General features: G+C 37.9%; 2 protein-coding genes and 2 long non-coding RNA genes across 5 annotated transcripts; 2 read left to right on the plus strand and 2 right to left on the minus strand.

Annotated features, from left to right (window-relative positions):
- The first annotated feature begins 19,161 nt into the window (after window positions 1-19,161).
- Window positions 19,162-20,576, plus strand: LOC141648862 (uncharacterized). The gene is made up of 3 exons (XM_074457572.1): window positions 19,162-19,631; window positions 19,739-19,862; window positions 20,361-20,576. Exons 1-3 carry the CDS (start codon window positions 19,162-19,164, stop codon window positions 20,574-20,576), a joined length of 810 nt encoding a protein of 269 aa, XP_074313673.1.
- A 32,334-nt stretch (window positions 20,577-52,910) lies between these two features.
- On the plus strand, window positions 52,911-60,588 carry LOC141647432 (uncharacterized). The gene is made up of 5 exons (XR_012545739.1): window positions 52,911-53,035; window positions 54,315-54,415; window positions 57,791-57,890; window positions 57,996-58,030; window positions 60,091-60,588. It is a non-coding gene; the product is annotated as an uncharacterized LOC141647432 (long non-coding RNA).
- LOC141647431 (bidirectional sugar transporter NEC1-like) lies at window positions 54,716-56,990 on the minus strand. The gene is made up of 6 exons (XM_074455607.1): window positions 56,820-56,990; window positions 56,676-56,712; window positions 56,365-56,575; window positions 55,501-55,662; window positions 55,269-55,388; window positions 54,716-55,177 (listed from the first exon to the last, which is right to left on the minus strand). The coding sequence occupies exons 1-6, from the start codon at window positions 56,860-56,862 to the stop codon at window positions 54,995-54,997; spliced, it is 756 nt and encodes a 251-aa protein (XP_074311708.1). The 5' UTR covers window positions 56,863-56,990; the 3' UTR covers window positions 54,716-54,994.
- Window positions 60,589-61,547: 959 nt separating the features above from the next.
- LOC141646004 (uncharacterized) lies at window positions 61,548-63,633 on the minus strand. Of its 2 annotated transcripts, none has more exons than XR_012545265.1 (3): window positions 63,474-63,633; window positions 62,465-62,545; window positions 61,548-61,829 (listed from the first exon to the last, which is right to left on the minus strand). It is a non-coding gene; the product is annotated as an uncharacterized LOC141646004 (long non-coding RNA). The 2 variants fall into 2 exon arrangements; XR_012545264.1 differs by having other exon boundaries at window positions 62,465-62,563.
- Between the last annotated feature and the right edge of the window lie 8,456 nt (window positions 63,634-72,089).

Consider the following 72,089-nt stretch of genomic DNA (forward strand, 5'->3'; position numbering starts at 1 on the left):
AAGCGCGATATCAACACTTTCGGGAGAAAAAAAAAACAAATCGGATAACACTAACTCAATAATCAAAGTCCTTTATACCAAATTAAGGTATGATTACGGGACCCTTAGCTTCGTCGTTAAAAAGATTTATTTACCATTTTATATAATCGAAATAACATTATATTATTAGTAGCAGTTTATAGATTTGAACTATGATTTTTATATTAATGTCAATATAGCGCTCACATGTTATGATTAGGTTCAAGACGCAAATTTCAATACCCCGAGACAATAGTGTTATAGTTAACCAGTTGTACCCTCACCCTTAGCTATATATAAGAAAAACAAAAATTAGGATGATAATATACGTAGGATGGGTTGGACATGTATAGTAATGAAATTATTAAAAAAAGGGTTAGTGATTGTCAACATTTAAAAGATCAAATGGATCATGTGAAAGTACAACCTTCTCGTATGTGGCTTAGTGCATAGCGGTTGCGGATAAATATTTTTACAATAGAAATGAGAAATGTTAAGTATGGATTAACAAAGGAAGTATGTATTTGCCTTTACTTTGAAAGTGCTAGCTAACAGTACTAAGCATGCATTAGAACCAAATAAAGAACTAACGTGAGTGTAGGTTCCCTTTTATACAAAACTCGTGTTATAGAATACAATACAAAGATCGAGGATAGTTAGAATACAATCTAAAACATTATGATATGGTTCTTGTAAACAAAATAATAAAATAGAAAGTAGGTTGAGTGCTTGTGAATCCGAATGGAACTACTAGCGAGACACTTATATAATAATATATGATTTTAGAATCCTTTATCGTAGAAATAATAAACTCTTATAAGTAGTGATTATTGTCTAAGTTCAGTGACAATAGTGTTATATTATTATTATACTGCTCACATGTTATATTAGTTACCGTCTTATGAATATATGACGGACATGTTGGTGTTCCTTTTATAATGCATAGTTGGCCAATTGTAGAATTCGGGATACGATTATTGGGTTGAGGTTACATTATGTCGTAACCTGTGTACATAGAAGGGGGCGTTGGCTCCGAGAGCGTTGACTCCAACATATAAACGAGGGGCGTTGGCCCGGGTGAAAATATTTTGATCCTGTGTACATGGATGTGGGTCTTAGACCCGGTGTGAGTGCGGATCTCCATAATGTTTCTCCTTTCATTAATGGTATACGGATATAAATATAATGTGACTTTATATTATTATTAGAATGATAAAAGTAGAATGTATTTAGGTACCATACAGGTGTTTGGTAAAATAATGGGTCGTGATAAGTATCGTATCGGGTGATACGGTGATGAAAATTGTTATCTAATAAAGAAAAGAACATAAGGCCGTTGGAGGTAACCGGAGTTGTCAGCCTGTGGTTGGCTGATCCCATTATTTTATATTCTTTTCATGTTTCTGTGCTAGGAATTATAAGGGGTGAGCATTGACAGAAAGAGGAAGTTTGTTAGATATGTAATCTATAAAAAGAATGTTTTTTTCAGTACTTGTAGAAAGAAAAAAGACTTGTCTCGTTTTGTAAGTAGCCTTGTATTTTCTGTATTGAAAATACGGCAGTAACATCTTTGTAAAATATGTTATTTTCTATCACTTTGTAAGCTTATGTTGTGTATAAGTACTGGTACTATTTGTACACCCTTTTGTACTTTATATTTGTTATTTTAAAAAAAATGGGGGCGTTACAGATTGGTATCAGAGCCTAAGAAAAGCCTAGATTGATTAAAACAAATTAAAACTTGATGAGAGTTGGGTAGAAATTCGGGGTGGGAAGTAAATATTTCTATCTAAAAGTTTACTAATCTTTGAACTAATTTTATGTGTTAATGTTATTTGTTTCTTAAATTCTGTCTTGACAGTTTGCGATGACTAAATTTCCTAATATCCACCTTTCCGAGTTAACTATGAACAATACTCGACCGCTAGAAGAGCATCTGCTAGGTTTGGAAAATTACATGAACTATTATGCAGAGGCTCACGACTCGATCTTTCATGATATGTACGTGCGAGGGAGAGCTTTAATCCTTGCCTTACCGCTTACTGGAGCTTGGGGTAGATTAAGGGAGAAATATATGCAGGAAATCAAGGGAGAAATATATGCAAGAAATATCCGACCTAATTATGCAATAGCACAAAAGTACTCAACAAATTCACCAATTGCAATTCCAATTACTACTTGACAAACACTATCAACTAGTACAAGACTTACAACTCCTTATTATCATCATATAAAAAGACTTACAAATCCCTTTATAAACTAGTGCGCATACAAAGATTTACAACTCATTATTATCACCACATTATCCAATACTATCATGCAACTATCAGTACTTTCACCATTTTTACCACATCCACACACTTTCACTCAACCACAAACCTTCACAGCTCATCATCGTGAGTTACACGCACTAAACATTACCACAGACTCCATCACAGTTGTTTCTACTTATCTATCATACACACTATGCACATAATTCCCGACTCAATATCCCTAGACTCGGTGACTGGCTTAAGCATAATGGGGCTGTGATTTTGAAATGAGGGCGCCTACTCAACCAAAATCAAGCATCAGCTGGGGCTTTCAACATACATACACCAGGTTCATTTTATTAGACTCACTACGTTTATTGGGCTCATTAGTTACAGGTTCCAAAATCGTCTCTCTGATACCACTTTGTAACACCCCCATCTATCAAGAAACCTTAACAAGACCTTCCCTAGTAAACAAGGGCGTTACCATCTCGGTTGCCCGAGGTCAGTAATAATCAAATGTCGATAAAAGAACAATTATATTAATTACAAGTGATTTAACCAAACAACTGATACAAAAGATACAACTCGTGATAACTATCAACTAGGTGAAACTATCTCTGCTATGACTCGCGATAGGCTCGTCCCTCCAAGCACCCGGCTAAGATCCATACATCAACCTGCTAAGACCGACTGCTCACCATAGTGGATCACGGCAGACACAAAACAAAGAGACAACACAACAAAACCACACAAGGTCAGCAACTGAGGTAACAAGTACAAAAGTAGACTCAAACACAAATACAGCAATACACACACACCACCTCCTTCAACCAACCACACCCCTCTGACTGCCCGAAGGTCTAGTCCTACCAGTGGGGGACCACAGTCGTTCCCACCTAAGCCCCGCTCATCAATCCGAGCGATAACCCATGTTCCTTAATGTGCACATCCCTTCTGTGGCGGGTTCCACAAAAGCCGAATCAAGGGAGTGAAGCCACTCCCGCAAGTGACTCCACTCAGCCGAGGACGAACCTCGAGAACCACAAACAATCATTCACAATAAGCTGTACAATCATTCATCACCAACTATCAAATCCAACACGATACTGATCAATCAACCACAACTAACCAAAAACAAAGACACTAAACCAACTATACAACAACAATAGACCCTCTAGACAATCAACAGAACTGAGTAGGCGAACCTACCTTTAGCAAACCGCAGCAATTCCACATCCGATCACAAGATAACAATCAACCATCGAAACCACCTATAAAAACCACCATAACCATCTATTACTACTACCATAACCATAACTGAAATCAGGGGAGACGATGATGACGATGACAACATACCTATACAAAGAAATTCGGCGTTAAGACCGCTACGCGACTCAAGCATCCCATTCCCATGGTGAAAACACTCTCAAAGATCTCAAGGAGATGATTCATGGTGAAGGAGAAGAGGAATGACGGCATTTAGGTTTAGGAAGAAAGGTAGAGAAATGATTTGGGTTTCACGATTTACGATTTATAATTCCCCGTTGAACTCACGTTACTCGATCGAGTAACACACTTACTCGATTGAGTGACTTCTACTTGATCGAGTTCCCAAGCTACTCGATCGAGTAGCCTCCGCTAGATTGAGTAACACAAACTCAAAGGTTCACAACGTCACAAAGCTTAACTCGTAAGGTTTCCGAAGGTTAAGATAGGTGTGTAAGGTCAGTCAACGGGTCTCTAGAAGGTCGGGTATTACACCACCATAACAATCATCTCATGACTCATCCAACCACCATTACCCTTTCTGAATACCGTCCTATTGGGTTGCCATACACGACATATGACCCAGAACACTCAGGTAACAACTTTATGACTATCACACCATACCACTACCCATGAGGCCAGAAACTCACACAAACACTTACACACATCATAGACCCATAATCACATCTAATTAGTCAATCCTGATCACGTAAGCTACCACTTAATAATGCGTATCTCTCACCCGAGCTTAAACTCATATGCCTTTCATAATACATTCTCCCATTCGCATAATTATCACCACCTGACAAATGTAACCATATAATTAACACTCAACTACAGACAACGCCCTCTATTTCAACACTTTATGCTCCCTCGCAACCATGAATACAAATTCCCAATATTAATCTTCATTAATCCTATCAACAAATAACCTCAATATCCCTACTAACTATGTCCTTGATCATCCTACTCCCTAACCTACCACCAAAGTCTCACACCATGCAATACTCTATCAAATGCTCATTCCAATAGCTCCTCAAAACTAATGGATATAATGTTGCCTCGATATCTTACATAACCTTTAACTCACATCCTCACAATAGTACTCTACACTTCCCTAATTCCTAGTTCTCCTATCCCATAACTGTTGCGAATATTCACTCATCTTACTTCTATCCTTCTTTTCCCATTACACTTGACAACACCACTTAACAAGTCAACTCTTTACTCCTACTACCTAGCTCTTTAGTAATTCGGTTACCTTCTCATTGCTCCAAAACTCAAATTCCATTAATTCATATCAGTATCTTCTCAATCTTTCTTATCACTGATCCTCTCTCATCATGCTACTCACTCACACTCGCCACCATTAAGTCCACACCATCAACGGTTACTCTTCAATTAGTTGTATCTTCCTTTCGTATCTCTGAAAACTAAAAATTCACCTCATACTGTTAATTGCCCGAAGAATTACACACTAGGCTCGCCTCCTAATAATCTAAATTCCCAAACTCATTCACTATCTACAAATCTACCTCGCGGCATAACTCAATCTAAGCTCTCTATACACCATTCTTTTCCATCCCTCTACAACGACCTTCCATTACATATATTCTTAACCAACTCCGTTATACCTATCTCCCTCCATAAATCCTTAAACATCCCAAGTTACAACCATTCACATCCTTCGTTTCAAGCTTTTCATTCTCACGTTCCTTAAACTTACATCACCCCTTGCCCATATTCACTTACTTTTACATTACTCAACACGCGACTATATCACTCACCACATATCACAAAACATGCTCCATGCCTCGATAAGCTCATCAATTTTCCCTTTCCTTTTTCCATTATCCATCAACACCACATATAACCTATGTCCTCCCCACCAAACTCATACCCATCATAAGGTGCTACTCCTTATATCATAAGATCTGGTAACTTACGCATCAGGACCAACACATATGTAAGATAATGCGTAAAGAAGCAAAAGAACATCTTTGAAATAAATATGATATGGGACGAGGTCAAAAGATAAGCATATGACCAAAACAGGAGTTACTAGGTCGAGTACTGCCTACTCGACCGAGTAGGTGAAGATCAGAAGCATGAATAATAAATTACCAGGGTTACTCGGTCGAGTACAAAGAGGTGTACTCGATCGAGTACCCTACGCAGTTCTCAGCACCGTCCAGTTTTCTTAAAACTGTCGTATCTCACTCGTTTCTTGGTCGTTTTGGGCGTGTGACCTATCGTTAGAATCGTAAGAGAACAAGATATCACATCCAAATAGAATCACATAAATATCATATATGAATCTCAAGTTATAACAGTTTAAAGACAACTTCTCTATAATCGAACAACATAACTATTCGGTTTTCCTTCCAAACAACTTAAATAACAACAAAGCAAACAAAAGCAACTCGATACTCGTAAAACCAGTATCCCCAACCACATTTTACTATCTACAAAAGCCAAACAATAACATCCAGCATGCTCATATAATATTCAACTTATCAATCATGTACTACCCGCATGCTTTAACTTATTATAACATCAACATATATACCAATACTTCAAATCACATGTTACTACAAACAAACAAAAACTTAATGTCATCTTGATCATATAAATATACTCCACATTACATAACAGGTACTCCAATCACTTCCATCCACTTCATCTAATCCAATCATATACTTCATTCAATTCATACATCACAAGACATCTATAAACAAGTAGCGATCACATGACACCCCATAGTGACCGGTTTAAAGTTGTAAGAGTAAGTTCGCGACTTTAGGACGTCTCCCAGGCCTTTGCATTAGCTCCTAACAACTCTTACCCGGGTTCATTACGTTTTCTGATAAAAACCGTTGTCAAAAGTTTTAACAACGGCTTATAACCGTTGTTAAAAGAGTCACTGTATTGAATAATATTTTGGTGGGAAAGTAATAACAATGGTTTATTGACATAAAACCGTTGTTGTAAGTATTTTAACAACGATTTATACCCGTTGTTGTTACAAACTACCCGTTGTGAAAAGAGTGGGTGGGAAGGTAATAACAACGGTTTTATGTAATAAACTCGTCGTTGATAGTAATGCGCACGTTTAATAGTTTATTGGAGGGAAATTAATGACAACTGTTTTGTTAATATTAACGGTCGTTATTGTTATTTTTTTTTAAAAAAAAATTACAATTTCATTGCATTTGTTTTCAAAACCTGCATCAATAATTTACAGCAGTAGCAAATAACCACAGCAGCAGCATACAACAACATCAATTATATGTTGTACAAACTAGCATACCTAGATCAAATCAACAGTTTCAACTAAATAGAAATTTCGACGAACTAGTAAGGGTGCTGCAATTTCTTTCGCTGCTTGATGTGTCAGGGTTGGCATATCCCGCAACATCTCATTTACTTGTTTGTTTTGAATATCGTTAAGTGGATTAAGATGGGCGCGCTGCAATACATTTTTTCGTTGGTGAACATGCATGATAAATTTGGCTGCCTCATTATCAGTCATAAAGCACTTGCATCTTTGGGAAATTAGTCTACCATACCTACGCATTGTCCTCACGCCATTGACATCACTACCGCGTAAAGTTTGGAGGTACGCTAATAGAACACGAGGTGAATTCGGATAAAAAAGAAACAACTGAGCCTAAGATTTACATACCATGGCCATGTTTGCCTTATCCGAACAGCTATCAAGAAGGTGGAAGATTTTTGAACTGAGATTTGGATCACTTAAAACATCATATTGGGATTGGGTTGCAGCTGCCATTGAACTCGACTTCTTTATGTTGACCAAACCAACCGAGAGCATTATCTGTTTTTGCTTTGACATAATCTGCATGAAAGAGTTCTCTATCTACATCCAGATTATTGACTACCCAGCCTTTGCACCAATTTTCCATATTTTCATGTATGCATAATGGTAGAAATGAGATTTGGATCAGTTATTACATCGATTCCAACACACAAAATACAATAAGTGACATTTTTCTGTATGCATATTGCTATTGTTTTATGAAGGTTAGATTTTATTTACATGCTAAGTAGGTAACATGTTACTTAATGGCAATTAAATAAGTTAATTACATAATAGAAAATTTTCAAAATGACAATAAGAGCTTCAAACTCAAAGTAGAACTTTCTAATTAACAATCGAATTTACAAACTACTATAAACTGTTGTGACACCCCCACATACCAAGGTGTCTTACCAGGACCACCCTAGCATGAGAAAGACCGTCACCATCTCGGCTTCCCGAGGCTAATATATCAAAGTTACCATTCCAAAACAGCAATTATAAAAGTATAAAGCATTAATGTTTACATATTCCAAATCCAAAACCAAAATACTGTTTGCTAGAACTGAACAACTGAAACTATGAAAGTAAGTCTCATGACAGCGGAAGCTAGACTCGAATGATGACTCCCCATCTCGTCCCCAAAGCTAATAATTATCATCACCTGTCACAATCTGCTCACCATCCCCGAATGGATCACCACAGATTTTACAAAACAACAACGGGGTCAGTTTACTGCATAATCAAAACAAGACAAGTACGATAAGATATCAGCTGATCCTCATCCACCTCCAACTCCCAATCACATCAAGTAACTGACCACAATTGTTTACATTTGAGATACTATAAATACCCCACTACATAGACATTTGCATGTAAGCATTTTAGACATAAAAAATTGGTCCAAAATTCCCTTTGTACAAGAAGAGAAGAAAAGAAAAATTGTTCTTCAATTATTCTTATCTTGCATTCTCACAATAATCATCTAAAATATTATGCATCTTATATTACTATAGTAGTAGTATTAAGTAGTAGGATTCGAGATTTCTTAGTAATAAAAACTAGTCATTTTTATACTAGTATTTTGGGCTAGTCTTGGGTGCAAACCAAAGGAGGTCATCTCATTTGGTGACTAGAGCTAAGGAGGATCATAAGTGTGTAGCCCTGCCAGTGGGGTACCTCAGCCGTACCCACCAAATCCCGGCTCATCAACGAGCGATAACCCTATTCATTAATGTGCACATCCCCTCCTGTGGCGGGTTCCATAGAGGGCGAAACTAGAGCGTGAAACCACTCCCGCAAGTGACTCCACTCATCTGAGGACGTGCCTCGCGAACATCACCAACAACCATCACAACACAAACACCAAACTCCAATCCAACAACAACAGAAGATCACAATATCAATCGTACAAACAATTACCACATAATCTCAAATTAATTAAACAGTAAACCGAGTAGGGAAACCCTACCTTAGCACAAACTGCAATGAGACAATCAACAAGCTAGAAAGGCTCCTCTATGAAGTCTCCACCTAACAACAATCACATAGTTCCTATTACCACATGCAAAAACCCCTTTCCCCCAAATCACAAATTAGGGCAAAACCCTAAAAGACAAATTAATGAAACTCATGAAATCAGAGGCTTACCGACACAATCGACGTAAGGAAAGATGAACTAGACTCACGAACGATCCACGCACTTGAGAGAGAGAGAGATTTGGAGAGGATTAGAGTTACGTTGTACTGTTTAGGTTTTCTTAAAATGATTAAGAATTGTAAATCCCGTTTTAAATAACTCTAATCCTTTTTAAATCAAACCACGAAAATAACACCCGTCAGAGCAGATACTCGGTCGACTATAGAGTATAATCGACCGGGTATCCTCTACTCGGTCGAGTATTCCCATACTCGGCCGAGTATTCCTGGGCAGTAAACTGTCCAGAAACACACGACACACTTACTCGGCCGAGTAACCAACTTAGAAAACCGTAATATTACAGTCTTCCCTCCTTAAAAATAACTTCGTCCCCGAAGTTCAAACCCAGCCTATAAAACATGAACACCTAACACTAACTCCACCCACCATGCTCACTTCCACAACACGGCTCCCGATATCGTCTCAACTACAGCATAACCTCTCGATACTAACTCCATAATACTATCGAATACCCACAACATAAGTGTTGCCAACTCTGTCTTACTTCTATAACACTCACTAGCCAACTCAATACCAAGACAATCCACCAAACAAGATCAACACCAAGACAATCCACCAAACAAGATCAACACCAAAACGGAATGTTACAATTGTAGAAAAGTTATGTCGGCTAAATGTCAACAATTTTCGAGCATAAAACTCATCAACAACAACAATTTTTTTTGGGAAAAAGTAAGCCTTTCATTGAAATACTTACTCATATAACCATCTCATGATCGGGGACGTTTTTTGGGTGGCAAAGCTTCTTCGTTAACCCAAATACCTTCACCATGATCATCACGCATATAGATGCTTGGAGTGTTATCATCATCAACATCGTCAACATTTGATATTATACGGTGATTCAGTCCCTCAAATACGACATCCTGATCATCATCATCACCACTATCGGGTGCACCCCATCTACTGCTTATAGATAGTACAACAGACCACTTCTTATCCATAGGATCGGTGACATAAAATACTTGTTTAGCTTGTGATGTCATTATGAATGGATCATCCTTATTTCCAACCTTATCAAGAGTCACCAACATAAATCCCATATTATCCTTTCGAACACCATTGTTGTTATCTACCCACTTACATCGGAATACAGGTATTTTGAAATCAATGTAATCTAATTCTAATATTTCTTGAATTACACCATAATATTGCATTTTTCCCCAAATAGGATGTTTATCTTTTGAACTAGAAAGGTACATCACCTCAAATTCAGAACAAACAACACTATTTTCAATTGTGCTCAACTCATCTTGCTCGCGGGTGTAAAAAGTATATCCATTAATGGCAAAACCACTATAAAAGGTTGCTCTCGCATTTGGACCTACGCCGAGACGTAGTAACCTAGGAGATATGTCATCACTATAATGATTCTTATAATCTTAGACAATATTCCTAAACCACTCTCCAAATCTCTTGTTATGCTTGTTTGCCATACACATCTCGCTCTTGATTGGGTAAACGTCTTTGAGCTCATCTTGGTGCTGCTGAATATAAGGTTGCACCTTATCCTCGTTTTGGAGCACGTACGTATGTGCTAAATGCAACATGCCACGTGTCACAATTTTTTCAACACGACCCCTAATGCCTTTTCCCGCCATCCAGTCACTATGGCGATTCTTAGGAACTTCAATTAACTCGTCATTGGAGAGGTGCGCGTAACAATATGCAAGAGCTTTATCGATAATAGCGCACTCAGCAATACAACCTTCTGGCCGATACCGATTAGATGTGTAGTCCTTGTAAACTTTCATCAATCTTTCGAAAGGATACTGGTATCTCAAGTACACGGGGTCAAGATACAAAATCTCCCTAACTAAGTGAACAGTCAGGTGTACCATGATAGTGAACAACGACGGTGAAAAATACATTTCCAACTGACAAAGAGAGGTGACAATGAGGTTTTGCAAAGACTCCGCGTCAACGGGATCAATGACTTTCTCGCAAATAGACTGGAAGAAGACACAAAATCTAGTTAAAGCATATCGTACCTTGTCGGGCAAAATGGACCGAATAGCCACAGGTAATAGCTGTTACATCAAAGTGTGACGGTCATGTGACTTTAACTCGATGAGTTTTAGGCCCTGCATTGACACAAGGCTTCTGATATTCGACGAATAACCCTGTGGCACCTTAATTCCATTCAAGCATTCATATAACTGTTTTTTCTCATCCCGTGAAAGGGTAAAAGCTGTTGGCGGCAAAAATGTACGATTACCTCTCTTCTCTGGTGCCAACTCCGGCCTAGTACTCATCACTGTCATATCTTGCCTAGCTGCTTTGTTATCTTTTGTTCTGTTGGGAAAATTCAAGAGGGTGTTGGTGATATTATCACAGACATTTTTCTCAATGTGCATGAAATCGAGGCAATGCCTGAAATTCAGGTCAGGGCAATATGGAAGTTTATTAAAGAATATCGATCTTTTCTTATATCCCACGGGTAGACAATTTAGAGCCCCTCTTCCCATATATTATCTCAATTTCCTTAACTTTCTCATAAACTTCATGCTCATTCAAAATCTTAGGACTCTCGCGAGGCTCGGCGTACCCATTAAACGCCTTCTGAAGCTTACGATAGGGATGATCACAGCGTAACCCCCTACGATTTCCCATGTATACATACTTGCGAGAATGCTTCAAGTATTCTGATACAATATCCTCTCCACACAATGGGCAAGCCTCTTTCCCATGCACAGTATGTCCACAAAGGTCACCATAAGCGGGATATTCAGATATTGTACACAACAGCATCACTCTCAAATTAAAAGTTTCATTCTTATATCCATCGAATACTTCTATCCCACAAAATTCGCAGATCATATAGAAGAGGTTCCAAATAGACATCTATATTGTTTCCAGGTTGTTTAGGGCCGGAAATTAACGACAACATCAAATACTTTCTTTTCATGCACACATGTGGAGGTAAGTTATAAATAGCCAACACTACTGGCCAAGTACTATGTTGACTACTCATGTTTCCGTGTGGGTTCATTCCATCAGTGGACAGTGCCAGACGTAAGTTTCTAGGTTCATTGCCAAACGCGGGATAGTTAGCGTCAATTGTTTTCCAGTGTATACCATATGCCGGGTGTCTTAGCTTTCCATCATTTATTCTTCCAGTTTTATGCCAAGTCATCATACTTGCATCTTCTACATTCGAATAAATCCTTATGAATCTTGGTATTATTGGAAAATACCACAACACCTTAGCCGGGATCCCTTCCTTATCCTTATAACGCCACTCAAAACAAAACGGACAGTTAGTTAAGTTTTGATATACTTTTCGGTACAATAGGCAGTTATTTGGACATGCATGTATTTTCTCATATTTCATATCCACTCCTCTAATCAGTTTCTTAGCCTCATATGTTCTAACAGGAAGAACATTACTAGCTGGCAGCAAGTCGTTTATCAAGGCTAATAGAAAAGTGAAACACGTGTCGCTCACCCCATTTGCCCCTTTGATATTATACAATTTCACCACAGCCGACATTTTAGTGTACTTAGAACCGGGGAATAGAGGCGCTTCACACTCTTGCAACTTTTCATACAGTTTTTTTAGGTCATCCAAATTAGTGTCATCACCTACATCTTCAAAAGCATTCGACTCATCATCTTTCTCTTCATTCAACTTGTCACCCGTAGCAACACCGGCTTCGGATGTACTACCAATGTCTGCTTCCAACTCAACAAACTCGGTATCACTCAGCCTCTCGTATTTCGCACCTATCCCCTCATCATCATCTTCTTCAAAACCATCCTCTTCCTCTAATGATTCCCCATGAAAAATCCAACGGTTATAGGATAGACTAAAACTATACTTTTCTAAGTGAATTTTAACGCCCGGAAAGGGCATATACCTAATATTACCACATCTTTCACAAGGGCATGGAATACTAGAAGAAGCTTTCAAATTTTTCAAAACGAATTCATAAAATTCAGCTAAACCATCCTTATAGTTGGGGTCACTCTTATTTGCATCATTCATCCAAGTTCGAGCCATATATCTAAATTCATAAGATAATTAGAATAATCCTAAAACCATATCTAAATAAAGAGAAAAAACAGACAAAACGTAGTCTAAAGAAAGACATGCATAGATGATGAGAAAGAAACGACGACAACGGTGACGGAGATGACAGAGGAAAAATAAAACAACTATGGAATTATACCCATCAAACAAATAATAAGCAACATTAAACAAACCAAAACAAAAATATAAAATATTTAGAGATATACCTGATGATAAAGTGAAAGAGACGACGAAAACGATGACAACAGTGACGGAGATGAGAGAGTGACGGCGACGGAGAGTATTGACGGCAAGGGAGAATGTTGACGGTGAGGGAGAGTGTGCGGTTGTTTGTGTGTTTGTGTTTGTGTGTGTTTGTTTTTGTTTTTGTGTTTGTGTTTGTGTTTGTGTTCGTGTTGTATTCTGGTGTTTGTTTTTGTTTTTCTATATATTGAATGTTTTGACAACGGTTTTGTATATTATTAACCGTTGTCAATACTATTGACAGCGGTTCTAATAAAGAAACCGTTGTTATTACTTTCATTATTAACAACGGTTTTAGTTATATATTTGTTGTTATTAGTATTGACAACGGTTGCATAAATTAACCGTATTTATTATTTTTCATTGATTTGCGCCAAAATAAAATAACAACGTTATTACGTATTATGTGTTAAACCGTTGTTATTACTTCGTTAATGACAACGGTTCTTATTTAGCTAATCGTTGTTATAAGTAAATACAATGGTTCTTTGTCTTGTAACCGTTGTTATTACTTCTCACTGAATTCCGCGAAAATAAAATAATCCCATTAACAACGTTTTTACGTTTTTGCGTTAATATGCATTGTACAAGGGGCGTTGTTATTGCCTATATTTCTAGTAGTGTTTCTTGAGTGCAGATTGGTACCTTTGGAAGTTTTTATAGAACAGGGGGATTGATCTCATTTCAGGAAGAATAAGTGTTTCATATGATTGGTGAAAGAATAAAATTGTGGTTAGTTTGTACTGAATATTATATCATGGTTCTTAAAGAAATTTGTCATGATATCATAGTTGTAATTGTATATTCGTTTGTTAGGCTAAACAAGAGGCGAAAAAGTTCAAAATAAACCATTATTACATCCTACGATATACCTTTGAAGATTTCAATGGTAGAAGGCGTTGTGTCTTCAAGTATGGATCCTTCAAGTATGAATGTAGTAAATGTAGAAGATAGTGATCTAAATTAAGGGGATGGAGAAGATGACGCTTACTTAGACTACACTCAATATTTATCTGTCTTAAGAAGTTTATAGGGTCAAGAACAATCATCTCACAACAATTTTTTTAAAGGAGATCTCATTAGATACCCAAGTACCAACCTCACGCCAAGGTTTAGATAATAACATAGATACTCATGTACCACGCACGATGCATAGACAAAATATTAGTAGCAGCCACTAAGGATGAGAGAAGAAGCACTTCTTCTAGTTCTAAATTCCTTCAGATCAATATTAAAAGACTATCTAACCTACTCAAATAAAGCATTGCATGAGACAATCAGCTGGATCAATGATATATCTTACCCGGTCATATTGAGGATATGGTTAACACGTGCAATTATGCACTAGAAATTTGGAATTTGTTGTCAATCCTCCTACTAGTGGTGGTATTCATGGTAGACTGAATAATACTCAAATTGGATGATTCTATTGTAGCTATGACTATAGATGTTGTTAATCGAATGGTAAGTGAATGTGATTAGTGAAGGGTGGTGAATTGTGGTGGTTTTTGATCCATTTATTTGAGGCTTGTCTGAGAAGAGAGCTATTTTTGAAGACAGGGGATGATAATTAATGGTAGAATGGCTTGGTTAGACTTCATGCACCGTAGAGACAAATAAATTCCTCGACTATTTTTTGTTGTTTTTTAGAAATTAAAGCACTCGTATTTAGATGTGTTTTAGAACTGTTACTCAAATTTATTGTATCATATTGAATATTATATTTGTTGATTTATTTGGATGAACAATTGTTATCATGGTTGACATATGAACAATTGTTATGAATAGGCAAGATTGGTTTTTAATTTATTGTCGGTTATGTTTTTTTATTATGTAGGTATATTATGGACAATGAGAAAAGGAAAAAGAGAAAGAGTAAATTATTATGCTGCTCCGTCTGAATCTGATGTTGGTAAGACGCAGAATGTTAATGAAATTACTGGAATTGCTCACTTTGATTTGGAATCGGATGAAATTAATGAGGATGGAGAGGGATGGTTTGTTCAGGGGAAGAAGAAAGTTGTACTTGAATGTATTAAGGAAGAGCCTGGAGATTTGTTGCAATTTGCTACAGAAGATATTCAGGCTGAACTAAACTACTGAAAATCGTCTGTATATTGCTTCATTCTAGGGGCTAATCCACCCTGGAAAATTGTCGAAGGATTTGTGCGTCGAATTTGGGCGAATTTCCCAATTGATAAGGTACCATTCCTCCCTAATGGTATTTTTTGGGTACGTTTTACAAATGAGGCTAGTAAGTTGGCAATTATCAAACAAGGACATTACATGTTTGACAATAAGCCACTCATTGTTCGTAGTTGGGATGAAACTGTTAAGTTCAACAAGGATAATGTTAAGAATTTTCCGGTGTGGGTTAGGATTCTAGACCTCCCATTGAAATATTGGGATAAATGTTTTCCCAAAATTGCTGGTCTAATTGGTAAGTTCTTACGATGTGATGCTTCCATTAAGGACAAAACGAGAGTAAGGTTTGCCAGGGTCTTACTTGAAGTACCGTTTGGAAATAAACTCCTTGATTTTGTTAAATTCTTAGATGAGGATGGTCAAATTGTTAAGCTTGCACTTGAATGTGAATGGAAACCTATTCTGTGTGGTGTATGTGGTGGAACTGGACATGAAAGTGAACAATGTAGGAAACCTAAACTAAAATCTCAGAAACCTATATTACCCACATAGAAACAGTGGATACCAAAGAAATTTGCTGGTTCTCAGGCTGCTCCTAAACCTATTCTAAATCATGTTGTCACTCAGCATGCTCCTATACCTCCTCCAAAGCATGTGGCTCCTGTAATTATTGGTATTACTGCTGAGAAGACCCTAAAGGAAGTAAAACACAAATTACAGGTGACTTGGAATAAAGATGGGACATATCAGCAGGCAAAACCTCTATCAGGCCAGTTATTACTCTCAGTAGAAAAGAAATTATCACTGAAGGAAAGAATTCGTCCAACTTTAAGGAGTATACATTCATGGATGCTCTGAATAATGCTACTCCTAAAGTTAGGATTGGTACAAATGGTAGTGTATTCCTCCCATTTGGGAGTAATACATAGTTTTGGATTTTGGAACATTAGGGGACTTAACAGCTTATCTAAACAAAAGCAAGTCAAATGGTTTTTACATACTCACCAGGTAAGCTTGTTTGGTCTCCTTGAGACAAAGGTAAAACCTTTGTCTCTAAATGTTGTAAGGAACATATGTGTGATGGATGGTATGTCTCAACAAACACTTTTTGCCATCTTGGAGGGAGAGTTTGGGTTTTATGAAAGCCAAATATATTTTATGTCAATTTTCTACACTATAGTGCTCAAGCTATTCATATGGAGATAACTAAAATCAGCACTAATTTCCATTTCTTTTGCACAATGGTTTATGCTTTCAATGATACTATTGATACGAAAGCTCTTTGGATAGACCTAAATTCTTTTGCTGATAATATTACTGATCCTTGGATTTTATGTGGGGATTTTAACTTTGTTTTAAACCATACTGAGAGACTGGGTGGTCATTGTTCTCTAATGGATAGTCATGTTGTTGGATCTTATCACACCTGGAACAACAAGCAGGACCCCTCCACCTAAGGCTGAGCAAAATCGTATACCCGATACGGTTTTCAAAACCGTATCGGGTATACGGTTTTTAAAACATCAGTTTCTGTGTTCCGGATACGATACGGTTTAACCGAGTATACGGTTTTCGGGTATCCGGTTAAACCGGATATACGAAATCCGGGTATCCGGATACGGTTTTCTATTAACTGCAACTAAAAAAATTCCAAAAATGAAGTACTGAAGTCATTAGGCAGTAGCTTTTCTTCTCTTAGTGCCAACTTACGTACAAAACTTCAAGGATTCAAGTTCAAAGTTTGTTTGATAAATGAATAGAGTTCAAAATCGAAATGGTGGAGGAAGTGATTCCGCCTCAAATTCGAAATATGGGAGTTTTACTGGTTCACCAAGCATTAAATCAAAATGATGAATCAATAAAGCAAAATAAAAATAAATGACGATTTGTGCGGCAATAACCGAAAATGAGTACAAACTAAAATGAAGCAATCGAAATAATGAAATACAAATGAAAATAAAAATAAAAACGAAAAACACAAAAAAAAAAACAAATGAAAATTAAAATGAAGCTTTAAACTTTGATAGATTGACGATTTGTGCACAGATCTGTGTATAAAAGAGTTTGTTTGAAAGGAGAAGAAGGGGATAGTGAGAGACTGCAGGTGAAAGAATTAGGTTAAAAGAATTTGTGACTAGTTTGTGTACCACTGTACCAACATGAATGTGTGATATTTACATTTTTTTTTTTTTTTTGCAAAAACGGGTCGAAACCGTATATACGGTTTTCATTTTTGGTGACCCGGATACGAAACGGTTTTTAATAAACCGTATCGTGTATCCGGAAATCCGTATCGTATATACGGAAAACCGTATAATAGGAACCGTATACCGTTTCGTATCCGTATTAAACCGTATCGTATATTTTTGCTCAGCCCTACCTCCACCAGAGTTTATACTAGGCTGGATAGAGTTTTAGTGAATCAAGAGTGGCTCTAAAGTAGGAATGATGCTTATGCTAACTTCTATAATGAAGGCTTATTTGATCATTACCCCTGCATTATCCAAGACTCAATGACTACATTTGTGGGTAGGAAGAGATTTAAGTACTTCAACATGTGGAGTAAAGTAGAGGAATTCCTTCCTTGCATACAACAACACTGGTCTACTAGGTGGCAAGGAATAAAAATGTTTAAAGTAGTAATGAAATTAAAAAGTTTGAAGAAGCCTCTGAAAGATCTTAACAAGCTCCTCTTCGTTGATGTAGAAAATAGCACAGTCCATGCTTGGAAAGTACTTGCTGCTATACAAAGTGACCTAAAGTTGAACCCCGCCGATTCACACCTTATCATCCAAGAAAGAGAAGCAGCAAAAACTTACAGAGATTTGCAGCATGCATGTGATAGCTTCCTTCTCCAGAAATCTAAAGCCACTTAGGTTAATCAAGGGGATATTAATACTATATATTTTCACAGCATCCTGAAGAGTGGATGTACAAAGTCTAAAGTATTTAGAATCACTGATGTACATGGCCATACTTACACTGAAGGTGATCAAATTCAAGCTGCTTTCCTGGATTATTATGAATAGTTGCTTGACTCCTCTGGTAATACTACCCCTGTTAGTGCTACTATTGTGCAAATGAGTAAAATTTGCACTCAAGAGCACTGGGACATCTTATTGACTCATGTTACAAAGAAAGAGGTCAGAGATGTTATTTGTTCCATTCCTAGCCATAAGGCCCTGGGCCTGATGGTTTTTTAAGTGCATTTTTTCAAGGATAACCGGTCTATTGTTGGTGATGAAGTGTGTTCAGCTGTACTTGATTTTTTTTTGCCACTGGTAAATTGCTACAACAGGTGAATCATACATTTATCACCCTTCTCCCAAAATGTGATATACCTCAAAGTGTTACTCAATATAGGCCAATAGCTTGCTGTAATGTTCTATATAAGGCCATTTCTAAGATCCTATGTTCTAGGCTTGTTGTTGTTCTTCCTGACCTAATCAGTCCTAACCAATGAGGGTTTGTTAAAGGAAGGACAATTATTGAGAACATTCTTATATGCCAAGACATTGTAAGGCTCTACAATAGGAAATCTGTGTCTCCCAGGTGCCTTATGAAAATTGATTTGAAAAAGGCTTATGACTTAGTTAATTTGAATTTCCTTAACCAAATGCGACATGCCTTAAACTTTCTCGCCTCTTTTATTGTTTTAGTAATGACCTGTGTTAGGACAGTCTCTTACTCTTTAGTGCTTAATGGAGTGAACTTTACGTATTTCCATGGTGCTAAAGAGTTAAGGCAGGGAGACCCTATTTCTCCTCTACTATTCACAGTTACCATTGAATATTTAAGCAGGATTCTTGATCGTGTTACTACCACAATGAAGTTTCATCCTTTGTGTGGACAGCTTAGACTATCACATCTATTATTTGCTGATGATTTGTTGCTTTTCTCAAAGGGTGATAGTCAGTCTATTATGATTTTGTTGAGAGCATTTGCCACTTTTTCAGTAGCTACAGGACTGCAAATGAATGCTATGAAGTCAAATATATATATTTTAATGGAGTCTCTAGTTCTGTTAAGGCTGACATTCCCCAAGTATCGGGCTTTGTTGAAGGGAATACCCCTTTTAAATATTTGGGTGTTCTCATTGTTGCTGGCAGACTCTCTATGCAGAACTGAACTGTGCTTATTGATAATCTTACTGCCAAAATTAAAAGTTTTGGTGCCAGGAAATTGGCCTATAGTGGCGGACTCACTCCTGTCAATTTTGTACTGACTACATTGCACAGTTATTGGGCCACTATCTTTGGGATTCCCGGTGGTGTCTTAAGAAGAATTAATGCAATCTATAGAAACTATCTGTGGTATGGCTCTACTGAATACCTAAGATCACCTATGGTTAGCTGGGACAAAGTATGTACTCCAAAGTGTAAAGGAGGACTTAGAATCAGAAATAGTTACTTCTGGAATGCAGCTGCCATTGGCAAGCTGGCTTAGTGGGTGTATACTAAACCGGACAGTCTTTGGGTGAGATGGGTGAGTCATATCTATCTGAAAGGGCATGACTGGTCTACTTATTTACCTAAAACTGATGTCTCTTGGAGTTAAAAGACTATTTGCAAAGTTAAGGACACTTTTCTTATAGGTTATTCTGTTGGTCAATGGATCCCTAATCATGTTGGGTATACAGTATCTAGTGGGTACCATTGGATCAGGCAAAAGCAACCCATGGTCACCTGGCATAATGTAGTATAGAATACATAGAGTGTTCCAAAACAAAATTTCATAAATTGGTTGATTGTAAGGGAGGCTCTTCAGCTGAAATCTAAACTATTTCTTTTGGGCATAAGTCAAGATGAACAGTGTCTGTGGTGTGATAGAGCTGCTGAAACTCATCTCCATTTATTTCAGCATTGCATCTACACAGTGAAGCTGCTGAGGAAAATCAGTGTCATTCTGAACATCAGGTTACCTAATCAAAATCCTCTGATGTGGGTTCAAGCTAAGCCCTGGGCAAAGTTAAAGAAAATGGTCATTAATGCCAGATTCAGGCTTTGTACTACTCTGTATGGCGACAGAGAAATCAAGTTAGAATTGAAGGAATACTCTATCATCCTGATAGAGTAATTCATGAAATTAGGTGTCTTATGAAAACTCGTTCAAGTTTCTGGATTCATAATGTTAAAACGAGTAGAGAAAAAGCTTGGATCACCTCAATTAGCTCCTAGTTGTGGTGTTTCATGTCTTCAAATTGTATCGTTTGTTGGTAGTATGTAATAGTGTGTTATTTGGTTTTAATGAGAAGCTAACCTTTCACCACTTATTTTTATAAATATATTTACAAAGGATCATTCATGACTTCAATTTGTACGGAGAGGATTATTGGATGTAAGAGGTTTTGAATGGACACCATATCAGGTGTGTAAATGCTTTTAGGATGGAATCAAGTGTATTTAAGCAATTGTGTGAAGACCTTCAATTAAAGTATGGATTACAAGGGAGCAATAAAATGTCTATTATTGAAAAAGTGAGTGTATTATTATGGCCTTGGGCATTTCTAGTCGAGATGTGTGTAAGCGATTTCAACTTCCAGGTGAGACTATTAGCATATCGTTCCATGAAGTTTTAGAAGCAATTAGTGGTAGAAGTAGAGGTTGTATAAGCATGTCACGTGACATCATAAAGCCAACAGATGCTTCTTTCCATGTATGCCACTTATTATTGCAAGCGATCAAAGATATATGTCATACTTTAAGTTATTGGATTTATAATCATTGTAAATAATACAATAATGTTTTACAATACTCCATTACTTTAACTTGTAAACATATTTTCACCAATTGCATAACAAGATTATATTGGATGCATTGATAGAACACATATAGTTGCTTGTATTTGGAGGCGGGCTAATTACGTTACATAGGAAGAAAGGAGATACATGCTTTAAATGTCATGGGTGTATATGATTTTGAGATGTATTTCACATTTATTTATGTTGGGTGGGCAGGTACGTACAACACATGATACTTATGTTTTTACTCATGCGATTAATAAACCGGAATTGAACTTTCCACAGCCACCACATGATAGGTATTACTTGGTGGACAAAGGATATCCCGATAAAAATAAGTATTTGATACTGTTTTGTGTGGATTTTGCGCAAGGCGAGATCAGGTTAGGGTAGAGTTGTGTAGGGTTAACTAGCTCTAGATAGTCTGTTGGTCAGGCTGTCAGGGTACAATATGAAACTGTAAATAAAATAAAGACAACAATAATAAGACAAAGAATTTTGTACGTGGAAAACCCTTGAATGGGAAAAAACCACGGGCACCAAGCCATGAGAGAATTTCACTATGTAATTTTGGAGAATTATTGTACGATAATGACAATGCTTATATATCTCTAAATATTGCGTATGTAAATGTATGCTTCTTCTTGTGTGAGAACGAGACGAGTCCAATATCTTCAAAGTGTTCCTTATATAATCTTCAATCTTGAACTTGAATTTTTCGATATGATATTGAGTGCGGATTATTCTCCATTATTACTGTAATAATTGCTAATATTCCTCCCTTAATTATCGCATTTCTGCGAGATCTTCTCACTTAATCTGCGTATATAATCCATTTATAATACGCGTATATGGTCTAATATCGTCCTGATATTTTGACCGTTGTCCTCTCCATGGCACGACACCTATCTTCGTGTGTCCCGATAGCTCGACACCCGACGGCCCGTGATCAAAGGTTTAGATGAGATACTGATCTGGAAGGTCTGCGGATTTCCAGGCCTAACAATTGCCCCTTATCTCCTTATTTGCGGTGTGCCAGGACGAAAAAATGAGGAGATAACTTTATTTTTGGGAAGATTACCCAACGGTTAAGTTATGCCTGATCGGTTTCGTAACGGCTATTTTTCTGCAGATTGATGACGCGTGTAATATTTATCGCAACTTCCTTAATGATTATCCACTTCCTTTGCGGCTGAAACCCTAATCTTCTCCATTATAAATACCCGCGTGCTTCATTAAGTTGAACTCACCAAAGCAATTATTCTTATTTCTCTCTTTAATAATCTTTCTCTTCAGTTCTCTTAATTCCCAACTTCTTCAATCTTCGATCAATTCTGCATAATCTTTCAAATAATGGCTGCAAAAAAGAAGTCTACCCAGGGGGCGTTTTCGTAACCCCTCCTCCTCGTAATCCTGAGGAAACTTCTTCTGAAAATCTGCCTACTTCTTCTACTGCTCCATCTCCCACGATCAGTAAGCCGAGTGATTCTCCATTGGAGATGATCTCGATATTCCATGGTGATTTTTAATTCAAGCCTAAGAAGGCTTTAAATGAGGATCAGTCTCCTGCAAACCGTTTGAAACCTGAGTTTGAGAAGATTTTGAAGGATAAGGGGATCATCCCGATCGATTCAAGTCCGGATCCCGAGAATTCTCCCATCAGGGCCGACTGGGCTTGTCCTGGTTGGTTCTGTATTCATGACTGGGCTTTCAGGGTAGGTTGTAAGCTTCCTTTTTCTCCTCTTATGGTTGAGGTTATTAAGGACATCGGTGTTCCATCCTATCAGTTAATGCCAATGGTGTGGAAGGTTGTGTGTTCCATTGAGAATCTCTGTAAAAAAACACAATATTTCTTTTTCTCTTGACGATTTAAAGGCTTGTTATGCTGTTAAAACAAACAGTCCTGGCCGTATAAGTTTTAAGGTCAGGGCGTCTACTACTCCTTTTTTTAGCAACGTGGACAGCGGCCATGATAAAGGCCGGGTCTTTGGTACATGTTTGTCGGACCAATTCGTGGGTCCCGACTTGGCGTATTTAAATCATGAGGCTTGCGTTGCTGGTGAGTCTTTTGGTTTCTTTCTTTGCCCTGCATGTTTTATTTGTTAGTGAAAAATAAAATGAAATTTATAATAAGTCATACCTCTTATGTGTTCAGTTGACGATTGGGTTACTGAAACTGAGTATCCCACTCCCAATATTTCTGCTTTCCTTGCTATTCCTCCTTTGGAGAGGTCTTGGCCTCTCTGTTGTGGGGTTGGTAACCTTCCTCGGGGCTTGAAGGCTGACGGTTCTGCCAGGCCGGCTAAACCTTCTGGGACTGTTAGTGCCACTACCTCAGGAAGTAAGTCTATCTTGGTCTTTCTCTTCTTTTTGCTTTGGCTTCCTGATAATGTTTGGTTTATATTGCTAATATAGTATTTCATGTTGTAGCCGCCAGGTTATCTATTCGCCTTGCCAGGTTTGGCATGGCTGACCTTTCAGCCAGGCTGGCTAAGATCAAGGAGGAAGGTTCCCAGAGAAGCGGGGATGCTGAGCCTGTTATTGATTTGACTAAAATGATCGATCTTCGCCAAGGTCACTATTGTACTGCTTGCCCTCTTGAAACAAGTTCAAGACCCAAAAAAGGAAGATTGAAGATGTTGACATTTTCGCCTTGGTCGGGAAGTGAGAGCTAGGGTGGACAATATGGAGGTCGCTAGGGTGAAGATCGGGGACTACGCGCTTCTAAATCGATGTCATGCTCACCCTTGACCCTATTGAGACTGCTACTCAGGCAATTGCTTTGGTGGATCATTCAGTCAGCCTCTTGGCGGGTGCCTTGGCTGCTGTAAGGGAGGTAGGCTGGAACAATGTTTATGTGTGTTTCGTTTCAGCAGTTTTTATTATTGGGGTATATTACTCATACTTTTCTCTCTATTTTTGATCAAGGTGCTGTGACCTGTCTCCATAATGCCTATCAGGCCACTTATTTGGTAGCCAGGATTGATCTGATAAGATCAGTTATGATAGGTCAAGTCCGATTTGGATTTTGCATGAGCCGACCGATCGCTAAAGTCGCCGACTTAGTGAGGGTGTGCGAGAGAGATCTTTGCTAAGATCGAGGCGTTTCGAGCAAGCGGTACATTGCAAGAGGCCTTGGACAGAAATGAGGAGCTCACCCAAGAGAGGGATGACTTGGAGTTCAAGCTAGATGATGCTTCCCTCTACTTCTATATCAAGGGAAGGGTCTTTGCTATGTCGAGCCTGTTGAGGCGGGCGAAGTGGAACCCCGGGCCGAGATGGCTTTTGCTGCTTCAAAGTATCCTGACCTGCATAATATGGAAAATGAACAGGAGGTCGACTCCCTAGGGGAGCAGGATGTTGACGCTGATCCGGCTAAGAGTAGGGAGTAGGATGTTGATGCTGGTACTGTTTCTAAGGAGAAGCAGTAATTTATTTTTCTAGTTGGTATTTTGGCCCATCCAGGGGGGGTGTCCTTGGACAAACAATATTTTTCTTTTTCTGTTTTGGGTCAGGAAGACTATCCCTGGCCTTTATGAATATTTTGGTGCATTTGCCCCAGGAGGTAAGGGTTTTTTTTATTAATATAGGCATGGTGGCCTTTTTTGGCTTATTCTGCTATTGATTTTGCTTGGATTTGTGAGTTTCATCCTGTTGGGCCTGTCAAACATTTTGTTTGAATAACCTGCACGTCATTTTCGTTTTATTTATTCATGAGTAATTCAGCCAAGTATAGTTTTTTTGCTATAATGGTTGAATGGGTGGGAAAACCGGCCTGTCAGGAGGGCTTATGTCCCCTGCCTAGCTGGAGGGCTTGGTATTCGGCCTGTCAAGAGGGCATTTTAGACTAAGTGTTTGGGAGAGAACACCCTTACACTCTTCTTGCTGCGTCCCAATAGGTTGTAATCCGTGGCGAGTAAACCTAGTCGTCGGCAATTATTTCATGCTCGATTGGTCCCGACATTTATCGTATCTGGTGGCGGTTACCAACTCGTCAGGCACAGTCAAGTGCAGAATTTTTGTTTCAGAAATATATAATAGAGTAGCCCTCAATCCTGAATATTTATGCATATAATTTTTTATCATGTATAATTATTCAGGATTCAATAAGTAAATAAATGGGTTAGTTGAACGGATATAAATTACAGACAAGGCATGTAAAACATGTAGTTCATCAAGTAGCACGTCAGGTTGAGTAGTGATTGAATTTATACCTGATTGTAGCCTGATCTGATCTTTACATATGGAATAATTTTAAATGAGTTACATTCCATGATCTTGGGATCATTTCCCCTTCTAGCGTTTGGAGCCTGTATGCTCCTTGCCCAACAATTGAATCGATTAAGTAAGGGCCTTCCCATGTAGGAGCCAGTTTGCCTGCTGATTTTTCTTTTTTTATTTGGAAATACCTTGCGTAGGACAAGGTCTCCTTCTTTAAAGACCATGATCCTGACGTTTTTATTGTAAGTCCTGGCGACTGCTTGTTGATATGATGCCATCCTGATCTTGGCAGCGTCTCTTAATTCTTCTGTTAGGACCAAGTTGTCTTGCATTAGGTCTTTGTTTGCTTCAACATTGTTCAGGCTGCATCCGGATGTTGGTACTCGTACTTCGCAGAATGACGACTTCATGCCCATACACCGAGAGTAAGGTGTTTGGCCTGTTGCAGTTTTTGGAGTTGTCCTGTCTGCCCATAGTACTAATGGAAGTTCTCCAGCCCATCTGCCTCGTCTTCTTTTTAGCTTCTTTTTTAGGCAGCTTATGACTACCTTATTGCTTGATTCAGCTTGGACATTGGCTTTTGGATATCCAAGGGTTGAAGTTACCAGGTTGATATTCCATTCTTGGCAAAATGCTTGGGTCCTTTTCCCCACAAATTGAGTTCCATTATCGCATACTATTTCTGATGGGACTCCATATCTGCAAATGATGTTTGTCCTGATGAAGGATATTACTTCCTTTTCTGTTACTTGCCTGAAAGAGTCAGCCTCAATCCATTTGGAGAAGTAATCAGTCATAGCCAACATGAATACTTTTTGTCCTGGAGCTACGGGCAGTTTTCCCACAATATCCATGCCCCACTTTATGAATGGCCAGGGTGCGGAAATTGAATGGAGGAGTTCAGATGGCTGATGTATGATTGGTGCATGAATTTGGCAGGCTTCGCATTTTGAAGAGTATTCCAGGCAGTCAGCCCTCAGTGTAGGCCAGTAGTAGCCTATCTTGAGAACTTTGCTCGCCAGGCTCTTTCCTCCTTTGTGGTTGCCACAGTGTCCATCGTGTATTTCTTGAAGTACTAGTTTGGCTTCGTCAGGCTCCAAGCATCTCAGGTAGGGTCCGGCCTGCGATCTCTTGAAAAGAGTGTTATTGATGATAGCATAAGTTGAAGCTCTAATTTTAAAAGCCCTTGCCTCATGTCTGCCCTGAGGCAGTATTCCTCGGAGAAACCAATCATAATAGGGTTTAGTCCAAGATTTGTTGTCCTGATTGACAGGACTGACTTGTTCAGGTCTGCTGATGGCTGGCTCTAATAAGTGCACAATTGGTATTTTGTCGAAAACAGTGGGGGTAAAATTTGAACCTAGGCTGACCAAAGCATCAGCCTGGGTGTTCAGGTCTCTTGATATTTGATCTATGTCAAATAAAGCGAATTTAGCGGTAAGGTTTTTTGCATATTCTAAATACGAAATCATTTTTGCATCCTTAGCCGTATAAATTTCCTTTATTTGATTAGCAATTAGGAGTGAATTAGTTTTTACCTTTAGGTTTTGAACACCGGGGTCTAGACATACCTTTAAGCCTGCTATCAGGGCTTCATATTCTGCTTCGTTGTTCGTGGCTTTGAACTCACAGCTTACAGCCTGTGCTATCATATCTCCCTGGGGTGATTTAAGTACTAGTCCTAACCCTGTCCCCCTGGCATTGGATGCCCCATCTATGAATAGGGTCCATTCTTGGTCTGGGGTTTTATTTTCTAGTTGGTTGACCTCTTTTATCGTGTCCGGTTCCGGTTAGGGCTAAAGTCACCACAAAGTCCGCTAGGGCTGCGATTTGATCGCGCCCGGGTTCAAAGGAGATGTCGTATGTCTTTGATCTGTCAGACCGACCATTTGGTCATCCTGCCTGAAAGTTCAGGCTTACGCAGGACAAATTTTATGGGTAAATTGGTCCTGACTATAATGGGGTGACTTTCAAAATAAGGTCGCAATTTAGTACATGACATAATTAAAGCTAAGAGATATTTTTCAAGTAGTTCATACCTCAACTCAGCATCTAGCAAGCTTTTACTTGCATAGTAGACTGGATGTTGCTGACCGTCCTGTTCATTTACTAGGACCGCGTTGACTGCTGTGTCAGTGACAGATAGGTATACTGACAAAGGCTCTCTCTTCTCTGGCTTAACCAGTAAGGGTGGAGATGATAAGTAGGATTTTAGATCCTGAAAAGTTGTCTCGTGTTCATCCGTCCATTGGAACTGTTTATTCTTCCTGAGGAGGTTATAGAATGTTTTGCATCTCTCATAGGATCTTGATATAAAACGGTTCAGGGCAGCTACCCGGCCTGTCAATTTCTGGATATCCTTGACAGACTTGGGTGACTGTAATTCCAGGATAGCCTTTACCTGTTCTGGGCTAGCTTCTATGCCTCTCTTTGTGACCATATATCCAAGGAATTTGCCTACAGAGACTCCGAAGTGGCATTTTGCAGGGTTCAGCTTCATGTTGTATTTTTCCAATATCTCAAATGCTATTTCTAGATATTTCACATGATCTTCTACATTCTTGGATTTCACCACCATGTCGTCTATGTATACTTCCATGATGTCACCTATTTGGTCTTTAAACATCATGTTTGTATTGACAGATACGTTGCCCTCGCATTCTTCGGCCGAAAGGCATGGTGGTGTAACAAAGATATGCCTCGATGGCCTCGTAATGAATGCAGACTTTCTTTCATGGTCAGTAGGGTGCATCTTTATTTGATTGAATCCACTGGAAGCATCCATGAATGTCAAGCATCTCGTGGCTCTTTGTGGCGTCTACCATGGCATCAATATGAGGCGGGGGAATGGATCTTTAGGACAAAGGCTTTGTTGGTCGTGTAGTCTACACGGACTCCCCACTTTCCATTCTTTTTTCGCACAACAACTACGTTAGTGACCATTCAGGGTACATCACTTCCCGATCATCCCCATATCCAAGAGTTTCTCTACCTCCTCGTTAATAATAGTATTTTTTTTTTGCAAATTTCCGCCTTTTTCTCATTGACGGGCTTAAAAGATGGGTCAACATTGAGTTTATGTGTAATTATATCGGCGCTAATTCCAGTCATATCAAAATGTGACCAAGCAAACCATGATGATTTATTTTTAAGGAATTTTACGATTCGGCCCGACACCATCCAAAAGTGCGTCGGATCCTATTAAAACATACCGTCGGGGTACTGGGTCTAGGATTACCCGATATGTTTCCATTTCGGGAGGTGCCACATAAGTGCTCTGACGATGGTCATCGTAATTGCTATGCAAGGGACTTACCCGCCTTGGAAGGCTTCAAGGGCGTGTAGCATTCTGGGGTGTCTTGTGATCCCCTTTGATTGTGGCTATGCCCCAATCTGTTGGTATCTTGATGCACTGGTGATAGGTTGATGGTACGACCTTGACATTATAAATCCAGGGCCCGCCCAGATAGCGTTGTAGGATGACAGCAAATCAAGGACTCCAAATTTCTCATAAGATGAGACTCCTTCCACGTAGGTTGGGAGGTGGATTTCTCCTAGGGTGCTCCTGGTTTCGCCACTAAATCCTACTAGGACGCTGGATTTCTTGATGATTTGATCCTCGTTTATCTTCATAGCTTTCAGTACGTCAAGCATGATTAGGTTCACCGAGCTGCCTCCGTCTACCAGGATCCTTCTTCTTCGTGGCGTTCCAATCGCATAGAAATTACTAGACCATCATGATGAACATCGGGATGCCCACCAGTCACAATCATTGAAAGTGATTGTTGGGGCATGATCCGCTTACAGGGTGACACAGTCCTTGGCCCCTGGCTATCTTCTTTGCTGCTGAACTTGTCAGGCCGCAAATCTCCGAACGGCCAGATATGAATTTTACTTCGTAGATTGGTGGTGGTGGAGGGAGACTGCGATCCTGCTTATGCTCCTGATTCTCTTTATCCTGGTTTGTGTTCCTGCCTTTTGTCTTGATCAGGTGTTTCAAGTATCCAGATTTTAGCAGGTAGGCCACTTCCTTCCTCAGGGTGAAACAATCATCCGTGGTGTGTCCAATATCCATGTGGAATTCGCACCATTTAGAATTGTCTCTTCTGAGATTTGGATTTTCTGACTTCCTGGGCCATCTGACAGCTGATCCCATATTGTCAAGTCTCTGGATCAATCCTACAATATCAACACTGAAGTAATGTTCGGAAATAGGTGGATAAACTTTAACCTTACCTTGATACTCATGAGCCAGGTTAACTTCTGACTGATATGGTGTAACACCCCCATACTCCAAGTGCCTTACCAGGACCACTCAGGTATGAAGACATTACCATCTCGGTTACCCGAGGCAATGATATTCAAACAACAATAAAGAAACAATGTTTATTATAAATAATTTAGTGAATAGATACAATCCTCAAAACCAAACCAAAAGTACGATACATGATTTCAAACTGATCTGTCTAATCGAAATGTAAATAAACTAAAGGCTAGGCTCTGCGGAAGACTCTTATCATCATGTCGTGGCATCCCGGCTATCCCAAAGTACTCATCTCAATACCGCTCAATATCGCTCACCATCCCCGAATGGATCACCGCAGTTTACAAAACAACATCGGGGGAAGACTAATCACACAATCAACATGTATAACAATAATAAGATAAACAGACAGCCTTAATCACACACACACACAACCAACCAATTCCTATCATCTCAATCCCGATCGTCCTTTGGACCATTACCGCCGATGGGGGACCGCATTGTACCCACCAAATCCCCGCTCCACATAGTGAGCGATAACCCTGTCCATTAATGTGCACATCCTTCTATGGCGGGTTCCATGAAAGAAAGGCGAAACTAGGGCGTGAAGCCACTCCCGCAAGTGACCCCACTCAGCCGAGGCCACGCCTCGCGAACCATCAACAACGATCACAACCACAATCACAATACAATTACTATATCAAACAACCAACACAATACATCAACCAATATCCCATTATGGGACTAATACTGAGTAGGAAATCCTACCTGGTAAGCACACAATCAGACGGTCTCTACCGCTGAATCAAAAAGCTTCCTCTATGAACCCTCCTCCTATCATACAACATATAAAGGCTACCAAATCACATACTACACATAAACCCCCAAATCTCTAAATTAGGGTTTAACCAAATCAAAGGAAAAACAATAAAAAGGGTACATAGATCTTACCCTCGACGCAAGGAACTCAACGATACGAATAACGACAAGAACTGACCGTCTGAACTCCGAGAATTGCTAAGAATGCGATTAGGAAGATAAACTGGTTGCTTTCTCTCTTAAACAGGGATTTAGGTTTTTGAAAAGTGATTTAGAATAATGACGACAAAGCTTATATACCTTAATCGCATAATTAACAAAACCCGAGAAAACTCCCCGTAAAACCGGCTACTCGATCGAGTACCCGAGGTACTCAATCGAGTACCCCCTTACTCGATCGAGTATCATAGTTACTCGATCGAGTACCCAACAGGTCAGAAACTATTTCAAAACGCAACCCACCCTTACTCGACAGAGTAAGGCCTACTCGATAGAGTACCCAGAGACTTATAAATACGGAGTATTACAGTCTTCCCTCCTTAAAAGGAACTTCGTCCCCGAAGTTCAAACCACTACTAAACAAAGGTACTCCCATATTCCCGACTCAAAAGCCAAACAAAACTTAACATAAAACATGATACTAACCCAACTCATCCCGACAAACATACCGACACTACATATAAAAGGTGTATAAAACTCTTAAAACTGCTCGCGATCATCTCCTACCCCCCTAAAAGAAACAAGGTTACGTCCCCGTAACCATACATACCTGATCAAAGAGGAAAGGGTAACGCTCTTTCATAGCTTCCTCTGGCTCCCATGTGGCCTGGAATATGGAGTAGGTCTATAGTTGTTTCCTTTATTGCTCTTCCTACTGCTCCTTTCATGATCATTTGGTCTACTGGGTGATCCAAGTTTATAACTTTTATCTTCTTCTAGCCTGATGAAAGCAAGAGTCTTGGCCTGAACATCTTCAAAGGTGTGGCAGGAATACTTAGTGAGCTCGCTGTATAAGTCACTATATGGTAATAACCCCTGTCTGGATGCCTCCACTGCTATTCCAACGTCACACCTGGGTATGGATACTTTTTCCTTGTTGAATCTTGCAAGAAATGTCCTGAGAGTTTCATCAGGCTTCTGTGTAACTCGGTAAAGGTCACTGGATCGTTTCTCCAACTCCCTGCTACTCGCGAACTGCTGGTTGAAACTGTTGATCAGGTTGACAAAGGAATGGATAGCTCCCAGTTGGCAGGTTGATGTACCATTGCAGAGCAGGGCCAGTCAGGGTCGTTCCAAATCCCTTGCACATGCAAACTTGTCTAAATTCGCTGGGAATAGATGCAGCCAGCATTTTCTGCTTGTAAAGAGCCACGTGATTTTGTGGATCCGTGGTTCCATCATAGACCCTCATGGACGGAACTGTGAACTTATTTGGTAGGTCTACTTTTGATATTTCGTCTATGAAAGGCGAATCAGCATAGTTGTCAGGTGCAGCTTCTTCCATGCTGGCAGGTACTCCAGGTATCTTATCGAATTTTTCATTGAGTTTCTTGATCTCCTGAACCACTGCCATCATGATGGCTGCTGCGGACTCATCAGGCTTCTCCCTATCATCTTTTAGTTCATCATCAATGTTAGGCCCAAATTAGCCTGGTCTGAATCTAACTTGGCCTGACCTTACTAGGCTGGTTAAGACAACCAGAGACCGGACAAATCTAACTATTATTTGGCAGATGAAGAATACCATAAGATAAGCAAGCTACTAAGTCCTAGAAGAAAAGCCTGATGGAAAGTACAAAATAGCCTGGCAGGACATTCAAACAGGCTGGATTAAGAAGATAAACAAGAAATGCAGTTGTATGAACTAATAATCACGTCCTATTCTCAAGGAAGACCAACTCTAACTACAAGACCATATCACTCCCATGAATCAAGATGTGTAAAAGAAGAAGAGCTAAAAATTGGTTAAGAGTAGAACGAGTCAACCGGATTAATAGGGAGTGTGCCCTATTAATCTGGTAACAACTCCGACAATGGAGAGGGACGTTGAGATCAATACAACGTTAATATTTGTAGAACTATAAATATTGTAATCTAGCATTTGCAAATAAATTATTCATTATTTATTCACATTTTATCCCTCATCCTTTCCTAAGTATTCAGCCATATACACGAATTTGTACTTAGCTTTTTAAAGTAATACGAGCAATATTCCTATACATAATTCTTTCTTATCATTTATATTATTATTCTAAACCTATTGAACTAGATACCCTAATTACTCAATAATCAAGCCGGATCCTTTTCAGGGAAAATCCTGCTAAAACAATTGGCGCCCACCGTGGGGCATCTAGTTCTTTAATCAAAAAATTCCTTTTACCATTCTCCATTTAATATTCACATACAAAAATAGTGGAACTCACCTCAGAACAACAATTAGCGGCTGCGCCTGCCAAGATCAAAGAATTGGAGACAATTCAAGAGAAGGCACCCAATGCAATGAAGGTAAATCGAGGGTCAAGGAATCGAGTCTAACCCGAGGAAAAAATTGGAAAATCGGGCCAGGCTCCAAGACCGATTCGAACCAGGAACCCCATTCTCATCCATTATCAAAAACATTGACTTTTCCAATTTTGGAACTCCGGAGAAGGATACATTATCCGCACCCAAATCATTTTCAATGATGAAACAAACAAAAAGCGAAGCAAAGAATAATGATGGCTATGCTTCAGGAAATCCAAAAACTCCACAACAAAATAGAAAATATACCGGAGTGCCGGACCACCGTATTTGAAGTAGAAGTTGACAGCTTTGCAGATGAAATTGCAAAGATTGATCTCCCCAAGAAATTTACCGTCCCATCCATGAGAACTTATGATGGGACCTCTGATTCACAAAATCACGTTGCCATATTCAAACAAAAGATGTTAGCCGCCTGAATACCCAGTGAACTCAGGCAGGCTGCATGTGTAAAGGCTTTGGTACAACCCTGACCGGAGCAGCATTACAATGGTTCATCAATCTCCCAAATGGAGGTATCAAGAATTTTGCAGAACTGATCAATGCCTTCAATCAACAATTCGCAAGCAGTAGAGACATGGCCAAGAGACCCAGTAACCTATTCAGGGTAAAGCAACTTCCCGAAGAATCTCTCAAAGAATTCCTGGCAAGATTTGTCAAAGAGAAGGTGGCCATTCCCAGGTGTGACGAAGAAACAGCAGTAGAAGCCTTCAGGCAAAGAGTCCTGCTTGACAGTGACATCTATGCAGACTTAACCAAAAAAGGCTGCCCAACCTTTGCCACTGTTCAATCCATCGTCTTAGAACATGTCATATTGGAGGAAGATCTCAACTTCAGAACAAACTCGTCCGGAGGAAAGCAAGGCTATGGACACACTAACAGGAAAAGCTCTTACCAGAAAGGAGGCAACCCCAGATCAGCACCCTATTCCAGGCCTGAACGATCTGAAGTCAACATGGCACAAGAACACAAAGGCAAATTCTTGGGCTATATGGTGACAAAAAGAGGAATAGAAGCCAGCCCTGAACAGATAAAAGCTATCTTGGAGCTAGAAACACCAAAGACAGTCAAAGACATATAAAAACTGACTGGAAGAATAGCGACCCTGAACAGGTTCATTTCAAGATCGTCAGAGAGGTGTAAATCATTCTATAATCTGCTAAGGAAGAACAAAGACTTTCAATGGACCCGATCGATCATCAGTCGCCTTTGAGGACCGAAAACATATCTATCCTCTCCTCCCTTCTTTGGCAAAACCAGTCAAAGATGAACCCTGACAGTATACTTGTCGATCACAGTAACTTCTTTGTCGGTGCAGTCTTGGTCAAAGAAGAAGACGGACAACAACACCCTGTCTATTACGTAAGTAAAAGTCTCTTTGGATGCGAGAGATCGGTATGGCCTGCTTGAAAAATATGTTTTAGCTTTAATTATGAGTTGCACAAAATTAAGACCATACTTTGAAAGTCACCCTATAATAGTCAGAACCAATCTTCCTATCAAGTCTGTACTTAGGAAGCCGAATTGTCCTGGACGAATGTGCAAATGGTCACCCAGCTAAGCACATACAACATAACATTTGAACCAAGGACAAAAATTAAGTCACAAGCACTAGCAGACTTTGTGGCTGATTTTAGTCCAGCCCTAGAACCCGACCTAATAAAAGAAGTAAATAAACCGACAATGACCAAACAGACCTAGAATGGACCCTATTTGTCGATGGTGCAGCCAACATGAGGGGCACAGGCCTGGGGGTAGTACTAAAATCACCACAGGGGGATAAGATAGTACAAGCTATAAGTTGTGCATTTGAAGCTACCAACAATGAGGCAGAATATGAAGCCCTAATAGCTGGATTAAAGGTATGTATTGACCTTGGTGTGCAAAACCTAAAGGTACGTACTGATTCCCTTCTTATTTCAAACCAAGTAAATGGAATATATACTGCAAAAGACTCAAAAATGATGCTTTATTTAGAAGCCGTCCAGAATTTAAAATCAAAATTCCGCAATTTTAATATTGACCAAATTCCCAGGGACTTGAATACCCAGGCCGATGCCTTAGCCGGCCTAGGATCCAACTTCAGTCCCCTCGACTTTGACAAAATACCCATCGTACATTTATTAGAACCTGCAATAAATAAGCAAGATGAAAGTTTCCCAATATATGTTGCCAATTCTTGGACAAAACCTTACTACGATTGGCTACAGCAGGGAATCCTTCCCCTAAATAAGCAAGATGCCAGGGCACTAAAAATAAAAGCTGCTTCATATACTATTATTAAAAACGTGCTTTTTAAGAAATCGCAGGCAGGGCCATACCTCAGATGCCTGGAACCACAAGAAGCTGAATAGATATTATCAGAAATACATGAAGGATACTGTGGAAATCATAAAGGCGGAAGGAGCCTGGCAAGCAAGGTACTCAGAACAGGTTATTATTGGCCCACCTTGAGGGTCGATTGCCTAGAATTCAGCTCTAAATGCGAAGCTTGCCAGATTCATGGACCATATATCCATCAGCCATCTGAGGAACTACATTCCATATCCGCACCCTGGCCATTTATGAAGTGGGGCATGGATATAGTAGGGAAACTACCTCAAGCACCCGGACAAAAAGTTTCCATGCTAGCAATGACTGACTACTTCTCCAAGTGGATAGAAGCTGATTCATACAGACAAGTCAAAGAAAAGGATGTCATAGCATTCATCAAACACAACATCATATGTAGATATGGCATCCCCTCTGAAATAGTATGCGACAATGGCACGCAATTCGTGGGAAAAAGAACAAAGTGACCTTCGTGCTCAATGGAACATCAACCTGGTAACCTCCACGCCAGGATATCCAAAAGCTAACGGCCAGGCAAAATCCAAAGAACAAAGTAATAATCAGTGCATAAAGAAGAAGTTAGAAAGAAGGAAAGGTAGATGGGTCAAGAGCTCCCCTTGGTCCTCCTGGGGTGACAGAACCACGCCTAAAACATCCACAGGCCAAACCCCTACTCCTTGGTCTATGGATGTGAAGTAGTAATCCCAGCTGAGGTCGACATTCCATCGCCCGGATGCGGCTGAACACAATAACGAGCAATATACCTCTAATGGAGGACAACCTGGACTTAACGGAAGAGCTAAGAGATGCAGCAAGCATTAGATTGGCAGCATATCAGCAAAGAGTTGCAAAAAGCTACAACAAGACCGTCAAAGCTAGAGTATTCAGGGTAGGAGACCTTGTCCTCAGGAAAGTCTTTCAAAACATAAAAGAGAAGAATGCTGGCAAATTGGCCCTAACCTGGGAAGGTCCCTACCTGATTGACTCAATAGTCGGCCAGGGAGCTTATAGATTACAAACCCTGGATGGCGAAATGATCCCAAGAGCTTGGAATATTTGTAATACTCCGTATTTATAGTCTTGGGGGTACTCTATCGAGTAGCCCTTACTCTGTCGAGTAAGGGCAAGTTGCGCAGATAAATAGTTTCTGACCTGTTGGGCACTCGATCGAGTAGCTGGGGCACTCGATCGAGTAGGGGGGGTACTCGATCGAGTGTCCGGTTTATCGGGGGAGTTTTCTCGGGTTTTGTTAATTACGCGATTAAGGTATATAAACATATTCGGCATTGTTTTAAAACACTTTTTACAAAACCTAAAACCTGTTTAAGAGAGAAAGCAACTAGTCTTCTTCCTAATCGCGTTCTTGACAATTCCCGGAGTTCAGACGGTCGGTTCGCATCGTAGTTCGTGTCGTTGGATTCTTTGCGTCGAGGGTAAGCTTTTAACATAAGTTTTATAATGTTTTGATAAGGTGGTTGAAACCCTAATTTAGCAATTGGGGATTTTATGAGTAGGAATTGAATGGTAGTCTTTATGTGTTATGTATGATAGGAGGAGAATTCGTAGAGGAGCCGTTTTGATACAGCTGTAGATACCGTCTGTGTGTTGTGCTTTCCAGGTAGGATTTCCTACTCAGTATTAGTCCCATAATGGGATATTGGTGATGTGCTGTAGTTAGTTGATTGATATGATGATTGTAATTGTGATTGTGATTGTGGTTGTGTTTGTTGATGGTTCTCGAGATGCGTTCTCGGCTGAGTGGGGTCACTTGCGGGAGTGATCTCACGCCCTAGTTTCGCCCTTCGTGGAACCCGCCACGGAAGGGGATGTGCACATTAATGAGCAGGGTTATCGCTCGTACGATGAGCGGGGCTTAGGTGGGAACGGCTGCGGTCCCCCACTGGCAGGGCTGGTCCAGTGGACAGTCAGTGATTGAGACGGTTGGTTGGTGTGTGTGTGTGTGTGTGTGTGTGACAGTTCAGCTGTCTGTTTGTCTTATTGTTGTTATCTATATTGATTGTGTGATTAGTACTGACCCCGGTGTTGTTTTGTAAACCTGCGGTGATCCATTCGGGGATGGTGAGCAGATATTGAGCAGGTATTGAGATGAGTACTGGGATAGCTGGGATGGCCACGACATGACGATAGAGTCTTCCGCTGTAGTTTAGCATTTATTTACATTTCAGTTGAGAACAGATAGTTTGGAATAATGTATTGCACTTTGGTTTGGTTTTGAGGATTGTATTCATTCATTAAACTATTATAATAAATGTTGTTTCCGTTTTGTCTATTTTATTATCATACCTCGGGCGACCGAGATGGTGATGTCTTCATACCTGAGTGGTCTTGGTAAGGCGCTCGGAGTATGGGGGTGTTACAAATGGTATCAGAGAGACGATCCTGAAACCTGTAACCAATGAACTTAATGAACATAGAGAGAGTCAACTAAAAAGAACCCGGGGTAAAAGTTGTAGGAGCTAGTGCAAAGGCTTGGGAGACGTCCTAAAGTCGCAGGGGTCGCCCTACAATTTTGAACCGGTCACATGGGATATGAGTCGGGATCGCTATGTGCATACTTTGTGTGTTGTGTATCTGTATAGTAAGGTGTTGTATGAATCAATGGATGTATACATGTGGAGTATGTGAGATGTGTAGTGAAGGATAATGATGATATGATTATAATTGTCATTGATTGAATACATGAATTGCAAGACGGTTGGTTTATAATGTTGTTTTGAATTGGTTGAAAAAAAAAAAAAAAAATGAGTTAAGGGATTGCATGAGAATATGAAATTCATGTGGAGGACATGTTTATGTGATGGAAGTGGATTTTCTACTTTTGCTATGTTAGTAACATGTGAATAGGGGATTTCATGTCGTATATTATGTTATTGTGTACGTGAAGTTATAAAATAAGAGCATGTGAGTAAAGCGTGATTGACAAGTTAAATGATCTATGTGCATGATGAATGTTGTTGCTTGGCTTTGAACATAGTAACATATGATTAGCAATACTGGTGTTATGAGTTTTGGGTTGTTTTGTTTACCTTGTTGTCGCTTACGTTGTTTGGAACTAAAATCAAATAGTGATGTCGTCTGATTACAACAAAGTTGTCTTTAAACTGTTATAACTTGAGATTCATAAATCATTTTGATGTGATTCCAATTGGAGGTGATAGCTTGTTCTTTTACGATTCTAACGATAGGTCACACGCCCCAAACGACCAAGAAATGAGTGAGTTATGACTGTTTTACGAAAACTGGACAGTGCTGAGAATTGGGGTACTCGATCGAGTATCCTTGGTACTCGATCGAGTAAGGGGGCACTCGATCGAGTACGTTAGTTACTCGATCGAGTAGCCCTGGTGATTTGTTTTACGTGCTTCTGATCTTGACCTACTCGATCGAGTAAGTCCCTTACTCGATCGAGTGGCCTGTACTCGATCTAGTGACCCCTGTTTTGGGTCATATGCTTATCTTTTGACTTCGTTGCATATTATGTTTAATTCAAAGTGGTTATTTTACTTCTTTATGCATTGTTTTACATGTATGTTGGTCTTGACGCGTAAGTTACCCAATCTTGTGGCGTAGTGAGTGGCACCTGTGGTGAGTATGAGTTCGGTGGGACGACATGAGTTATACGTGGTTGTAATAGATAGTGGAAAAAGAAAAGGAAGATTGTCATGGCTTAATTGAGACATAGAGCATGTTTTCTGAGATGAAATGAGATGAGTGATACGAGTGTGTGTTGAGTAACGTAAAAGTAAGTGAATGTGGGCAATGGATGATGTGAGTATAAGGAACGTGAGAATGAAAGGATTGAGAGTAAGGATATGGATAGTGACAACTTGAGATGTGTAAAGAATTATGGAGGGAGGTAGTTAAGAGCCGTGTGGGTTAAGAATATACATAATGAAAGTTCGTTTTAAAGGGGTTGAGAAGAGTGGTATATAGTGAACTTTGTGGAGACATGTCGCGGGGTGGAGATTTGGCTTTTTAAGAGATGAAACTATTATGGGTTTTCCTTGGGCAATTAACAGTATAAAAAGAATTTTGATTTCTAGAGATGTAAAAAGGGAGATGTAATTGTTTGAACTTTAAACGTTGATTTTTGTGGACAAATTAGTGACAAATGTGAGTGAGTGGAGTGATGAGAGGGGATCCATGGCAAGGAAGAGTGAGATAATATCGATAAGGAAATAATGAGATTTGAGTTTTGGAGCAATGAAAAGATAATCGGAGCACTAAAGAGTTAGGTAGAAGGGATAAAGAGTTGAATGGTTAATGGATTTTGTCAAGTGTAAAAGAAAAGAATGAGGGGAGTAAAACTAGGAAAATGTTGACCGGAGATATGTGACATAAAAGTAAGGAATCGTCGAGATGTATGATACTATCAAGAATAAGTAAGTTAATGCTTATACAGAAGCTTCAGGACAACATGATTAATCATGAGTTTCTGGGAATTAAGGGAGTAAGAAGTTGGTAGAATATCTGCATGATATGAGATTTTGAGTAGAGAGTTAGATAATGACACCATTAAGGATAGTATTGGGAAGAATGTTGAGGTAGTGTTGTTGATGGATTTGATGTTCGTTATTTGGGATGTTAACCACAGATAGGAAAGAAATCGTGATGTTTAGAGATGAGTGTAAGAGGTTTGATGCCCGGACAGTAGTAGTGTTATGGTTTGTGACTAGTGGTTAAGGATGACGGTATTTTAGAAAAGCAAACAATTTAAAGAGATTGATCTTGTAGGGACAAGATTGATAAGTATGGTTATGAAAGAGTATAAGATGTGGTTAGATGAGGCGGATGCTAATAGTTGAATAATTATGGTATGGTTATGCTTGGCCGGAAGTGATGGTTGTGCGAATGAGGGAATATGTTATGAGGGGTTTACGAGTTAAGCTCGGGCGACAGGTACCCTTTATCGAGTGGTAACTTACGTGATCAGGATTGATTGGTTGGATGTGATTATGGGTCTATGTTATATATAAATGTTTGTGTGAGGTTTTGACCTCACAAGAAGTAGTATGGTGTGATAATTATAAAATTGTTTTATGAATGTTAGGTAATATATATGTTAGACACGGTAATTTAATTGAATGATATCCAAAAAGGTAATAATTTGATTAATTTGACATGGCTAGTTATAATTTTATGTGTATTAATAACACATGTGTATTCCGTGAAATGGTAGAGATGATGTTCATGAGATGCTTATATGTTTATCCATATAATATGTTGCGTGGTGATTTAATAAAGTGGATTTGAGTAAGTTTTTTTTTCTTGTCGGAGAAGTTATGCTCGATCGGTGTTTATGGGAATCGTATGCGGTTGTGATGTCTATCGGTGTGGTTGTGGTGCCTCGGGTGGTGATCCGGGCACGATATTTAGTGTTGTGATGCGGGTATTTTCGCATGCTGGTGTGGCTGTTGGTGGCGGTGTTGTGATGCCGTCACCGGTTGTGGTGGAGTAGGCGGGATGATTATGATTCGAGTTTCGAAAGTACATAGCAATTATACATAGATTGTTGTTTTGTTTGATGTTGTTCCCTGCGAGTTTGAGTTTTGTGCGAGATAGACAGTTGTCTTGTTTATTGATGTTTTCTTTACCTGGTTAAGTTGGGAATGAGGGTAGAGTATGATATACATAGAGTTGTATGTGTTTTCGTTGTTGTCATAGTATAGTGACATTCTGTTAATGGGACATGGTTGTGAGAGGTTGTTACAATAATTATGATCTTGTTCTAGTTAAGGTTTCAGTAGACATGGTAATGGCAAGTGAGTCGTAGAACACGTGTGGTAATGACCCGAAAGGTGCAGGTGGTTCATAATCTTTGGTTGAGACAGTGAGTGTAGGGTATTGGGAATTAGTGTCATGTTAAGTTGTGTATGAGTTTTGCGGTAATGGAAGAAAGAACTTGAGGATCTAGTGTGCGTGTACGTAACGAGTGTGGATCGTGAGTTATGCTTCTGGGAGATAAGTGCCTTCCATAGAGAGGTATGTTGTTTTGCAGAAATAATGGAGAGTTAGTATGGTGATTTTGCTACGAGTTTTGTGGTATAGGTTAGGTGGTATGCCAAATGAGTTGAGTTATGAGAAATATTTAAGTAAGAGAGCCTTGGATATATGCATGGTGAGTGTTTGGTTTATAGACGGTTATCTTTGACATGTGGTGGTAAAGAGGGTAATGAAAAGATATATCTAGGATTTAGTATTAGTGGGTTACGAGGACGTAACATTTATCTTAAGAGGAGTAGGATGCGATAAAAGAGGTTTTGATGGTTGTTCATATGGCAGTATATTTGGAAGTAGAGTGTTGGTGTAGCATAAGATATGGATTTGTATATGTTGTGGTTGATGGTGTTAAAAGGTCATGGACGTGCTTGTAGTAGTTTGATGTTAGGAATGCGAGAATACTTCGATAGTGTTGACAGTTGGATGATGAGATTATGAGTGTGAGTAAACTTCGAGGACGAAGTTCCTTTTAAGGGTGGTAGAATGTAACATTCCGTTTGATGTCTATGAGTGTCTTGATTTTGGATTTGATAGTGGATGATATTATGGAGCTAGCAGCATTAGAGGATGGTAGTTGATTATGTATGGAGTGGGTGTCGTGAGAGATATGTATGGGGTAGATACGATATAGTGAGTCATGTTGTGGAAGTAAACATAGTTGGTAGAATGGGGGTTAAGAGTTCATGTTCTATGTTTGGTCGAGTTGTTGAGTTCTTAGTTATGTTGTTGTGTCTGGGTCGAGTAAGTATGGTTGTTTTTAGAGTATGGGTTGAACTTCGGGGACGAAGTTCTTTTTAAGGAGGGAAGACTGTAATACTCCGTATTTATAGTCTTGGGGGTACTCTATCGAGTAGCCCTTACTCTGTCGAGTAAGGGCAAGTTGCGCAGATAAATAGTTTCTGACCTGTTGGGCACTCGATCGAGTAGCTGGGGCACTCGATCGAGTAGGGGGGTACTCGATCGAGTACCTTGGGTACTCGATCGAGTACCTTGGGTACTCGATCGAGTGTCCGGTTTATCGGGGGAGTTTTCTCGGGTTTTGTTAATTACGCGATTAAGGTATATAAACATATTCGGCATTGTTTTAAAACACTTTTTACAAAACCTAAAACCTGTTTAAGAGAGAAAGCAACTAGTCTTCTTCCTAATCGCGTTCTTGACAATTCCCGGAGTTCAGACGGTCGGTTCGCATCGTAGTTCGTGTCGTTGGATTCTTTGCGTCGAGGGTAAGCTTTTAACATAAGTTTTATAATGTTTTGATAAGGTGGTTGAAACCCTAATTTAGCAATTGGGGATTTTATGAGTAGGAATTGAATGGTAGTCTTTATGTGTTATGTATGATAGGAGGAGAATTCGTAGAGGAGCCGTTTTGATACAGCTGTAGATACCGTCTGTGTGTTGTGCTTTCCAGGTAGGATTTCCTACTCAGTATTAGTCCCATAATGGGATATTGGTGATGTGCTGTAGTTAGTTGATTGATATGATGATTGTAATTGTGATTGTGATTGTGGTTGTGTTTGTTGATGGTTCTCGAGATGCGTTCTCGGCTGAGTGGGGTCACTTGCGGGAGTGATCTCACGCCCTAGTTTCGCCTTCTGTGGAACCCGCCACGAAGGATGTGCACATTAATGAGCGGGGTTATCGCTCGTACGATGAGCGGGGCTTAGGTGGGAACGGCCTGCGGTCCCCCATGGCGGTAGTGGGTGGTCCAGTGGGATCGGTGATTGAGACGGTTGGTTTGTGTGTGTGTGTGTGTGTGTGTGTGATTCGGTTTGTCTGTTTGTCTTATTGTTGTTATCTATATTGATTGTATGATTAGTCATCGACCCGGTGTTGTTTTGTAAACTGCGGTGATCCATTCGGGGATGGTGAGCAGATATTGAGCAGGTATTGAGATGAGTCTTGGGATATTTGGGATGGCCACGACATGACGATAGAGTCTTCCATTTCGTAGTTTAGCATTTATTTACATTTCAGTTGAGAACAGATAGTTTGGAATAATGTATTGCACTTTGGTTTGGTTTTGAGGATTGTATTCATTCATTAAACTATTATAATAAATGTTGTTTCCGTTTTGTCTATTTGATTATCATACCTCGGGCGACCGAGATGGTGATGTCTTCATACCTGAGTGGTCCTGGTAAGGCGCTCGGAGTATGGGGGTGTTACAATATTGCACACTTAAAACTATTTCACATATAAAATATATCTCCCGGTCCAGGTATAATTTTCATCTTCACATTACTTGCCTGACCTGATATGAAACTAAATGTATGATACTTGCCATTATATGAATAAATGCCTTATATAATTTCTTCTATTATGTGCCCAAGTACTTGTCAATATTCTCATATTTCCTTTTACCAAATAGAATCTTCAATATTTGTTTTACATACTGCACTTTACTTAAAACAAATCTTAAAGATTGGGGGCCACCCCACTGATATCCAACTGATACCCAACTTTCAGTTGCAAAAACAGGCCTTAAAATATCGAGCTCAATTTAATATACAAATCTGGAAACGGGCCACCCCACTGATATCCAACTGATACCCAACTTTCAGTTGCAAAAACAGGCCTTAAAATATCGAGCTCAATTTAATATACAAATCTGGAAAACCTTTTTCTGGCTTGTATAACATAGATGGGTCATAAGCCCTCCAGACAGGGGGACATAAGTCCTCCAGGCATGTGCAATAACCCCACCCATAACACAATGAATCGCGAGATCCAAAGACAAAAAAACTAGCCCGATCCGTCGAATAAGCGGCCGATCCAAAGATACATACAACACTACAAATATACCTTATCAAAACACAAAAAGAAACCAACAAAGACCAAATATTTATTCATCCAAAATAGCCGGCCTTACCATATACATAACAAATATTCATTCCAGAAATATCCCCCCTGGATGGGCCAAAACGAAAAAGAAAAACATAAATCTAAGCGGGTTTCGAGCCGAAGAACCGACTCACAACCATCCACCATTTTCGATCACCGATTTTTCCTTGGAAGGAGGAGAATCCACTTCTTCTTCTTGGCCCATATTAGCCAAATCAGGATACGGGTATCCAGAGTATCTCATCCCGGCCCCGGATCCCATTAGCCCGGTCAAATTCCGGATCCCTCATAGCATCAACCCGGCCTTTCCCAAAGAAGAAGCGGAGAGCAAAGCATCGCAAGCCGCCCCTCCACTAGCTCCTTTCTTTTTCAAGCACCAAGCTCTTCATTTTTCCTCACCGATGATCTGCATTGCTCGCTTCTCGGCGCCAGCTCTTCCTTGACAGTCTTGACTCCTCCCTTGACCTCCAACTCTTGCACGACAACCTTCTCGGCGTTTTTTGCAGCCACCTCACAAACTATAGCAGCCCTGGATGCCTCTCTAGTTGTCCCCAGCTCAGATTGAAGTACTACCTCATTACCCCTGGATGTGAGCAGCTCACGGTTAACTTTATCCAATTTCTCTTCTAAGCTAGAAACCCTAGCCTGGGCATCCCTGAGCTGACAAGCAGTGGCCAACCTGGCATCCAATCCCTACAAGAAACAAAAGAAAGTCAATCAGCCAAATATAAATCAACACAAAGAACACATAACAATTAAAATCCCTTTACAGCTAACCTCCTTAGCCTGAGAAGCAAGTTCAGCAGCCTTTGTCACAAGAGAAGACAGGATAGAAACCACTTTAGTAGAAGACTCAAGGGTATTAGCAGACAAAAGCTGGCTACTCATACTAGCAGAAAATTCATTTATCCGTGCCCGGGCAGCATCCATATCGTCCATCCTAGCAGATACTTGCCTGACACTCCTGATTGGTTGAGCCTGAATAGGCTCTTTCTCTCTCCCTTCCTCTTAAGGAATAACATCTTCCCTCCTCCTTTTGGAAGCCTGAACAACCTCCGGTGATACTAGCGTGGGTGGATCCTGGGGAGGCTGGACATCAGAAACCAAAATGTCAAGCGTCTTGTCACTCCCACTAGCCCCCTGGCTCTTGGACTGTTCAGCAATTCTAGCCACCCCAGCCTTTAAATCTTTTGCAGTAAAACTGGCAAACTAGCAGAAGACCTGAATACTGAATATATAAAGAATATACATAAATATCAGAATAAAAGCGATAAGAAGACAACAATTGACATAAAGATATATAGAAGACATACAGGAAAGAGCAGTGGAGCTAGGCTTGCCTTTGGGTACTTTGACCACACTCAGCTTGGTCTTCATATACCGGGGCAATAAATCCCTGCCCAGACTAGCAGGCCAAGCCCTCTCTTCCTCAGGAATAGAAAGGAAAGCCTCTATCCTTGAAACAGCCTCCTCGTCAAGAGGGTCGAAGTTCCAATCAGGAGCTACAAATATTACCAAAAAATACACAGGTAAAACTTAAATATCCTAATATCGTTCAATATAAATTGCAAAATTAAGAGTACAGGTCACCTACCACTCTCCAAAGGCGGATATCTCAAGTAATCAAAGCCTGACCCCAGACTCTCAGTCCGGATAAACAGGAAAGTTTTCGCCCAGCTTTTATCATCTCCAGAGTCCAGGTTAGTAATTAATGGAGACATTTTTGACTTAATTCTCAAATTAAAACGACCAATAGAAGGATTTTTCATATGATATACTGCCTTGATATCATTAATAGTAATTACAAGATTATGCTTAGCACATAAATTTTCAATAGAATGGACAAGTTTTCAAACCATTGGCATGATCTGGAAAGGTGATACTTCCATAGCACGAATAGTATCAATCATCAAAGGAGTAAAAGGTAACTTACAACCTGCCTTGAACGCCCATTCATAAATACAGAACCAACCAGGTGACACCCAATTAGCTCTGACTGGACAAGACTCAGGGATCCAAACCTCAGTCGAATCAGGAATTAATTTTTTCTCCCTTAAAACCCTATCATAGTTCGTTTTCAATAAGTTTTCTTCAGGGAAATAAGGATCCAGAGATTGAAGAGCAGAAAAAATAGAGTCTTAATATTTAAAGGCTATAGCACGAGCAGGAGGATCAATTTCAAGCACCTCCTCCTCATGGATATCTTTGGGTTCAGGCTCAGCAGTAGCCTTCTGGGAAGCAGGACATTTTTTGGCTCCCATATCCTTCGTTGTTTTGTTTATAATGATGAATTTTATGAGAAATTATAAGATTAGCAAACTGGAGTCTCTAGGAAATAGGGAAGAATTTTAGAGAAGATTTAGAAAGGATAGTGGAAGAAATTTGGTGAAAAATAAACTCATCACAAATACCGTATTTATAGAGGAGGAGCAACGGTGCAAAAACCCTAGAAAATGCAAAACTGTCAGCATGACATCACAAAGTTAGCCGTTGCAGCGTTTAACGGTAACTAGGAGAGTCATTGAGCAAACATAATTCTTTTTATTGTTTAACCCGGTAAAATTGACATCTCACCCCTGGCCTGATCCAGCACGGGTAAAATGTCAAGGGGCAATTGTTAGGCCCAAATTAGCCTGGTCTGAATCTAACTTGGCCTGACCTTACTAGGCTGGTTAAGACAACCAGAGACCGGACAAATCTAACTATTATTTGGCAGATGAAGAATACCATAAGATAAGCAAGCTACTAAGTCCTAGAAGAAAAGCCTGATGGAAAGTACAGAATAGCCTGGCAGGACATTCAAACAGGCTGGATTAAGAAGATAAACAAGAAATGCAGTTGTATGAACTAATAATCACGTCCTATTCTCAAGGAAGACCAAGTCTAACTACAAGACCATATCACGCCCATGAATCAAGACGTGTAAAAGAAGAAGAGCTAAAAATTGGTTAAGAGTAGAACGAGTCAACCGGATTGGCCCTTTTTTAACCTAAAGTAGCAGATAAAACCTAACGAGGGGTCCACGTTTTTTCTTGTACCCAACTTTATCTTCTTTCCCTGCCAATTACAATGTAAACTATCATTTTTTTTATAGGCTATCGCGCACCTACCAAAGATAAATACCCTAGACACAAATGAATGTAGTAGTAGGGGTCGAAAACAAGGAGACGGGAGTTGCTAAACAAGTTGTCATGGAGTGAATTCTATCAAGATCGGTTATCGTATGATTGTTTGATTTGGTTTGATCGGTAAACTTGTAATAAAATAAAATAATAATAATAAAAGTCTAGGGGAATCGGGTCAGACATGCAAATTATGTAAATGCTCATGTCAAACTAGGAAATTGATAATAACGATTATTTTTTAGGCTTAAAGACGACCACCTCTCGGCCTTAGTGTTAACCATAGAACGGGTTCTATCGAGCTCTCGCTATTACTAGATCGGTCTACTAAAACATGCTTTGTTTAATTCAATTTCGTGCCTCTCGACTTATAAAAGTGAATTAACAAATTTAATATAGGATTGTGGCCAATAATCAAAGACTAACAATTCAATACAAGCATGTGATAGAAACTTTTAATCGGTATTATAACGTCCCAATTCAACAATTACAAAAACTATTTCTGCATGGCTTCCCTATTTCCTAGGCAAATGAACTACTTTTGCATAATGAAAACTAAATTAATGACAAATGATGTAGTAAACATGAACATACTAACTAGTAATGGAAATGACAAATGAATAACAAAATTAATACTAGAAATGAGATTACCTTGACAATAGTAATAGAACTTGACAATGGAAATAGAACTTGGAAATGAAGAACAAGATAATAAATGGAAATAACTTGAAATGTAACTTGTATATAACTTGGAATTGCTAAAGGAATTTATTTATAACATTATGGAAATGCTTAAAGGAAATATAAACTATTCCAAAACTGAAATAAAGTATATGAAAAACATGTAAAAGTGATGTAAAAATTGTGTATTGAAGTGTTTAAAAGTGGTCGGACACAACACCCCTTATATAAGAGTGTAGGATGAAACGTAAATGTCATAGGGGGGGCAACCATGATCGGGGATGTGGTGTTCTCGGTCAAAAGCCTTTAATTCTTGATTAATTATCAAATGGTATCCAAAGCTCCGACTTAATGCTCCTTAATTCATCGACTAAAAGCATCAATATGGAATCCTAAGCTTGCAACTTGGCTTGATCATTTGGACTTTGTTTGGGCTTTATTTTCATTTCTTCATCAACCCATGTCACTTTCTTCATGCTCAGGATTTCTTTGCTCGGAATTTCCCAAAACGCCCTTCCCTGGTCAAGTCTTGCTCTAATTAGCCTCGTGAACTTAGGTGAATGCTAATTTGACGGGAAGAAGCTACCAAAGACTTCATTTCCTACAAAATGCAACGAATACAAGAAAAACACCTAGAATACGGAATTAGCTCACAAATACACTTATAAAAGTATATATAAAATGGACCTATCATTTTTTCAATTTAAACCTCTTCTCTCTTCTTATATTTCAATATTTTGAATGTGTAGCTCCTTAATCTATCTCCTATAATAACTTCAATTATTTGTATGAAAATATGTGTTTGCCAAGGATTACAGTACAGGTGGTGATGTCAGTATGTTGGTTTCTGTATAGATGAACTTTATTAACAAGTGTATATTGCATACTTAGGTAGTCCATGGTCTAGACAAGGATATATATATATATATATATATATATATATATATATATATATATATATATATATATATATATATATATATATATATATATCACCACCAAATGAATATGCCATTTGAGGAGCCATACAAAGTTACAAACATATGCTTCTATCAATGCAGATATATATTCTAATTGAAATCATAACCTTGTGAAATGGCTGAATTGTGAACGACATATCTAAATGTTTGTATTGGACAAACTATTGTAAAAATTATTTAGATCTATCACCAAAATGGGTCATTAACTGATTCTTACGGTCATGTTAGTAGTGTTAATATGGCCACATGTACTCGCAAAGGTTAGTATGGATCTTCTCTTCTTTAATCATAGTTGAAACTGGAAGCCGTAGTTAATACATTAGTGCGTTACAATTGATATCAGGCCCAGGGTTGTTGATAAACTGGTCCCTGAACTTACATTGCTGAAATCTAATATGTATCTCAACAAATAAATTGTTGGGAAATTTGAGAAGAAAAATAAATAGAAGAGAAGGATGGGGGAAGAGACGGTTGAGAAAGAGGGAAGGTAGTTAAGGTGTTAATGATAGGAATAGATAGAGAAGGATAAATGGTGTATTAATGGCTTCTGATGAGGAAAAGAGGGAATAAAGAAAAAAGGAAACTGGTAGAACAAGTAGCTCTTCCACATGTTCTATTAAATGGGGAGGGGTGTAATAGTTTGGACTTTGATGTATTATTAGTTAAATCAAAGTTTAGAGTATTTTGAAAAGGACCCTTATACTTTTGAGTATTCCTATTAAATAACTTTTTTTTATGTATGAGTTTAATAGAGAACTAATTTTGTATTCACAAAGTACTTTTTTAGATAATATATTATTTGAGTTATTTTTTCTTGTCCATAATCGTGATACACAAATTATTATTTCCATTCATTTTAAAACATGTTGGGGACTTATAGGAAAATGACATGGTGATACCGGGCAGTACTCAAATTGGACATCACTTAGGGTTTATAGTAAATTATGTAGATATTTTCATTTCCCTCCCCTAAAATTTAAACTTCAAACTAATTTATGAAAAAAGGGTAGTTCGGGAATATAAAATTGCATAATTAATTATAATTATTAGTAAAAGAAAAATATCAGTAAGATCATCTTCGCATTTTGCCACTTTTTAAGGAGGAAAGCATAATGAGCAACAAACAAGATTGTCCTTTGTTTGTTACACAATCTGTTGCTTGCCATACTATATTTAACAAATAAATGATGTAAATTTGTATATTGATAAGAAAGAAACGACGAATGGTGGACAAGCAGTAATTCTTGGTGTCAGATATGTGGGTTGCTTGGTGGCCAAAGGTGCAGCGGATACAAAGAGGCCGAGCCACGATGACTCAACTCATGTTTGATTCGGGCTCGGGTTTGCTTCCGAGCTCATATTTTGTGATGCTACGTTTCTAGAAATAGTAACAATGAATTTAATTGTGCGGGTGACAAAGTCGAGCTTGATGGTGATAACGGACAATAGTGATTCGCCAAGTTCAAGCTTGGACACATTACTTTAACTTGTCTTTTTGGGAGATGTACGTAAAATGAAGTAGACGAAAAACACAATACAATGATAAAAAAATGTAACCAGTGGTGAAGATAATTTAGTGCAAATAAGGTTAATATTAAACAGATTTTTTTGATGTAAAATATTATTGAGAAAATTTAGTTAAGAGTTTAATTTTAATTGAAAGGATATGAATACATATAAAATTACGTACATACCCTTATAACTTTGGCGCAAAAATAAAAACTAATATTTTATTTTTTTTATTTTCTTTTCTTTAATTATGGTGGCGTCGAGATTTGGTACCATCCCGACACCCTATCGCTATCCATGCAAATTTATTGAAAAAAATTACATTATGACTTTATTTATTGCTAACAAAGCCAACGACAATAACGCGACAATAATAAGAAAAACATAAATGATAACAATAATAAATCATGTTCGTTACGTTATTTGACCAAATATCACCTACTTTTTCAGGAGTTGAGATTGGGGATGTCAGTGGGGCGGGTTTTGGCGAGTCTCGCCCCACACCCGCCCCACTTGGAACGGATGCGGGTAATGATTTGATGGGTCGTGGGGCGGAGATGGGTTTCAAAAGTGTCATTCGTCGCGAGTGTGGGTATCACGTGAGACCCGCTCCATACCCACCCCGCCCCACACCCGCCACACCCGACCCGCCTCGCATGTCCCCGCTCCGCTTATACCCGCCTTATTCATAAACCTAGACAAATTTGTAATATATAAAAAAAAAATTTATAACTTAGATAAAAAGGTTAAACCATTTTTTCATAAACCTGACAAATTCCTTCTACTTCTTAGGTCTTACCCACCCAAATACCCAACAACCTAAACCCAGAAAAAAAAAAAAAACGCTAATTCTCAAACTATTTCGTGGTTTGAAAAACTTGTGTACAAGTTAATTAAATGTTATACCATTTTGTGGAAACTTATTTGTATAAGATGCACTAGAGTACGAGACTAATATGTTTAAGATTCAAGATTTATATTTTTAAAAATTATTTTGTGAGGAGATAGGTAATTTGGCGGGTCGACGGGTCCCCACGGGGCGGGGAGGGGTTTGAAAAGTTCAACCCGCTGCGGGTCGCGGGGCAGGTGTGGGTACGCATTATAGTTCGCGGATGCGGGTGTGGGTTACCCCTCCTCCTCACCCACCCCGCCCCTTTAACATCCCTAGTTGAGATCACATGTCCCGTTTTTGTGTCCCATCTCCTATCCCAGTGCTTTTATCTTGCGATACATCATCATTCACATAATTAAATTAATAGCAATTTCTCTTAAGTTAATGATATGTAAAAAAAAAGAGTATAGTGAAACACGAGATGAGACACAAAATGGAACAGAGAATACGCTCTCCTTTTTCAGCTAGTTTCCCAAAAAGTTTTTACTTCGTAATAAAAACCAACTATCTTATCCGCTCTTAATTTACACAAATTCTCATTGAAGACATGACATATCCGTCACAAGCTGAAGACGGATACCATTTTACCTCACAATGTACCCACTTTTTCTCTCTCTGCAACACTATTCATGTGGTCCCCTTTCTCCACTAACCCATTTTGTTACCATTTTATCTCACAAAATATCCGTCACAAATGATAACCCGTCACAAGGGAGACCAATTGCTTAATTTAAGCTACATTTTTAGTTTTCAGGTTCCAACTACCTTTTGAGCTACTTCTAGGGGTTAGGGCTCCACACAGCTTAGATCGGATCGGAACTAGAATGGGAAAAAGTGACGAATCTGAGACCAGACCGCTTGAACCGGAATTTTCCATACTCGCCTTAGCCGCTTACTTCTTAACTTTATAAAGAACATTGTTAATTATTAATGCTATACTTATAAAAATGAAGAAATATAAGGAGTATTATTTAACTTTAATAATAATAATAAATTAAGCATATTAGGGGTGTTTAGTAAACGACATATTGATCAATTTTTAGCATATTTAAGGTTTTAACATGTTTGACCAATTAATATGCTAATTTTAGTGTTTGGTAAACAGCATATTGAAACGACATATTTGGTCAATATGATGTTTTACAATATGCTGCTTACCCTAGCATATCGGTTAGCATATTGTAAAATAGGAAAATTTACTTCATTTTACTAAGAAAATTAACAATATACTAATCATAATCTGTCAATTATCAAACACTCAAATTAATTATGCAAATTCTAATATACTAGTCAAATCTTCTGATAAAATCTGCTATTTATAATCTACTTTTATAATTTACTTATAATGAAATTAATCCGCGGTTTAACAAAGAATCTTATAGATAAACTAAAAAAAAAAAAAAAAAAAAAAAAAAAAAAAAAAAAAAACAGTACCCTCCCTGTCCGGATGAAATCTTAAAAAAACTGAACCGAACCCCGGGCAAAATTTTTAATTCCGCTTTTTTCCTATCTGATCCAATCTCATTTTCCTGTCCGTCTAGCTAATTCTACCAAACGGAGCCTCCCTTCTTCAAGCTTTCACTCATTCAATGTAATCCCATTTCTTCCCTTTTCTGTAATTATTAATTACTCCACTGTTTTATACTACTCTGTCTCATTCGTTTGTTTACCTTTGATTAGTCCTCGCAAAGAATAAAAAAAATAAACAAATGATTGAGACGGAATGAGTATGAAACTATTACTATGGTTTATGTACAATTTGCAAGCATAATTAGCTATTTTGTTAGCTTTATTGTTTGTTTGAGTGTTCCGAAACCATGACTTAGGAACTAGTAATAGTTTAATGGCCAACCTCCATCTCAGCGTATTCGTTATGCGAGAGGAATTTTGAGAATTGGGAAGAACAAAGTTGAATGGCGGGAGTGTTAGTTACGATGTTTAGACTTGGTCCGGAATTAAGATCATTTTAGGTAGTGTTTGGAAACTTGGAATTGATTTCATTTTCATGGTTTATGATGTAGAATTTAAAATGTTCTTATTCACTTCCAAATCCAATTTCATAGACTTGTTTAGAGATCACGTGGAATTCAATTCCAAATTTCAATTTTTCAATGATTTTTGGAAAATTCGTGAAATTGGAATTGGATGGGTAGGTCTGGGTCAGGGTGGGTCACAGACCACTTCGACAAGTCTACAATTGGAGATAGTGACGGCATTGAAATGATTATTACTACGACAACAACAGCGTTACCCTAGTGCCTCAATGACTTCCGCTAATTACAATACTATGGGGTAGATATTTGAGTGCCACAAATTTTATTTAGGTTGGAATTGAAAAGGAATTGAGCTCATTTCCAATTTCAAAATCTAGAAAACGCTTGAAATATGTCAATTACGGAATTAAATTCCAACCCTAGGTTCCCAAACAAGTCATGTTTACTTTTGGGAATTTCAGCAACATTTTAGTAATTTTGCATCGTTTTAGTAATCGTAATGTTAAGATGGAGGAACATATATTGTTATTCTACAACAATACTATATTGCTAGTTTGCTACCCTTTCCATTCATTCCACTTTCATGTGTTTTTATCAAAAATTTGTGAGGAGAATTTTGAACAAACATATGAAATAGAATGAATGGAGTGAGTATAATGTTACATGTGCAACTTGGGTATACTACATTTCTTTGAGTTAAAATTTAGAATATTGAAAAGCTCAAATTCATAAACCATCGCCAGTAATGTATCGAAGAGGTTTCACCTCATATTTTGGATTGTTTGTTCTCTAGTCTTGTGTGTGATCATGTAGTACCTTTCGTGTATGCTAACTATCTTGTCTTTTTTTTTGGTCTGTATGTGCCATGATTTTCAGCCAAAAAATTATTAGAGGGGATCGTCGAATGTGCACGAGCTCTTCAAGCAGCAGAATTTGGAATCAGGGTGATTCAGCTCATGCTCGTGAGCAGACTATCTGTATGTTCTATCTTATGGTTCCTTTTTTCTGCTTTGAGTATCTTCATTGCTCCATTGATGTTCTCTGCCACTATCCAGCAATAACTGAGAAGAAAGCAAATCTTATCTCTGAAAACGCAGTTTTTAATCAGAGCGTACGTTTTGTTTTTCTATTCATTTTCATTTTTATACTGGATGCACCTGAAATACTTCCACCATGAGAACATTCCCATGTTTTTTTTTCTGGTTATTTTTTCTGTAGCTCCGTTTCTTCTCTTAAAGCCGCATGAGCTATTGTAAAAGAAAGTCGAGTAACAAGTAAAAACGGTAAAAAATCGATGCAATTCCAAACACAGAACAATCTCTCATACACTTTCCATCTATAAGCCTCAAATATCCAGGCATCGCACTTCTAGCTACTATTACCTATTCCGATAGATTTAGTATGGCACATAATTCATCTTTTTTTTGTTTTTTCTTTTACTCGATTCTAAATTATTGTCTACCATGATAAACCTAACTCCTAGGTATAGCTGACTCTTCATAACTCGGAGCTCGTTCGGGCAAGAGATTATTCTAGTCAAACATGTTTACAGTGTTTTATACAATCTGAAGTTCTACTTGCTGTTTGTGTTTGATAATTTCATCTGCCAATTCCAACTGTGATCCTTTTGTGGGCTCTTGTTCAGTAGGATCTTCCTCAACTTTCTTGACGCACCATTTGTAGACAATGTATAGGATTGTTTGAACCATTCCAAGTAGAAATCCCAAAATGTTTGGTACCTATCCATCATGGTTATTTCTCATTAGGTCTTATGGCACGCAAAGAAAACCATAGAACTGAAAAACTGCAAAATAATTATGAAAAACTTACTGCAATGAAATAGTCTTTGTTGAAAAACCCATAGAAGAACCACATAGTAGCGTTGAGATTGAGAGCTAGTGTGAGGGAAATTGGCATGAACTCCACACTCTTTGTTTTGATCACTTGTCCCTATAAGATAAAGAAAGTGCGCTGGTTTAACATTTCATGGACCATCATATCATTTTTTTTTTCTATCGTTTGTAGTCTTTTCAAGTAACTGAAAATTCATTTTGCTACTTACCATGACACTCAATGGGGCTGCAAAAACACAGATATTGATAGTAGCATTTATCCAGCCTACAACATCAATTCTTTTGGACCCTTTAGTTAGCAAGCATGTGAGCAGCAAAACCAAGCTGAAGGCTCCCAAGTTAAATAGAAGCAGCACCTTCGCTATTGTTTTCTGCATAAGGCGCCAAATTGAACTATTAAGTCAGTACAACGACGTTACTCCAGTGCCAATGGGGGGGTAAAGGAGTTGATGTATGTAGTTGTACCCCCGTGATAACACACACACACACAGGGAGGCTGTTTTTGATTTTTTAGGTTACTCACCATGACTGTTAGTTTACTTACAATAAGGAGGATATTAAGACATTTTGCTTAATTCCATCGTAATTTAACAAAGAGTGGTGGGTTGTTGGCTCCATTGGAAATGGAACTATAAGTCGGTCAGAGAAAATTTCAAGTTTATCTCAGGAAATTGAACAGTTCTGAAATTCTGAAGCTTCTCTTGGAATTTCTCTCCATTTGACATGTTAAGTTTTCATTTAGAAGTAATTAAAATGATTCTTCTTTTGTTTGTTTTCTATCTGCAGTTCTGCACTGCGTCATTTTATGGAAATTATCTTTAGCTCAAATTATTGCTGCATTACCTGTATAGTGTATGGTCATATGAATATGAAATATGATGCTATTATTTATTTTAATATAGCCTGAAACTTTGTTATATTGGGTGCAAAGAGATATCAACTATCTTGTATTCTTGTTTACTGAATCCTCTATGGGTTATCAAGAACCAGGTATACTGAGAGCTGGTTTTTGACATATGTAGATCAGATGTGTAGTTGGGTACTATATAAGTTGCTAAGGTAGAAAGCTATACCTTTGTTTCTTTTGGCGAATACACTACAAATATTGTGAGATAGATAACTTCTATTAAGCATCCAAAGCTGTTGATGGTAATGAGCAAAATTCCATTTGGCTTAAGGGAACCATAGTATAGCAACATCATTGCACTGAGCAGTGCAACAGCATAAGGAAGCGACTTGTATCCTTCCGATGATTTCCTTTTATATATGCTGTAGAAGGTTGGCCTGGAAAATAGAATTGGAGTGTAAGAGGGACCAAACATTTCTCAATTTGCTTTCTTATGGGGATGCTTAATGTTAGAACAATAGTTTTAAAAGAGCTTACACTGGTGAAAGAAACACCCCAACCGAGACAATATTTCCTGTTCAAATGCAAGCATGACAATTATAAATTAGAAGGGAAATATATGAATCATGGAAGAGGAAGAGGGTTATGTAGCAAGCCAAGCATATAAGTTAGAAGCTATACCCAAGATGCCGAAGACATATGCAAGAGTTTTAGATGTGAGCATTGAGAGATTTTGAAGTTCTTTCTAGCTAATGCCTTTCTGTTGTGTTAGAACATGAGAGATTCATCTCACTTCTTTGGCTTAAATATACATGGGACAATGTTAGGCGATATAGATGGTTTTGTATTCAACTCATTCCAAACAAGTAAAAAAGTTTGGCATGGTAGGCAAATTCAGGAAAAAATAGCAATCTCTTGCAAGAGTTTTTGAATCTATGCAGTTAGTTGGAAGAGGTGTATTGGAGACAACTATACGTACAGCTGAGTGGAAGATACATTGTCAGAATCCGTTAATAGCTGTTTCTACTAGTCTTGGCGAATCAGTGCATAGCTCCAAATATACTCCTTTCCCACCACAGAAGAAATGCATCAGAAGGAGTGATTTATTACTGATGGTTAAGTTTATCCTATTCGCAATATTTCTGAAAGTGGATTAGTGTGCGTAGTTAATGGTGTGTATATAACATAAGATATTAGGAGTATTTGGTTCGCTTTAAATATTGTGGTGGGAAATTTTGTTACCATGTCAAAATGTATGATTATGTTGGTTTAACTTGCTAACTGTAAGTTGTAAAAATAAAATTGTGAATATTAAAAAAAAAAGAGTTATTGTTTTTATTTATTTGCTTTGTTTCTTCTTTTGAAATTGCACGTTTTTTCTTTAGTATATGTGGTTGAGCATGGAATAGTTCACAACGCCTTTTGCCTTGTTCACATTCTAGTCGTCATTCTACTGTAAAGCCTGCATTAGAGTGTGATATTACCGTAGCCAAGATTAAGCTCTTTTTATTTTTTCTATAGTTCTTGTTCTATTAATATTTCTTCATACCGATACAGAACTCTTATGCCTCTAGTATTGCTTATATTGTCATCATGGTTCATATATTGAGATTTGTGAAAGAGTTCCTGAGAATCTGATATTGTATTTGCAGTTGTATGATCTATTCAAGCTCGACTCCAAAGAGTTCTTATAATTCTGCCTACATACTATGTTAGAAGGAGCAGATATTTTAACGGCTGCCAGGTATTCAGGTAAGGGAGTTTTGAGTGTCTGATTTTCTAACACTTGTGCGGTTCTTATATGTTATCCTGTTGTGTCCGTGTTACATCTCACATCTTTATGTAGTTTTTGTGCAGTGTAATATTCCACAACTTTCAGGTGCTTTACTAGTGTAAGTTCATATTTCATAATCAAATATTTTAGTCTCTTTCGTAACCATTTATTTCCTGCATAATTTGAACAACCGTCAAAAAAAAGCCAAACGTGTAAAACATTCAAAATGATGATAAATCAATAATGACCTCTTTCCTGTGAGACCGCCAACTTGTTATGACTGAAATAACAGACCCAAGTGCACTTCTAATAAACAGACTTGGAAGTTTGTGAAAAAAGACCCCTTGTTTTTGGCTTCAAATGATGTATTCAAGCGCCACACCCATGTCTTAGTATCAAATGTAGGACACACGTGTGCGATGTAATTTAATGCGTCAGGGTAGCATAGATTGCCGGACCATAGTTTTATGGCTAAACATTTGGGGCCTCAAAACAAAAGGGCGGAGCTCAGAAATTGATTCTTTCCACTAGTGCCTTAGGTTTGAGCTAATTCCACATTGGTGCATTCATGTTTCGCTAATTCTACTTTGGCAACATATTTCCCACTTTCAAAGCTCTTGATCAGAAAAAAAAAAAAAAATCTCATTTGGTAGTCTTAGGCGTAACGTATCCCCTCCATCCTCTTTTGAATTTCCTATTTTCGTTTTTGGTTGTTTGTGTTTTACCGTTCCTAGTTCCTACGTAGGAATCTTTTTTTTGTGTGTTATGTCCATTATATCATTTCGGACCCCAAATCTTTCCTCAACTTTTATTTTCCACCACATTTTATTAACTTCCTTACTTTTTTATGCCCAATGAAGTAGAAAGTTTTGAAATGGGAGGGGAGTGTAGTTTAATTTCTTAATGTAACGACTTTTTTTTCAAAATAATATAGTGCTAAAAGAATAATTACTAATCATTTTATTTAGCTTAAGAACATACTCCCTCCAATTCACAATAAACCTCCCTATTTCCTTTTTCGGTTATTCACAATAACCTCCCTATTTCCTTTTTTGGTAAGTGTTTGTGTGGTCCAAATTTAATTGTATGGTGGGATAGTGTATTTGTGTGGTCCAAATTTAATTATATGGTGGGGTAGTGTGTTTCCTTAATTTTTGTGCCAAAATGAAATGGGAGGTTTATTGTGAATTGGAGGGAGTATTTGTTAAGATCAGATTTTGTCTTATTACTCTACAAGTTCCATTCCCCCTCCCTTCCCTTTCTCTCCCTTTCATTTCCTCCTACCCCTTTCCCTTGTAGTCTATCGCCATGAAAGCGGCTGATGATAGCATCTCAAAATATGGCCGTTGTACCTTTCAAAACCTTGGTAAATTAGACGTGTTTTGGTGTTCCAGCTGATATTGAAAACTATGCATACAAGTATTGAAGCCTCATACTTTTAGTGTGGTTCGTATATTACTCGCTTGGTTTAAAACCCTGCAGGTCTGGTCACAATATTATGATCAAGTGATCTACCATTTAACACAATTTTTTGTATTACCTTGGAGGCTTGACAGCGGTTGTGTAATGCTAATGCTATCACCAACACTGCTAGAAAGTTCATAGTTTGGTATACCATCTTTCTCAAGGACTTCCCTATTTGCTCGTCACGTTTGTGAATTTCTCCAGTTGTTCTTTTCTACCCTTGGTTCATAGAGCTACACATGCCTATAAGCAGTGAATGAGGGTTCAATTGCAATCTAATTAGTAACTCTAAAGTATCCATATGTGTGCTGGTTAATGTCGGAATATATTTATATTTCCTGCTATCTAGTTGAGACTTGAGATTACTGTAGGAGACTTCATCTGACGCCTCTTAACTTGTCATCGATTGAAGTCTACTCGCGATAGGTACTCAAGTTAATGGCATGTAGTTAATCTATTAATTGTAGCCTTGTAGGTGAAAATTCTCTGTAATTTGTGGTTGAAATGCTCTGAAAGGGTGCATTCTTTTTGGCTTGTTTTGCATACTACATATTTAAACTAATGACTATTAATTATTTTGATTTTTGATTTTGATGGAACAAAGCCAAATGAGGCAATAAACTGTTATGAACACTATTGATTTACAGCATGAGCTCTAGGTCGCAAGACTGCATTATGGTTGCTGTTTAAAGGTTTCTGCCGACATATTTTCAGGCTGCGTAATGATCGCATTAATGGCACAACAAACAAGATGATACGGTAAGATTTAGAAGATGACAATTGAATCAATGTTTTGGAGCACAGGAAGACAAATTGATTACAACAAATAGTCCAAAAAGGTGGGAGAGTTGTTGCTGTTTCAGGTACATGGGATTCCAAAGAAGATGACAAGGAGTGATCTAAGAAGATAGAGCAAAATGTGATCCAAGGGGAAAGGCAATGTCTTAAATGGAGCAAAGTTGTGATAATAAACCTCATGATCAACAGAAATACCTACTATTTTAATGAGAACATGGAAGTTGGAGATGTGTAATGAAGTTGAGCTTATCCTAGTAATTGCATGCATCAGTTTTCTGTTTCACTCTTTTTCTTTTTCGTGTGGTTTTCAAACCCTTGTGCTATGAGCCAACTTTACCTAACAATTTGATTTGTGATTAGCTTGTTTTGTTTTTTAAAAAAAATTGATCAAAGGCATGAGACTACCCCATTCTAAAGAGTTGTTTGGTTGATCAATGAACTTAATTTTCCTAGAAACCTAAAATTCATGAGAATTAAGTTCCCTCATCCAATTTAGGTGAATTTTGGAAAAGTGTTTGGTTAATGTAGGAATAAAATTTTACAGGAATTTCCAATGACAAAGGGGGGAGTAGGTAAGCAACTTCCCACATCATGTAGGCATTAGAAGTTTCTGGAAAGTTCTAATTCCTACATTTTCCAAAATTTATGGCAACCAAACAACCCATAAGTGTAAGATTATTGCCTTATCACATTGGTAGTGTTGAGTAGTTTTGTCTAGACCTGGCAAGCTCAAAGGTTGTTCGGTCAAAAAAAACTTTGACATACAAAAATTCCTAGCCACGGGATCCAAATAAGACAATTTTTTTTTCATATCGTAGTTCTCGAAAAGACGATCGATTTGAAAAAAGAAAACCATCACATTCCGTTCTTGTAAACACGAGTTATAGCCTCTTAAAGTTTTCGGATCAAAATTTTGGGTATTTCATGCAAAATTACAAACCTCAAGGACAACGTGTGCATTTTCCATATAATTTATATAAGTCTTGTTGACTAAGAAGACGGTAGCTATTTAAGTAGGATATTGTATGTTATTTTTATCATTCGAGATATAAGAAAGACGCAGCTTTTGTGCAACCGAAAGAGTACAAAAGAAAAGGGAGTCATTGTGCAACCCAGGTTCGACTAGTTTTCGATCCAACCTTTGTTACTGTTTGACGCGTCTTCAAGCAATAACCCGAATTATAGTCAATAGGTCTTGACAATAATTCACCATTGTTCGGATTAAATTATAGGTCTAATCCGAGCAAATATCCCCATGGATTCAAACTTGTCCCTCGGTCTCATGAGTCACGAGTTCGATCCTCACTACTATCATCATTCATTTATTTAAATCGCTTTCGCAATTGTATTACAAGATATGTCCTAAAAAAATATATTGTCGATGGTGAATTATAAGTGTAACACTCCATTCTTACCCGGCCAAGGTAATGGGGAGATGTTACCTTCTCGGTTTCCCGAGGTAGTGAAATCGGAGTCGCAATTGAAAAACAATTAACATAATTAAGTATTTAGTGGATTACATATGCATAAGTGAATAAATGAAATGAATAATACAACTCGTGACTACTAACTAATCTAATCAACTATGCTCTACTCGGATGTCATCACGGCTCGTTCCCGTCTCCCGCAAGCAACCAAAGTTAACCTGGAAACAACTGCTCCCCATATGATCGGAAATATCATATGAATCGACACAGGCCACCCCGGAAATAGGTGACATTTACACGGACACAACAAACGTCAGTTTCAATACACAAACATAAGACACGACTCGATAAGTGTAGACGCAACATAATCATGTGAATGAGACTCGACTATGCAAATCACCATACCTGTTCCGGGACACGCCTGGACGTACCCACAACCACCGGCACCAGGGACAAGCCCACGACACCGCACCTCACGCAAAGGTACTGGGACACGCTCAGACGTACCAGGTCCGGAAGCCAACCGGATCCCCTGGCAGACGTCGTGCCTCAACCACACGAGTCCCCCCGTGACTCAAGTCATTAATGTGCACATCCCCCTTGGAGTGGGATGCTCCAAGGGACGACCCGAGCGCAAGACAGTTTCCCAACCGTCTTACGTCTTCTCAACAATCAAGTACCACCACCAAAGATCTCCAACAACACAATCCCGACCATACATGACAAACAGAAAAACAACATTAAACACGTGACTCTTTCATGAATTCAATCCCACATACACACTAACCGACTCATGTATGCATTATCAAGGAAAGACACTCAAATATGCATACACAATATTGAAACCGAGTAGGATAACCTACCTTTTAGCATAATCCACAAGCTAATCGAAATCACCAAGGATCCATCTCATAAAACCGTCTCTGATGGGATATGTCGCACACCTAGCAAAGATAATTTCCCTAGACACAAATTAATGTAGTAATAGGGGTCGAACACAAGGATACGGGAATTGCGCTATGAAATGCTATGAATAGATTTCTATCAAGGTCGATTACGATTGGTTTGGTTTGTTGGTTGGTTTGATAATTAACAAATAAAACGATATATATGATTAAAGGAGTCTAGAGGACTCGGGTCACACATGCAAACGTAAATATATATTCATGTTAAACTCGGAAGTAATAACATTGTCAATTATTTAGGCTTAAAGACACCCACCTCACGATATTAGTGTCAACCATAGACCGGGTCCTAGACAGTGGTGGAGCTAAGGGAAAAGCAGGGGTGGTCGCCCCCCCTGACAGGTGAAATTTTCGAAGATTTAGTTAAGTATTTCGAAATTTTTTTGAGTGTACCTTATAAAATTTGTCGTTCGCCCCCCTAAAATTTTTCGCCCCCCTAAGTTCAAATCCTGGCTCCGCCACTGGTCCTAGAGAAACTCTTGTTTATGACTAGTTCGTCCTACTACACATGCTTAGTCTAATCCGATTCCGTGCCTCTCGACTTATAGAACGAATCAACAAACTTAATCAATGAATAAGGCCTTTAAACAAAGATTAATCGTGACAATACAAACATTTGATAGAAACAATTAGACAATATTATATCAACCTAATTTATCATTTTACATATATTATATTTTGCATGGCTTCCCTAGTCCCTAGACTAAGGAAAATTAGCTACTCATGTTGAAATGTAAACTACAGACTATGTTGTAAGGAATGCTAGACATGACTATAGAAATAATATAAACTAAAAGATGAATCATAAAATGTAATAACAAACTATGTGATATAATACAAGTACTAATGATAAAACTATATGATAACTAAAATAGAAAGTAAACTAATAAATTAGAATTAGAATTACCGAAATGGAAATGAACTTGAATTAGAAACTTGCAAGGAAGAACATATGAGAACCAAAAGCTTGAAGATAATGAGAACCAAATGTTTAACAACCAAATGCTTAACAATATTAAAACTAAAGATGAAAACTATGAGAGAATTTTGCTTAAGGCTAATAAAGAGTGAATTAGTGTATGAAAGACGTATGAAAAAGATGTCCTACAATGACGGATTAAGGCCCCTATTTATAATAAAACTAGGTAGTATCCCGCGCTTCGCGCGGCCTGTTTTAAAATTTAATTATTATAATTGAAGAAAAATAACATAATTTATATATGACCTTAAATATTTTTATTTAAAAATAAAAATAAATTTAATTTTCTTAGGTTTAACTTCAATATTTTGAAATAAAATACATACGATTTTAATTAAAACTAATAAGTGATAATTAATTATGCATGATCAACGTTTTATAAATTATTTTGTGACTTATCAAATATCATATTAATTAGGGTTTTTTGATAACTGCTACCACATATAATCCAAATTTTACCAACTGCTACCAAAGTAATTTTTCTTTAAAAACTGCTACCAAAGTATTTGGTTCGGACGACAAATCACTACCAACTTATAGACGAAGCCAGAAAGATCAGATTTGTGCCATTCATTTCAAATTCTCATTTTAAGTAATATTTTCACTTCCTTATTTGCCCTTACCCTCGCACTTATATGTTCTTCTACTACATTTACTACTCCATTAATACTTCTTCATTTCCACCACTTATTTTCAAGTTCATCATTAATTTCAATTCTCTTACTCCATTATTCTTATTTCCATTTCTGCTTTCATCTTTATTTTTCAAGTTCAGATAATCATTCTATCTCTTTTCTTAACTCCCACTATTAAATTTAACCATTAATTTCAAACTTGTTAATTTTGAAACAAACTTAATATATCAAGTTCCTAGAAAGAAGGATAATAGAATAATCTTATTTAGGAAATAAAAAAGTTCTAAGAATATAACAATAAGACAAGGATGCAATCTAATAAACAATGTGAATCTAGCAAACAATGGTATAAAAAACCAGAAAATGAAAAGGAGGGATAAAAACAAGCCAGTGATGAAAACTTACCTGGGATTGGAAACCATTGGGGATTGAGATTAAATGCAAACCCTAAGGCCGTATTAAATTTGGGGAAGAAAGTTAAAGACTAGGATGATTCTCTGATTTCCCCAATTTAATTGGAAGTAATTAGGTTTAAGAACATTTGGTGAGTAAAGGTAAATTTTAGGTTAAAGAGTGATGTTTGGGTAAAGTGAAGGAATGAGTGAGGGGAGTGTAAAAATAGGGGTATTCCTGTCTACCCAGGTACAATAAAGAGGTTCGTTGTAAGTTGGTAGTGATTTGTCGTCCGAACCAAATACTTTGGTAGCAGTTTTTAAAGAAAAATTACTTTGGTAGCAGTTGGTAAAATTTGGATTATACGTGGTAGCAATTATCAAAAAACCCTATTAATTAAAATAAAATTTATTCGAATAATGCAACAATCAACATTAAATTCTCAATTATATCATTTCACAATACGTTATGTTCCAAATCAATTAATATTTGTTCAAAATGATGTGAATATAATTTTATATAGTTTTTACTTTTTTATGTATGACGTGTGATATTTATGTATCAAACATATAGAGTTCAAGCTCAACTTATTCAAATGTTTTGATTGTGTCTTACATGTGTTATGTGTCAAAAAAATCTATAAGAATTGCACCTTTTTTATTTTTAAAGATGTTTATACTCTCTCACATCCAAACCAAAAGTTACATTTGATTTTTTGGTACTACTCATGATCAAAGATAATCTTTGGTACTATTAGTAATGTAGAAAAGAAAACATAGTCATGCGAGATTTTGTTTGATTCATCGTCATGAATGTTATAAGAATATCAAGTTTTTATAATTTTTAATGATGTGTAACTGAAGATATTCACGTTGCAAAACGCGCCTCGGCAAGCGTAATAAAGTTAAATGTAACATTTGGTTTGGATGGGGGGAAGTATATATAAATGATGTTTAAGAGTTTACCTGTAAATAAAATAGGTTAAACTTTCTCAAATAATATTTTTTGAGGTTTAATTTCAAAGTATTTAAAATATAACATATAAAATATTTAACTAAAAGTAATATTTAGTTAGTCATAATCAATATTTATACTTGACATATACGTATTTTAATTGAATATATTAAAGAAAAATGTAACGCTTTTTTCTACTTTTTCATGTCTTTTATAATACTATAATATTTAATAATCATTACTTTTTTTTATTATTCAAATGTATTCGCGATCGCCGTGTATATACATACTCGTTATCACACTATTTAAACCCAAAATCTCATATGAAGTCAATTTATCGCAAGATAAATTTTTTCGTTCCTACATAAAAACTAATTTGTTAATAGTTTTCTTTAAGTTATGTTTTTTAAGAAATACAATGACTCTTCCAAATATATTCTTCTTAGGATTTAATGGTCTAAGTTTTATAACTTTCTCAAAATGTCTTTTTACGTAAACATAAATTATTATGAGACACTCACTTTAATCATCTCTACAAATTACAAATATTTCAATAAATATAATGAAAATTATACTCAATTTGAAGCATTTTTCGCAGTAAACGTAATTATTTACATTTTAGGATTTTTATCAAAATAATTTTTTAATAAATTTAGAATCAAATCACCGTAATTGTTATATGTAATTTTATAATACATTTATTAAACACTAATTAATCATTTGCTGAGATTTATGTAGTATTTATTATGTTTATATTTAATGTTCAGCTGTAATTAATACTTGTATTTAATGTTGGGTTAACACGTGCCACATCCACCGCGTTTTAACCCAATTTTATATACTTCCTCCGATCCAAACAGATGGTAACACTTACCTAAAATGGATGAACCACACCAATGGTAACATACCATATTTGGCATGAAAAATAACTAAATTACCCTTACATCCACTACCTATTTACAACTTTACCATCCACTCACCACTCACCAACTACTTATTTAATCCACCTAAACTCATGTAGCCCCAAACAATATTTCCTACTTTACCTCTCACTTTTCCACATTTTCTTAAATAACCCTTTTTTGCTTATATTTACATCTGTGTGGATCGGAGGGAGTATATATTAGGTAGAATCCCGTGCTACGCACGACCTGTTTTTATATTTTGTTGTTGAAACCCTAAAATGTAATTTATATGGTGGATGCTCGTAATATCATTTTGTATTTATAAGTTGACTAATCTATTCACTTAAACTATAACTTATATGTCCTATACTCCTATATAACTCTTATCTTTTACGGAGTATATAAAAAAAAGGTTCATTCGAATCTCTTACGTATTATTTGCAAAAATATCACTCTGTAAGTTTTTCAACAAATACTTCATGTATAGGAAGGGTATTGCCCGTATGTCAAAGTCTATTAAAAAAAATTAGAAATTTCCGAGATTAATATTGATTGAAAACTGTCATTTTAAGTTTTGAAGAAAATGGTTCTTTGATGGAGAGAATGAAAGATTTGAAGTAATGTGTAGAAATAAATGTCAAATTTCTGAAAAATAAGGTGAAAAATTAGCTAGGAACCTTGGAAAAGGGATAAAAGAATGTGATAAAGTGTCTCATAATAAGATATGGTTTATCCGTAGTAATCATTAGTTTACCGAGCACTTGTCTACTCCGAATTATAGAAACGGAAATTATTAATTGATACATTAATTAAAAAAAATGAATAAGTAAAATATTACTATGACGGTCGACGTAAGTGGTAATACTATTGTTTCTTCTACCTTTTCATTTCACATTTTAGTTATTTATATTTTAAGTGGCCATGAGCATTTATTCTTTAACTGTTTATATAGTCAGAAGTGTTTGCAGCAGGTTAATGCATGGAGCCATGGTAGTAAACCTCAGAAGAATCAGTTGGACTGGTGGAGAGAGCACAGGAATACACGCAACATGGATACTTTTGTAGCTATCTTCCTTGCTCTGGTCTATCACATCTGGTGGGCTCGCAATAATTGTCGAGTAAACCAGATGGTATGGACACCTGAGGTTATATGTCAACGGGTTAAGTATGATGTATCTGTTAGGCTAAAAAGGTTTTGTAAAGGGAGCTCTAGGAGAATGTTAGAGGGCTTTCTTAATTAATTTGATGGTTTTAGTTGATTAGAATTGGAAATTCCAATTCGCTAATTTGTTGTATGGTTGAGAAAATATGTACGGAGTATTTGGGCTTCAAAGTATTAATGAAATTTCTTACTTTCTATCAAAAAAAAAAAGATAATGCTATCTTATTAAAAGTAGTTGTTAAATTGTCATATTGTCTTCAAACAGTTATAATCTCTCCCGTTTACAATGAACTTTTATTTTGATTATGCATGAACTTTACGTTGGAATTTTAATATATACATAGATGAAAATTTTATTTTGTTGAGTGACTTTAAATAAAAAAAAAGTAATTACATTATTATAATACACAATTATTTACTTTTCTTAAATAACTATAAATCATTTGTAGTTAAAATTTACCGTATCATATTACCTTTATGTTCTATGAACAAACACATACTCAAAACTATCTCTATTTTAAACCAAGTTATGGGTATAATTCAATAGTATATATGAATTGCTAATCAGAGACTCATTCCCTTTTCTTACTCATCTCTACTCATCTCTATATTAGATACTCAAGAACTCAAAAACCATCTCCGTATCATTTTCGCCGACAGAATCCCTTCTTTCACTCAATGCTACTATAGTAAATCTTCCTCCATAGTCCATATTATCTATTACAGAGCACTTTACAGATGAGATTTTCCGTTAATCAATAATGAAAGTAGTTCCTTAAAACAAATAAACGACACTGACCATGAACCAAACTAATAACATCAGGACACCATAAAGCTAGAGACATACATTCGTAACAACAAACTTGACATATCTAGTACTTTTCGGGCTAGAGAGTTACTCCGTAACAATTTCTCAGATCTTTTTTTTTTACCGCATTCCTCACTTCAAGTCTTCAACCCTTTTCTATTCTAGTAGTACTTCAATGAATTCATCATTGAGATGATAATATTTGAGCAGATATATTTGGCACACTATTGTCGAAAGGAAAGTGGGTTTTTTTTGGACCACTTAAGGGCTTGAAAATTAAACGAAAAAAATTCATGCTTCCGTATTATAGCAAGAAGAAACTAAATTTTAGTTGTTGTGACATGTGACTTTGTGAGGAGATAAATGAATTCTATATTTATAGATGAGTGCTCTGAAGAGAAGTGTGTTAAACACTGAATGTGTACATAGCACTCGCATTATGAGTCTCAAGTACTTTGAATATATGTTGAAAAAGTTAGCAATTTTAGTTTGAAAATGTATTTATTTTGATGTGTAAACAGAATGCATTCACATGTAATGTAGAAGTACCATGAATTTGGTTCATGCATATTCATTCCCTATGATCTTGAAAATTGTAAATTAACGTTGGTTAAAATATTAGTAATATACTTATTAACATAAAACATTTATCTAAATAAAAAAATAAAAATTAAATGACACGTGTCAAATCCACACTTTCTCAACCCAATTTTATATATATATATATATATAAGATAAGGGCATAACGTAAAATTCCGAGAGGGGGTCAACCCTGATCGGAGTTGCCAGCCCCGATCGGGGTCGTGGGTATCCGGGCATTTTCCTTCATTCCTTGATTAAATGCTCCAAAGAATCCTAAGTATGCGATAAATGTCCCTTAATACCTCCGGTTAATGCTTCATAATTCTTCCTAAGAGCATCCAAAGGAGTATCCTAAGCTTGGAATTCTCTTCATAAATTTGGACTTCTTTTGGGCTCTTTTGTAAGATCATTTTGCATTATCTCATACACTCTTGCTTGGGCTTGGAAACACATTCTTCCATGGTTGTTTTGGTCCTTGTCATTTGATAATTTCCTACCATGGTCCATCTTGCTTCCACTTAGCTTAGTGAACTTGGTGCTTGTTAATGTGATAGGAAAAGGCCTCTAAATGCTTAGATTCCTACAAAATGTGATAAAATACAAGCAACACACCTAGAACACAAGATTAGCTCACAAATATACTAATTAAAGTATGATATGCAATCAAAACCGAGCTAAAATAAGAGGTAAATATATATATATATAAAATGAACACATTAGTCTCATCCTACATAAATCATGCAATAACTATCACAAACCACTCTATACTATAATATAACATAAAATCCCTCATTATTAGTCACTAATTACTCATTTTATATAACTAAATACTAATTAACCTCTCTTAGTAAACCCTAACTCGAATTTAATCATAAGACAAAGACGAAAAAGTGAATTTCTACTTACAAACATAGATCGGCAAAAAGGAGAAGTGTTCCACCATTAATCTAAGCTTGAAGGCCAAGGGAAGGGCATTGGGAGCATTTTAGATAGAAGGTAGAGTGTTTTAGAGTAATAAAGGAGAAGAATAAGAATGAAGGGGATAAGGTTGGGATAGAATGAAATCCCGAAATATCATTTCCCGGGTACAGCTCAGCACCACTCGACCGAGTGGTACTCACTCGGTCGAGTATGCTCTTACTCGACCGAGTGCCAACTCACTTGGCCCACCTAGAGTTCTACTCGGTCCACTGGAAGTCTATTAGGTCTAGTTTAGGTCTTATTTGGTCTCGTAGGAGGGGTCATCCTTTACTTCCGAATACATATGGGTTCCCTCACGTGTCCCTAGGTCCTTTGTGGGTCCCAAATTATCCGAGTATTACAATATTCCCTCCTTAAAAATAAACTCCATCCCCAAAGTTCGCCACTCGCTCTCTTTTCCAATTATCCCTCGGTCTTCTCTCAAGCTTTCATTCTTGTTTCTTGTTCGCTCTCTTGCCATCATCACTCTTATTGTTACACACGTATATCCCATCTATCCTAAGTTTCACTCTCAATACTTTCTCACATATCGCGCTCTTTCTTTTCTAAATTTCCGAGTTCTTACATTCACTCCCCCTAAAAGAGAACTTCGTCCCGAAGTTTGCTATAAGTCTCATATGACACTCTCCCGGTAATCTGGCATTATTGTCAAATGTTGTGTTCTTCAAAGAGTCTCGTCTTGTTTTACTATATCTATATGTTATGTGTGGCCAAGGTTGGTATCTATTGATGGGGTTTTACGTGTATGATTACTATATGTATATACATGTATATGAGTACTCTTCATGACTAGGCCCAACCACTCTTAATATTCAACATATCATTCACATATCATATTGGACCGCTACAACACATACTAGTGTTACAAACTCGTCATGTGGTGTGTACTTACTACTATTGTTTACTTTTCCACTACTATTACGGAATTCATACACATTTTTATGTATTTTATGCCATCATATAATCATTTGTAGTTTGACTATTCTCGTATACCCCTCAACTAAATGCTACGATCAAATGTAAACAATTCATAAAAGTCCATCGTGTGGGTTTTCTATGGTCATTCGACTGTTAGTAGGTCGTTATAGTCCAAAATCAAGGTCAAATGCATCGTAGGTGGTCTAAAATTCCTAGAAAAGGTTAAATTCCAACATACTCAATCGAATTCAGCAGTTACTCGGCCGAGTCAAAGTCACTCGGTCGAGAGTGGGGTCTTTACAGGAGGTTTCCAGATCTGTCTTTCGGCCTACTCGATCGAGTGGAACTGTCACTTGGTCGCTCCACTCGATCGAGTAGACCACCACTCGGTCGAGTAAATAGGGTACTCGTCCGAGTGTTACTGGGTAGTCCAGATTTTCGGCCATTAATGGCCTCCAAATTCCCCTATGGTCGAGCATACATATAATGGAGTCCAAATGGTGATTACCGCACCATCCTAGCATACAAGGTCTACTAGTATTGGCCTTATGGCCGGCTTACATCACGAGAATTAAATTGTTCAAAGTTTTAAACGATAAAGAAAAGGCCTAAAGCGTCCGAGTCATAAAACCACCACTACGCGGAGGGCTTCCTCTTCTTCCTAATGCTTGACACCCATCTTGCCCACCTGGAATGACTCTTCACCGTCTTGCTTCCTCCTTGAGCCTGCTCTTCCTCCTTGTCCTCTTCCTCTTCTTCATTCTCCTCCTCTTCCCCCGGTTCCCTACGAGCCGCCTCCTCCCATACCTCATCAAGGTCCATGGCCTCCGCCGCCGCGGATGTTCCTGTCTCACTTCCACCTCCTTGGTAGGTATTACCATAGTAGATTCTGGCATCACCCATAAACGGATCACGCAAGTGCCTACACCGAAAGGAAGGTTGTACTCCCAATCCGTCAGTTAGATACCATAGGCCTTGAAGACTCCGGAGGTGTCTCCGGGCCCGGACCAAATTAAAAGCTAGGGCAGTCGGCGGGTTGTACTCCTTGATTATAGGCCGCCTCATGCATGTCTCTCAACACAAGGTCGATATTCACTCGGTGGATGAGGTACGACATGGGATAGTTGGAGTCAAAGGTGGGTGGGGCTTGGCCGAAGTTCCCGGCATATGGTGGGGGCATCATAGTTGTAGGCATGAAGTGGGGAA

The sequence above is a fragment of the Silene latifolia genome, chromosome 3 (assembly GCF_048544455.1).
Source record: "Silene latifolia isolate original U9 population chromosome 3, ASM4854445v1, whole genome shotgun sequence".
Classification (NCBI taxonomy): domain Eukaryota; kingdom Viridiplantae; phylum Streptophyta; class Magnoliopsida; order Caryophyllales; family Caryophyllaceae; genus Silene; species Silene latifolia.

What these genes read in the sequence shown, in the direction of transcription:
- LOC141648862 (XM_074457572.1), top strand. Translation starts at nt 19,162, where the DNA reads ATGACCTGTGTTAGGACAGTCTCTTACTCTTTAGTGCTTAATGGAGTG. An exon ending in TCTCTATGCAGAACTGAACT is followed by an intron (nt 19,632 to 19,738) that starts GTGCTTATTGAT and finishes TACATTGCACAG; the next exon opens with TTATTGGGCCACTATCTTTG. An exon ending in CTATGGTTAGCTGGGACAAA is followed by an intron (nt 19,863 to 20,360) that starts GTATGTACTCCA and finishes CATTTATTTCAG; the next exon opens with CATTGCATCTACACAGTGAA.
- LOC141647431 (XM_074455607.1), bottom strand. Translation starts at nt 56,862, where the DNA reads ATGCTCACATCTAAAACTCTTGCATATGTCTTCGGCATCTTGG. An exon ending in ATATGTCTTCGGCATCTTGG is followed by an intron (nt 56,713 to 56,819) that starts GTATAGCTTCTA and finishes GCATTTGAACAG; the next exon opens with GAAATATTGTCTCGGTTGGG. An exon ending in CAGCCCCATTGAGTGTCATG is followed by an intron (nt 55,389 to 55,500) that starts GTAAGTAGCAAA and finishes TTTATCTTATAG; the next exon opens with GGACAAGTGATCAAAACAAA.